Source organism: Myxocyprinus asiaticus, chromosome 18 (genome assembly GCF_019703515.2).
Source record: "Myxocyprinus asiaticus isolate MX2 ecotype Aquarium Trade chromosome 18, UBuf_Myxa_2, whole genome shotgun sequence".
Classification (NCBI taxonomy): domain Eukaryota; kingdom Metazoa; phylum Chordata; class Actinopteri; order Cypriniformes; family Catostomidae; genus Myxocyprinus; species Myxocyprinus asiaticus.
In genome coordinates this window covers 13032325-13104413 of record NC_059361.1, presented here as the reverse complement: position 1 = coordinate 13104413, position 72089 = coordinate 13032325, and the positions used below count along the sequence as shown (strand labels likewise).

At 37.5% G+C, this 72089-nt stretch overlaps 3 protein-coding genes and 2 long non-coding RNA genes across 13 annotated transcripts in view; 3 read left to right on the top strand and 2 right to left on the bottom strand.

Moving 5' to 3' along the window:
- Window positions 1-22119: 22119 nt before the first annotated feature.
- Window positions 22120-22893, bottom strand: LOC127456064 (gem-associated protein 7-like). The gene is made up of 2 exons (XM_051724371.1): window positions 22793-22893; window positions 22120-22689 (listed from the first exon to the last, which is right to left on the bottom strand). Exon 2 carries the CDS (start codon window positions 22669-22671, stop codon window positions 22291-22293), a length of 381 nt encoding a protein of 126 aa, XP_051580331.1. The 5' UTR covers window positions 22672-22689; window positions 22793-22893; the 3' UTR covers window positions 22120-22290.
- Window positions 22894-23211: 318 nt separating this feature from the next.
- tirap (toll-interleukin 1 receptor (TIR) domain containing adaptor protein) lies at window positions 23212-39129 on the top strand. Of its 5 annotated transcripts, none has more exons than XR_007899780.1 (5): window positions 23212-23949; window positions 24265-24322; window positions 25224-25895; window positions 26216-27892; window positions 34361-39129. XR_007899780.1 is itself a non-coding variant. In XM_051724370.1 (4 exons), exons 2-4 carry the CDS (start codon window positions 24292-24294, stop codon window positions 26278-26280), a joined length of 768 nt encoding a protein of 255 aa, XP_051580330.1. In that variant the 5' UTR covers window positions 23212-23949; window positions 24265-24291; the 3' UTR covers window positions 26281-29332. The 5 variants fall into 5 exon arrangements, 1 of the variants encoding a protein (XP_051580330.1); XR_007899782.1 differs by lacking the exon at window positions 34361-39129 and having other exon boundaries at window positions 26216-26417; window positions 27753-29340; XR_007899781.1 differs by lacking the exon at window positions 34361-39129 and adding an exon at window positions 28113-29329.
- LOC127456065 (uncharacterized) lies at window positions 29352-34344 on the bottom strand. The gene is made up of 3 exons (XR_007899784.1): window positions 32023-34344; window positions 30874-30984; window positions 29352-30427 (listed from the first exon to the last, which is right to left on the bottom strand). It is a non-coding gene; the product is annotated as an uncharacterized LOC127456065 (long non-coding RNA).
- Window positions 39130-62931: 23802 nt separating the features above from the next.
- LOC127456224 (uncharacterized) lies at window positions 62932-65255 on the top strand. The gene is made up of 3 exons (XR_007899805.1): window positions 62932-63055; window positions 63827-63962; window positions 64196-65255. It is a non-coding gene; the product is annotated as an uncharacterized LOC127456224 (long non-coding RNA).
- Window positions 65256-70098: 4843 nt separating this feature from the next.
- The window catches only part of st3gal4 (ST3 beta-galactoside alpha-2,3-sialyltransferase 4), a 77517-nt gene continuing 75526 nt past the window's right edge, over window positions 70099-72089 (top strand). For 4 of the 5 annotated variants that reach the window (XM_051724034.1, XM_051724036.1, XM_051724033.1 and 1 more), the window contains exon 1: window positions 70099-70474. In XM_051724034.1, the coding sequence (XP_051579994.1) occupies window positions 70429-70474 (46 nt within the window). In that variant the 5' untranslated portion in view covers window positions 70099-70428. The remainder of the gene's footprint in view (window positions 70475-72089) is intronic. The other variant, XM_051724045.1, reaches the window with a different exon arrangement.

Genomic DNA, 72089 nt, shown 5'->3' with positions numbered 1-72089 from the left:
CTAATCTGATATCACTTGTATAAAGCGACTTATGAAAACGTCCTTCAAAACATTTCAAGTCAAGAAGATAACATTTCACCCACAGATGGGGGTATAAAAAGGCAGCAACTGAGATAAAAATGACAAAAGGCAGATAGGGAGAAATAACAGGGAGAGAAAAACAGCGGGTCATAATTTATACGTGGCATGAGCAGCGCAGGACAGCCGGTTCCACATTGCTGGATTTGTTATTTATGTCTCGTGCGGAGGAAAGGACGTGATCCTGGCCAGATGTGGGCGGGTTACAGAGGAACGAGGCCTGCAGGTGCTCAGATGCACACTCAAGCCACCTGCACTCTGTTCCTGTCCCTGCCTTCCTCCATGCATCCACAGGTCACTTACAGTGCCTCCAAAGAGTCAAGTTCACAACCCTGTACCTTTACACAGAGACACCAAAAACAGGTGCCTCAACGTGTTAAAGGTTGGAGGATGGTAGTTGTTTCTCGGGAGAAGACTTTTGTTGTTTAGCATTTTGAAATACTTTAGTAATAGTTTTAAACACAAAGATTAAGTAATTTACCTGTATCACTAATGCTTATGGTACACAACAAAATAAGTTCAAGTGAAAACTTGCTGGAACTGTTACATTTTCACCAAAATATGGGTGTATGAAGGTGTACGGGTAAAGTGAGTATTGTCTGCGCCACTAGCGGAATCAAACAGATTTTAAAAAATGTCAAACAATTTCAAATATTCCATGTCTATCATTATTCAGATAAACAATTAGTTCCACCCCATATTTACACAATTGGTTGAGAAAATGTTATATAAGACCCAGTTGGGCCATTCAAACAAACAGACTACAATTAAGTTTGGTGCTGCTATTGTTGTGCAAATTATACACTTCACACTTAATGATAAACATTCACTATTAAGTAAATAAAATGTATGAATTAGTAAAATGTCCAACATTACATGACAATAAAATCTGTTCAACAAATGTTTGTAGAGATAGGTGTGCAAAACATGGTAAATGACCGTGAGTGTTGACAATCATACACCTGCAAAACTCATGCAAGCATTGGCATTTTGTTTCTATATAGCTGTACATCATATGAGCATTGGAAATCAGAAAGATGAATGGTCAAAAGCTGGAGATATCAAGTGGGAATATTCCACATCTGACTTGGAGCAAATGGAATGCAACATAAAAGTATACACTCACTGAGCACTTTTTTCGGAACACCATGCTCCTAATAAGTGCCTGATGTTGTCTGCTGTTGTAGCCCATCCACCTCAAGGTTCAACGTGTTGTGCATTCTGAGATGCTATTCTGCTCACTACAATTGTACAGAGTGGTTATCTGAGTTACTGTAGCCTTTCTGTCTGCTCGAACCAGTCTGGCCATTCTCCATTAACCTCTCTTATCAACAAGGTGTTCCTGTCTGCAGAGCTGGCGCTCACTGGATGTTTTTTTGTTTTTGGCACCATTCTGAGAAACTCAAGAGATTGTTGTGCATGGGGGGCCTGGGTAGCTCAGCGAGTATTGATGCTGACTACCACCCCTGGAGTCGTGAGTTCGAATCCAGGGTGTGCTGAGTGACCCCAGCCAGGTCTCCTAAGCAACCAAATTGGCCCGGTTGCTAGGGAGGGTAGAGTCACATGGGGTAACCTCCTCGTGGTCGCGATTAGTGGTTCTCGCTCTCAGTGGGGTGCGTGGTAATTTGTTCGTAGATTGCGGAGAGTAGCACGAGCCTCCACATTCTGGGAGTCTCCACGGTGTCATGCACAACGAGCCACGTGATAACATGCGCAGATTGACTGTCTCTGGAGTAGAGGCAACTGAGACTCGTCCGCTGCCATCCGGATAGAGGTGAGTAACCACACCACCACGAGGAACAACTAAGTGGTGAGAATTGGGCATTCCAAATTGGGGAGAAAAGGGGATACCTTTTTTTTTTTTTTTTTTTTTTTAAAAGAGACTGTTGTGCGTGAAAATCCCAGGAGATCAGCAGTTACAGAAATAATCAAACCAGCCCGTCTGGCTCCAACAATCATGCCACGGTCGAAATCACTGAGATCATATTTTTTCCGTATTCTGATGGTTGATGTGAACATTAACTGAAGCATCAGACCGGTATCCGCATGATTTTATGCATTGCAATGCTGCCACACGATTGTCTGATTGATAATTGCATGAATAAGTAGGTGTACAGGTGTTCCTAATAAAGTTCTCAGTGAGTGTATGTTGTAGTTGTGTTTGGGTTCAGTATAACATTCCTAATCGAACATCTTATGGAACACCGGTGGTTAAAAAAGATTTTTTTGATCACTTTGTTATTTTAATGCTTTTTTCACTTAGTTTAAAGTGCAATTTGAATTTAGAAATGTCTTTTGTTTAAGTGGTTTGTGTTTCAATATAAGAATAAATGTTTTAAAGCAAAATCAATGAAGAAAAAAAAATCACCGACCCTCGGCAGGTGGGTTGACGATGTAATCGGATATCGCTATATTTTTTAAGGCAGAGAAATAGGAAGAAATGACGGGGAGATTAAAACAGCGGGTTATAATTTATACATGGTATGAGCAGTGCAGGACAGCCGGTTCCACATTGCTGGATTTATTATTTATGTCTAGTGCAGAGGCAAGGACGTGATCCTGGCCAGATGTGGGTGGGTTACAGAGGAACGAGGCCTGCAGGTGCTCAGATGCACACTCAAGCCACCTGCACTCTGTTCCTGTCCCTGCCTCCCTCCATGCATCCACAGGTCACTTACAGGGCTTCCAAAGAGTCAAGTTCACAACCCTGTACTTTTACACAGAGACACCAAAAACAGGTGCCTCAACGTGTTAAAAGCTGGAGGATGGTAGTTATTTCTCGGGAGAAGAGTTTGTTATTTAGCATTTTGAAATACTTTAGTAACAGTTTTAAATACAAATATTAAGTAATTTACTTGTATCACTAATGCTTATAGTACACAACAAAATAAGTTCTGAATTTTAAAGTGGAAACTTGCTGGAAATTTTAAATTTTCACCAAAATATGGGTGTATGAAGGTGTATGGCTAAAGTGAGTATTGTCTGCACCACTAGCGGAATCAAACAGATTTAAAAAAATGTCAAACAAGTTTCAAATATTCCACATCTATTATTGTTCAGATAAACAAGTAGTTCCACCCCATATTTACACAATTGGTTGAGAAAATGTTATATAAGACCCAGTTGGGCCATTCAAACAAACAGACTGCAATTAAGTTTGGTGCTGCTATTGTCGTGCAAATTATACACTTCACCCTTAATGATAAACATTCACTATTAAGCAAATAAAATGAATGAATTTGTAAAATTTCCAACATTTCATGACAATAAAATCTGTTTAACAGATGTTTGCAGAGATACAGTTGCAATCAAAATTATTCAACCCCCCTGACCAGCAATACATTCTGGTGATATGAATTAAAACACATCAACTAAAACCTCAGTAAACAAAGTACGTTTTTAATACACATTTGAGTGATTTTGAGAACAAAGAGTTCAGTTTATCCAAATTTTAAAATAAAAAATAACTAATTCTCTCCACAAATGTCAGTCTAAAATATTCAACCCCCAAAGTCAATCATTTGTGGAGCATCCTTTATCCTTAATAACAGCAAATAAATGTTTCAGGTAAGTGTTCTCAGGTTTCAAACACCTCTCTATTAGAATTTTTACACATTTCTCATGAGCAAAAGCTTCCAGCTCATTGACATTCTTTGGTTTCTGTGCTTCAACTGCTTCCTTGAAATCCCAACAAAGGTTTGCAATGGGATTTTAATGATGGACTGAAAGGGCCATTTAAGGACATTCCACGACCTATCCCTGAACCAGATTTTGGACAACTTGGATGTATCCTTGGTGTTATTGTCTTGCTGGAAAGTCCAGTGATCACCGAGCTTCAATTTACACACTGAAGGCATCACATTTTTCATGCCAAAATGGCCTGTAACTGAAAGAATCCATGGTGTCAGTCACATAGTCAGGATAGCTGTTTCCTGCAGCCGCAAAACACCTGCATAACAGGACTGACCCACCTCCATGCTTGACTGTGGGGATGGCGTCGTTCTTGTCATCACCTTGTCATCTTACTCCAGACGTACTGCTGACCCATGGGTCTAAAACTCATTTTCAGTTTAGTGTCATACATCTATAAAACCTTCTTCCAGGACTCCACAGGTCTTTCCTAATTACTTCTTGAATATTCAAGTCAACATTTCCCTTGGTGAAGTTTTGCTTTCTTCCACACCCCAAGAAGGTTGCTGTTGTACCATATTTAAAAAAATGTATGAATGGTGCTGCCAACTTTGTCTATTGGAAATTGAAGTGCCTTGGAAATGTACTTTTAGCCATGACCTAAAGAACAAATGAAATGCAACATAAATGAATACACTCACTGAGCACTTTATTCGGAACACTATGGTCCTAATAAGTCCCCGATGTAGTCTTCTGCTGTTGTAGCCCATCCACCTCAAGGTTTGACATGTTGTGCATTCTGAGATGCTATTCTGCTCACTACAATTGTACAGAGTGGTTATCTGAGTTACTGTAGCCTTTCTGTCAGCTTGAACCAGTCTGGCCATTCTCCGTTGACCTCTCTCATCAACAAGACGTTTCCGTCTGCAGAGCTGGTGCTCACTGGATGTTTTTTTGTTTGTTTTTGGAACCATTCTGAGTAAACTCAAGAGACTGTTGTGCGTGAAAATCCCAGGAGATCAGCAGTTACAGAAATACTCAAACCAGCCCGTCTGGCACCAACAATCAGGCCACGGTCAAAATCACTATGATCAAATTTTTTCCACATTCTGATGGTTGAAGTGAACATTAACTGAAGCATTTGACCCATATCTGCATGATTTTATGCATTGCAATGCTGCCACACGATTGTCTGATTAGATAATCGCATGAATAAGTTAGTGTACAGGTGTTCCTAATAAAGTACTCAGTGAGTGTATGTTGTAGTTGTGTTTGGGTTCAGTATAACATTCCTAATCGAATATCTTATGGAACCAAATTTACATGAAAGTACACTCTGAAAGTAATTCAAAGTCTAAGGTTTGGGATGGTCTTGTTTGACTGGAATGAGTGTGTGAGTGTACGTGTGTATGTGTATCTGTGTTTGTCTTCTGTTCCTAATCTAAACCCAGTGTTTATTTAGATTCAGACTCACGGATAGTATCAGTAAATATGCTGGCCAAGAGAGACATGCCCTGGGACCCTGCCAGCCCATCCCTCCACTTCTCTACCCATTCCCTTTCCTCTCTACCCTTTTATCCTGCTTTCATTTTGTCTTTTTCCCATGTCCCCATTGATCATCCATCCTTTCCACCCATATGTCACTAAATGATCCCTTTTAGACAGGCAAGTGCCCCAAGTGGAAGCCATTGGCACATCGCCTTTAAGAGCTATAATTTAATATTACAGCATAAAGTTCAGTCTCCTTTCTCTGTACGAAGATTGATTCAGCCTTGTCCTCTCAGTTACAACCTAACCCTAATTGATAGTTTAGATTAAGTCTCTTTACCACGGAGTACCACGGTGTCCCGAAAATTACCAATAGAAATTCTGTTAATAATTTTTATAGTTATTTGTGTACATATGTTAATTTTGCAAAGAGTAAAAGCTTGAACAGTGGTGCAACCAAGTATTTTTCACATTTGGGGTTTTTAATGAGCAAAGAGACATTAGGAGAGAACAAGATGACAGGGACCTGGACAGGCAGGTTACATGGAGGTAACAGAAAGAATGAGGCTGAATAAGTGGTATAGACTTCATAGTATATCTTAGACTTCAGCCTAAAGCCCAAAGTATACCTCAGTACTGACGTAAATACTTAGCGTCTGCTTACAGTCGAAAGCATAGCCTTTCAAAGAATACTCCATTTGACTGCACACACATACACAGGCAGTTGGTGCATACGCACTACGACTGTTATGAGAAACTGAACTTTTTCTCTTCAGGAGTTTGACCCATTAAGATGTCTTTAAAGTCCTTCAGACTCAAGTTATACAAATGCAGGTATCTCCTGACCTCACACACCACTTTTGATGTGCACATCCACTGTTGTTGTTTGCAACTTTTTCTCTTGTTGTTTACTGGCGATTACATCTTCTTCTTGCACTTCTTCGTGAAAGCAACAGCTCAGTTGCGTGTGTTGCCACCTTGTGGAATTATTAGTAATGTTAACGTAACTAAATGTAATTAGTGCAAATAATTCCATGCGCATTCTGCACGTTCAGAGTATGCACAGTTAGAAAAATTGGGCGCGTTCAGTCCTCGAGCACTCTGCTGATGACAAAATTTGCGGCATGCATCCTGTACGAAGATACGTAGCATTCACATCTAACCGAAGTACTTTAGCTGTAAATTATGTTATACAGTGGATTAAAACTGTAATCTTAGAGGGAAACTTTAACCTCTTGTATGACCTCATATTGAGAGACTACATGGAATATTTGTTCTTTTAAAAATGCATTTGTCACACAGCAGGACAATTTAAGATAAGCTAGTGAAGACAAAAAGCTGATTAAAAAAGTAATGTTATAGGTCAACTACCCCCATGCACATCCAGCCCCTAATCATCTGCCTGACTTTTAATATGAATCCTTCTTTTCTTCCACTTCTTACCACCCTTGATTTATTTGATGTGCACAGCAGACAATGTCAGGTCGGCTATACTTAATTTGGACAAGGTACGGAAGCGGCGATGTCCCACCGTGACTCTAATCTGAGCCTGGCTGATGATGACTCACCCGCTTTGGCAGATGAAGGTTGGCGACCCCAATTTGTGAGAGGGAGGAGATATGGGCGGTCATGTCTACGTCAGTGACTCGCCTAACAGCTAGATGTCCTTGTGCTGACTGATGTAAATCAAATGTTGTATGGAGAAAAAGATGTCAGGGAAAGAGAAAAGGAGGGGAAAGGAAGTTAAAAGGAGAGAGAAGAAAAAGAGGTATGTGTTGGGAAGGGCTGTGCATGTTTGATTTCAATTATTAGCAGGGGAGACTGCTGCAAGTTGTCACACAGAAAGGGTGACGTCTCAGTAACTATCAGTACATTTAAATGCACAATTATTATCGAGCTACAGAGGCTTTTCGTCAAGCTACAGTCTTTATCTGTCTGTCCAAGTACACATGACAGTGCGTAATCGATTATTTGAAGGAAGGATGCCAGCTTAGGTAGTGTTAAATACACACCATGTGTCACCTCTGTTTTTTGGGGCATGTGCACAACACAGAGGCCAGTTGTGGTCTGATTAACATGCATATGTAACTGGTCCTGCTTGACCCGCTCCGAGCAGGATTCAAACCGGGGTCTTTGGCATGGGAGGTGGGCGTGCTAACGAGGAAGCTAAAGGCTACAGCCTCTAGCATCAGTTGCCAGTGCGCCTCTTGAGGCCAGGGGAGTGAGGTATACACACCGCACAGCTACCTACCAGCTGGCTACCATTACCATTAAAATCTGCTAAAATACCATTAAATAGCCTATAAGTTGTCAGATGTGACAACTTACCTTATGCTACTGGGATCTGTTGTCAAAAAAGGTCAACATGTACCAAGAAGCTTTTTGTTAGGCAAGACTAAGGTATGTGTCCATACAGAATGTATTCAGTATGAAAGAATAATGTCAAAAATAAAACTACCCTTAGACATACAGTATTAACTGGGGTAAAAAGTGTGACAATTAGCCCCAGTCTCTCCTAATTACATCTGTCTTTCCACCCAGTAAAGACCCTTTTGGTCATGAGACAGAGAGAAAAAAAGAGAGGGGAGGATGACAGGAATGTAACAGGATAGAGGTCATGGGGCTGGATTTATGGGAATCAGTTAATTGTATTTTTTTTGTTTCATTTTTCTTTTGTTTTTGAAGTACAAATCTTAATATTATTTTTAGGTAAACTAATATCTGTACAAAATCTGTCAGGAAAAAAATAAAAAATGCAAGAGTCCTATAACATCTCTTGCTTTCATAACTGGCATAGCACCACTGAAGCACACACTGTGAAACCATACATTTCCCCCTTCTGGCCTCAGAAACAACAAGACCAATTTTCATAAAGAAAACACACAAACACACACACATGTTGGTGCGGCTATTCTTATGAGGTCTCTCCATAGACATAATGATTTTTATACTGTACGAACTATAGATTCTATCCCCTAACCCTAACCCTACCCCTAAACCTAACCCTCACAAAAAATGTTCAGCATTTGAATTATGGGGACACTTTCTCATAATCTCCATTTATAGCATAATACCCTTGTAATTACTAGTTTGTAACCTTCAATTTTTTTCCTGGTAAACCACTCAAACCCGCCCACACACACACACACACAGTGTTCTTTTGTGTAACCTGTCTATAACATTCCTGGAGTGATTCAATGTAAGTCTTTGAATAAATTGAGGGAGATATAATGTGCTTTTGACAGAGAGCCCTTTAACTGCATTTCACCAGAGAAGAATGCCGTTCTGCATCAATATGTAAATAACTCTCGGTATGGCAGTCTCCCAGTTTCAGGACTTGGACCCACAACAAATGTACTGGGTTTTCCAACAGGAAACCACTCAATAGATATTGCTTGTCTACTTCCTGTTTTTGTCTAATTAGAAAATTATTATAGCAAGTTCTTAACAGCTTTCATTGTCTGCCTGTCAGACTTAATGCTTCTACATGAAACTCCCCAAACCCCTCAGTAAGGACTGAAATGGTTAAGGTTATGGTTGGGGTTAAAAATAAATAGACCCAGAAGGAATCTGCGCTGAATTTGGAGGAAAATGGATTTAAACAAGATAAACTGTGTTTAATGTGTTTCACTCATGAAGGAGCAATGGATATCAAGATTTTCACTGAAAAATTACTTTGAATATGTTGCACAAGTCGTGTAGACTACTTTTATGATACTTTTAGGTCATTTTATTTTAAAAAAGCTTTAAAGTGAGTCACTATCAACTGCAGGCACGACTCGTCTATAAGGTCAGTTAGGACTGACCACACCTAAATATTCATCCACTTGAAAACAGATCCATACTATAAACTGCCAATAATGTAATTTGTTTGCCCTTAATGTGTTCAAAATGCACACATATGTATTTAAATGCAGGCCTAGTATAAGTTATGATCCTATTTCTTATCCTATAAGTTGTAAAGTAGCTGAAAGCTCTGTTACACAGTGTTTGATATGGATATTCAAGCATGTGGGGCAGAAAGTCTGCTGCCCTCCCGACCTCCACAGCGAACCTCATTTTTCAAATGGAAATCTGTGGTCAAATATGGTACTGCAACAAGCCCTCACTGAGACCCCTTGGGTCAGAAATAAATCTGCCCATAAATAAAATAAAGCTAACTTTAGTATTAGTGCACACCAGCAATGTGACGTATTGCGAACATGGCGAGCACTATCAATGTGTGTGTAACAGCGAGTCGTTTCTATTTCAAATTTAAAAAAAATTGGTCATCAGACAACTTGGTCCTAACAAGCCAGACATAAAAAAATAGTTTGGAAATCAAAAGATAAGGGTAGGTGATAAGACATTGTATGTTTTGTATGATGACAAATTGTATGTCAAAAAGCCTTGGCTCTTAAATAAATGTTTTTAATTTACTGTGATTTAAAACATTATAATCATTATAAAGAAATGTGTTCTTTAGTACTGTGAAAATGTGTAAATGGCATGTAGATAGTTCTGTTTTGATCCATCTCCTCCCTGGGGTTCTTCAACAACAATTAACATTATAAAATAAATTTGATTTAGATTATGATCTACCACAAGTCAACATTTTAATGTAAAGCATCCTTATTTAGAATATTAGTATCAACATTTTGTTTTAAGTGTGGAATTTGTGATGGAATAATGCAAGGACACCACATATTGTGTCAGTTTGAATAATGTGTTGAACGAGTAGAATAACGTTAAAAAAAATAAACCAAAAATAAATCAATAAATAATAAAAAAAAGGCAAGATCTGCCCTACCTATTTCTGTGGCCACGAGTCGCTACCGATCAACTGCCATTGTATTGAACAGATGGACCAGGATAATTAATCTATATTGGTACACCACTCCCCAGTACCCAGAACTTGTATGTTTTTGCAGACTAAATAGACATTGCCTTTGAAAAAAAATAAAAAAATTAAAAAAAAAAAGATTCATGGGCACTTATCATGTTCCCATCAGATAATGTGTGGGAGAAAGGTCAAGTGAACTACCCCATTAGAGACAGTTTAATGTCATCTAAACCAACGCAGTCTCTCATTAGCACAATCTTCCTGTTTAATCCCTGAGGGGTGTGAGGAGAGACCCTCCTCTTTGATTCAGATAAAATCAGCTATCTCTCATCTCTTTATAATTAGAATCCTCCCTTGTGTCCAGTCCTTCCTGGCTAGACAGAGGCCCTGTGACGCACCCAATTCCCACCTGTTTGCCCACTCAGTTGTGGCACAACAAGCAGCATGGGAAATGAAGACAATTCAAAGTGTCTACATTTATCATTACGATCTATAAGAAGCAGAACTAATGGAGGAAATAATTGCCAAAGCTTGCTAAGGCAAGCATCACTATTACAATTGCTCATACTTTGGGTTATGAACGAAGCTCTAGCCTGAAGTTGTACCATTTCACCATTACCATTTTTAGCCTGGTGGATGATAAAACCAGCAAAACATCATCTAGACTTACATTGAAGTAAAGACCTGAGCCATTTCTAGGGACCAGAGTATCATAAAGACTTGGAGACGGGCTCTTGTGACAAGAACAAACAGAACTTTAAGGTCATGGCATTATTATAAGCTTAGTGTAATTGTGTTTTGTGATGTTTTGTGAATTGGGGTTTTCTACTTGTGTAGTCTGGCATGTCCTACACCTTCCTCTCTCTCTTCAGGCTTCTATCGTAGAGTCATAGTAGTGCATGGGCCACATTAACTCCTGTGTAGTCACAATCACTGGAGCAGCTCCAAAATTCCTTTAAAGTAAGTTAAACAAACCTCAGGATGACCGGGTCGAGGGTGACTAAGACGGCCCATGGCCTTCACAATGGGCACAGATCAGTAAACATCCCAAAGAGATGGAGCCATGGTCTATGCCCTAAACTAAACATTACAGACAGTGCTCTGACTTGGGTCCAAAATGCATGTTCTAAATGTTTATTACTTTGCTTTATAAGACCTTTAACATGCAATATGAATTACAGTGAAGTAACAACATGAATGATGACATGAAATGACACTTAAAGGTGCACTCAGTAACTTTTGTTTTTGAGTCATCTTGGACTTTCACTGACACCTAGTGGCTTGGATGCAACATAATTTATAATCAATAGCTTTCAGTGTCAGATGCCATAGTAGAAATTTAGCATTCACGGTCAGCCATGATTAATTTAATCAACGAGTTAAAGTGTCAAATAAAAGGACAGTTACTGAGATTAACCGAGTGGTATTCCGCTGGTCATGTGATTCTAAAATGGCAGCCTCCATGTGTGGACCATCACAATGTAGAATAAAACAGCTTTTATAAAGTCACTGATATGACTGGAGTCTTCATTTTGATGTGGGTGGTCATGATTTCCTAAATATATTGCAAAATTATAATTCATGTCTTTAGGAGTTAAACTTTTTTAATGAGGAAAAAATTACTCAGTGCACCTTTAAGGAGGGCTTACATTGTGTTTTAATATGTAGTAGTACAAACAGCTCTACAGTCGTACACCTTGGCTCCATTCAAAAACGTAGTGTGCTATCTTGCTATTTACTGCCTTTAACAGCTGCCTTCTAAGGCAGCATCCTAACTGACATGGAAACTCATAAAGGAGACTCAACTAACTATTGATTTCAAAAGAGTTTGCTGTTAGCATGTTGCTAAGCTAACAACGCAGTAATGAAATAAGCATAAAAATATATAGTACACAAATATTTGTTAAAATAGTTGATTTATAATTAGATTGAATCATTGTTTTAATATTTTTGTATTAAATGAATTAAATGTATTTATAATTAACATGTCTCTTGCTTTACTATCTTGGATAGAGTTTTGACCCAAGCTCATTGCAGTGGATTATAGGATTTGTGTACAATAAGATGCAATGCTTTCTTTGGGCGTTTTTCTACACAATTTTGGAACGAGTACCTGAACTAAAAATCAGTTCATTGTGGAACTATACCCTTACAAAAATTTAGAGTTCTGGCAAACTTGCTGCAAATTTGACACTTGCAGCAAACTCTTCATTACCGTCAAATATTTGCTGTAGGTTCACCACTACTGGTGAAGAGCTGCATACCTCTAGCAAACATCTGCGGTGAATCGCAAGCTCATTTGCATGTGAAAATAACGAGTGGGAAATTTGTGGCAAGTTTGTCAGAACTAGATTTTCCGTAAGGGTACTCATTCCATTTTCCACCAGGGACACTAAATAGTCTTTGACATAAGCATGTGACCCTGTTGTGGCGGCAACGCCTGAACTTGATGTGACAACAGCCGAGCCGACATGTTTCAAACATAAACAATTGATGACTTTGTGTTGATTTTTATTGTCCTGTTTTGTTGTGGAAAACTTCATGTGGACAACGCTACCTTCATCTGTAGTCAACTGCATTTTGTTTGTTGCTTTTTCATACCTTTGCATGATCATATGTGTGCTTCCAATAAACAATGCCACTTGAAACTATTGTGTATGGAGTTTTCTAACACTTACTTCAACCAGCAATTCAATCAATGCTGTGATTCATAGGAGAGTACTATGCAGGGCCGTCCTTAGGACGGTGCAACCGTTACGGTCGCAACTCTGCAAATGAGGTAAGCAGTGCAAAATGTAAGCAAAACATTTAAAGCACTGAACAGTAGAACGAGCGAACTATATACATAATACAATGTACTAAAAATACTATATACACAATAATCTTGGAACATAAATTATTTTATGATCCTTTATTCTCTTGTAGTCTCGTTTAATGTTCTTTCTTTTCAATCTACATAGTTTAATGTCATCAAAGCCTAATTTCACAAGGCAATCAGATTATTTTTACACCTCGATTCTGGTCGACATTTCAAACTCATGCTGTATTTTCTTCTCCATAAATACTAAGCAGATCCTGCACAGCAGCATCTGTCCATCTATCTAATTCAATTTGAAAAGCCTACAATAGCAACAACTCAACAAAAGTTTTAATCAAGATTACTAACCAGACTTTTAAAAATTGCCAGTATCGGATATCTGATGGCTGATGATGCATTTTTCTTGACCAAAGAGAAGCGTTTGCTGTTCTGACTCCACCCAAATAGTTCTACTTTGCAAGGAAAGTACCACCTCAGAAGCAGGTATTAAAAAGCTTTCTAGTTTGGTTCCGGATTCCACGTGGAACTAGTTAATGTGGTGGAAAAACAACGAGAAACTGAAATAGTTATAGGAACTAGGGAAAGTTCCTGCATTGAAAAAAATCTCTTTTGCATAAATTGGCAGAATTAAGCCATAAGAAGGTATCTAAATTTTTGGAACAACCTTCACGTCTGGAGTGTGACTATGATGTCTTAAAATGCTTCCTGCATTCACAAGGTTTTGGAACAGTGCCATTATTTCCATCAGATTTTTTAAAGCCCATCACTCCATAGGAAAACATTAAAAGGGATGCTGGGATCTGATGGCTGAATTGCAATCAAATATATCCACTTTTCACAGCATTCAAGGGAAATGAAGACTGCCAGTTCCTTCAGGTCGGTGAGGCATAAACTGTCCAAATGCCTGTTAATTTAGCTTTTCAGTGTTATTCTGCAGTGTTGTAGTCGAGACCAGCTCATCCGAGTACAAGTCCAGTCCAAGACCAGAGTAGGTCGAGTTTGAGTCATGATTGAGACCAGAAGAGGATCGAGTCCGAGTCAAGACCAAGACCGGAGAGAGCCGAGTCAGAGTTGAGACCGAGATCAGTAAAGGTTGAGTCTAAGGCAAGAGTATTTTTATGAATGTATTAAATGTATAGTTTAAAGAACTATTGACTATGTGCATATATCAGATTTTTATTTTCTTAAGCTTATGTTGGTTGAACAATATTACCAGCTGAGAATAAAAATTAAATACAGGTGCATCTCAATAAATTAGAATGTCGTGGAAAAGTTCATTTATTTCAGTAATTCAACTCAAATTGTGAAACTCGTGTATTAAATAAATTCAATGCACACAGACTGAAGTAGTTTAAGTCTTTGGTTCTTTTAATTGTGATGATTTTGGCTCACATTTAACAAAAACCCACCAATTCACTATCTCAAAAAATTAGAATACATCATAAGACCAATAAAAAAAACATTTTTAGTGAATTGTTGGCCTTCTGGAAAGTATGTTAATTTACTGTATATGTACTCAGTACTTGGTAGGGGCTCCTTTTGCTTTAATTACTGCCTCAATTCGGCGTGGCATGGAGGTGATCAGTTTGTGGCACTGCTGAGATGGTATGGAAGCCCAGGTTTCTTTGACAGTGGCCTTCAGCTCATCTTCATTTTTTGGTCTCTTGTTTCTCATTTTCCTCTTGACAATACCCCATAGATTCTCTATGGGGTTCAGGTCTGGTGAGTTTGCTGGCCATTCAAGCACACCAACACCATGGTCATTTAACCAACTTTTGGTGCTTTTGGCAGTGTGGGCAGGTGCCAAATCCTGCTGGAAAATGAAATCAGCATCTTTAAAAAGCTGGTCAGGAGAAGGAAGCATGAAGTGCTCCAAAATTTCTTGGTAAACGGGTGCAGTGACTTTGGTTTTCAAAAAACACAATGGACCAACACCAGCAGATGACATTGCACCCCAAATCATCACAGACTGTGGAAACTTAACACTGGACTTCAAGCAACTTGGGCTATGAGCTTCTCCACCCTTCCTCCAGACTCTAGGACCTTGGTTTCCAAATGAAATATAAAACTTGCTCTCATCTGAAAAGAGGACTTTGGAACACTGGGCAACAGTCCAGTTCTTCTTCTCCTTAGCCCAGGTAAGACGCATCTGACGTTGTCTGTGGTTCAGGAGTGGCTTGACAAGAGGAATACGACAACTGTAGCCAAATTCCTTGACATGTCTGTGTGTGGTGGCTCTTGATGCCTTGACCCCAGCCTCAGTCCATTCCTTGTGAAGTTCGCCCAAATTCTTGAATCGATTTTGCTTGACAATCATAAGGCTACGGTTCTCTCGGTTGGTTGTGCATCTTTTTCTTCCACACTTTTTCCCTCCACTCAACTTTCTGTTAACATGCTTGGATACAGCACTCTGTGAACAGCCAGCTTCTTTGGCAATGAATGTTTGTGGCTTACCCTCCTTGTGAAGGGTGTCAGTGATTGTCTTCTGGACAACTGTCAGATCAGCAGTCTTCCCCATGATTGTGTAGCCTAGTGAACCAAACTGAGAGACCATTTTGAAGGCTCAGGAAACCTTTGCAGGTGTTTTGAATTGATTAGCTGACTGGCATGTCACCGTATTCTAATTTTTTGAGATAGTGAATTGGTGGGTTTCTGTTAAATGTGAGCCAAAATCATCACAATTAAAAGAACCAAAGACTTAAACTACTTCAGTCTGTGTGCACTGAATTTATTTAATACACGAGTTTTACAATTTGAGTTGAATTATTGAAATAAATGAACTTTTCCACGACATTCTAATTTATTGAGATGCACCTGTAAATGACACGTCCTAAGTTAAGTGAACAAATTGGTATTACAATTATGACATTAGTGTCAGTATTAACAAAATGTCTGTGAAAAACTCAAATTAAAGGTTCAAAGTGCCTATGTGGCTTAGCATGGCAATACAAACTACCAGCTTCTGTATACTACTATATTCCATTCAAGTCAAGTAAACATTTCTGCTTTACAAAATACAGTTTTACTGTACTACAAGTAAAATGGGCCTAAAAACCAAACAATAATGTGTTAAATATGACAGTGTTTACGTAGAAAGTGAATTTAAACATTTACATTCAATTTGTTAACAATTTTCTCAATTGCACTACTACTGTATATTTCATTCATTTCTGCTTAATTTTGCCTGCAAGATTTCATCTCAGGGTACACACAGAAACTGCTTTTTTTTTTTTTTTTTTTTTTAAGAAACCATTAAATTCTGATGACACTGAGAGAAGTATTTTTACATTTGCTTCAGTATGTGTAGCATTCATGTAACTAAAGCATTTTTAAAAGCCAGATTGTCAGATAGCACAGGATAGTCTCCGAGGTGGCTGTTTTAGATCTTTTCATCTGGAAAGCATCTAACATCTGCTAAAAATCTTATAAAGATCAGATTTACAATCATTCTAAATTATAAACGTCTCAAAGATGTTTGCTGAATGTCTTATAGACGTCCAAGACATACTTATTAACATAAGTCTAATAGACGTATTGCAGATGAGCAAACAACTTAAAATAAACGCCTTCCAGAATTAAACACACACATCAAATAGACGCCTGGGTGTTGTACGTGTGCTATCAGGAAATAGAGTAGAACACAGGATGTCTTGAGTTTTTAACAGTTGATGTTCTTTTTAACTTGACAAAAGAACTTTAAAAAATTGTGGCGCTCTTGCACAAGATGGCAAAAACACAGCGTTACATAATGCAACAGTCAAAGACATCCTTTTAGCATGTTTACATAGAAAAACAACTGGAAAACAGCATGGATGGATGCAATAATGTGTTTGGTGTGAACAGCCCCTCATTAACAAGACACAGCACCAGTGAAGGTTTTTCAAAGTTACCTCTCAAAAAAGCACTCTTTTGTTGACTGTTGGTAAATATCCACTTTATTCAACGATTGGTTTGTTTTCCATTTTCTGAAATATCCCGATGCTGTTTTATTGAGTGAGAAACTGCTGCAAATTATTTAGTAAGATAGCAGTCCAAACTTATCGAACTGAATAGCCAATTGATTCAGACCTTTTTGCTAACCTGTTTGGCCAATTCGGTGAAAAGAACTGTCTCAATAGAATTTTATTTGTGAACTGGACATCACTAGTTCTGATTCTACGCAGCAGACTGATGCGGGACAAACGTCAGGATCTCTGATTTTGTCAGTTAAAAATTTTTGTTGACGCTTTCACTGTATATTTTTTGAAAAGGTACTCGACTGGACTCGGGGTTAAGTCCGAGTCCACACTTGTTCGAGTCAAGGCCGAGTCAAATTGCTCACGAGTCCATGACAAGACCGAGTCCATGAAAATATGGTCTGTTCTGGTATAGTAATAGCATGGTGCATTCTATTTCAAAGAATTATTCCGGGTTTAATACAAGTTAAGTTCAAACGACAGCATTTGTGGCATACAGTTCATTACCACAAAAATAATTTCAACTTGTCCCTCCTTTTTTTTAACAAAAGCAAAAATCTGGGTTACAGTGAGGCACTTACAATTAAAGTAAATAAGGCCAATCCGTAAATGTAAAGTTCAGCCACAAGAAATATGTGTTAACTTGATTTTAGTGTGATACACAAATAGATAGATCTCGAACAATGCAAGGTGATAACAGAAGGTCAAATGCCAGGTGATAGGGAATGCCAACTGATAACAGATGACTGCGATTAAGGCTTAAAAACAGATTTTACATAAATCATTGATGCCACTAAAAAGGTACAACAGCTATCACCGATGTAGAAAACATTGGGTTGTGCTTCTTGCAAAAATAAGAGCAGAAACCTTTTGGTTATGCATTCAGTTGGTACACTGTAAACAGATGGTTCAGAGAAGGGCCGAAGGGGCAACAGTGGGCCATGATTAAGGGCCTGTGTGATGTATTTTTGTAAGTTATCACAGACATGTTCCTGCGCCTGGCAGGAAGAGAAAGAGGGCCACAAACAGGACGGACTGGAATGTGCTTCCTGCTGGCCAAATGTGCTGGACAGGGCAAATTGCTTGTACCATCGCTCGCTCGCTCGCTCGCTCACTCACACACACACTAGACAGAAAAGTCAAATAAACCAGACAAAACTCAGCAGAGATAACCTTTAACTGGTTCTATATAGTACATCAAAACATAATTTATTGGGGTTACTTGTACAGTCAGGGTTTCCACACTTTAAGACCAATGAATTGCCATGTTGATTTTTCCCAATTTCTGGATCAGGATTTTTCAAAATCATTTTAAAGGGATCCCATGCACAAAGAACAACTTCTTGCAAATGCAATATTTTAGAGCAGAGGTTATTTAGAAAACTTTATATTCATTATAGAAACTCCCATAACTTTTTAAGATTTAACTCATTTCCATGTCTTGTCCAGGCCTAGAAATCCCTATTTTCCCATTGAATTATGTTGATGCTTCACATGCTTAATGCACTACAATCACTATGTATTACATAAAGTACTTTCATAACTGCAAAAGAGGCCAAGGAACATTAAAATAAATGTGATTCATTTTATTTCATTGCATCAGTCCTTCACTTGTACCTTTTTGGAATCAATCAAAGGTTTAAACTAACTGATGCGGAGAAGGTTGATTAAATGTGAGCAATGAACATCTTACGTAAGAGGTCACAGACCTGAATCTCAAAACATGATTACGCCTGGCTACTAGGTGAGATGAATTGAGCAGGTACGGTTCCATGACTTGAAATATGAAATTAACATTGCATGCCCTTGTAAGCTTCCTGATTAAATCATTGGGAGCTCTGATGACAAAACAGGATCTTTCTCTTTCGTATTTCAGAGGCACCAGGGATGAGTCATCACCCGCAGATACACTGCCAGGGTAACTTGTACAACAAAGGGACAGTCATTGAACAATGTCTAATGATATTGTAATAAAACTGGCTTTGGTAAACAACCTCATACCTTTTAAGAAGATTGAATGTCATTGATGCTCCCCCTTCCATTAGAAGAGTAATGACAGACAAAGTCCTGTGCCCTAAAAAAACATTTTTTTGGACACAAATATATGACTAATGGAATGTTTTTTTGGAGGGAGAAGCTGAAAATCACACTGTGCCCTTCATGCTACAGTACGTGACAACAGTTTTTGCTACCTTACAAAGAGTGTTTTAAATTAATGTATCATACAATTTGCAGATCATCTGCTTATGTCTATTTTTTGCTGGTGGACACACAAACTCCATAAATTATTTTTAATCATGCAAGATAAGGGATGAACAAACAGGTAGTTCTGGTCCTGGATGCTGACTGGCCAATACTCGGATAACACACAACCCATTTGCGATTCTGTGGTTGGTTGAAAATAATAAAAATGGTGTCTGAAGGAGCTTTTGAACACATAAATGTTCATTTTGTTTTTTTTTTTGTTTTGTTTTGTTTCAGCTTATGACCACTTCTACCTAAATAAGCATTGTAGGTACTAGGGATGTGAATGAGTAATCGAGTATTTTAAGCATTTTTAGACTTTGCTTAATACAATTGTTTAAATGAGACAATGGGACTTTTCATACTGCGCTTAACGCTGAATTGCTGTCTTGTTAAACCTCGCTTTTAACCCCAGGTAAGCAACGTTTCACATTTGTAATTTTAAATGGGGGTTAGCACCACTTGGTTATAAATACTCGCTCCAGAAAAATGTCAAACAACAGACAACCAATCGTATAATACCTCATTTAATATTCACACGCTTTGTACAGTAGAGTGCAACAGTCTGGTTGTGGAAGTAAAAATCCCATTAATTTTTCCATAGACAAATTAACTTGTAAATGATAACTTATAAACCTTCAAAGACAGACCTACTGTGAGCTCTGAGGTTGTCCATCAATGGTATATGCCTTTGATGAAGCCATCAGTCAGCGGTTTTTTTCCAACTTTATTGTATAAAAATCGTGTTTATTAGCAGAATTCCTGGTGCACAACTAGCCTACCCATGGTCCAGCAGAGACAAATCTACCAATCAGAATACCACCCACCAAGTGCAGCAGCGACTGCCCACTCCAATGACACACTGTGACTGAAGCAATCGAGTCGGTCTCACTACACCCTCAAACTACATATATATTTGTCTAAATCTGAATATTTTGCAGTACATTTAAAATATATTGTTTCTATACTTCCAATCAACAACCTAAAATCAATAGTTTTATATTTTCCATCATCTTCATTTGATTGTGAAATTCGCAATAATTCATGGGATTGTAGTTCGTACCCTTGTAAAAGACAGTAAGTACAAACAGAGTCTTGTACCTTTGTCTTTTTGTCAGATTTTCCAATATTTTTTTGGCTTCAAATCAAATGTGTAATGTTGTGATTCACCTCGGAGGTGGTTGTTTTGGTTCATGGCTTAGAACTCTTTTATAAAAGGTTTTTTGAGAAGCATATGGGAAAATGAGTGGGAAAAATACTTCCGGTATTCTGTCGAAGTCTGTTCCCCCTATGTTTCACCTTAGGTTAGTGTCGAAGTCTGTTCCCCCTGTTTCCCATTAGGTTTGTTTCGAAGTCTGTTAAGTTAGTGTCAAAGTCTGTTCCCCCTATGTTTCCCCTTAGGTTAGTGTCGAAGTATGTTCCCCCTATGTTTCCCCTTAGGTTAGAGTCGAAGTCTGTTCCCCCTATGTTTCCCCTTAGGTTAGAGTCGAAGTCTGTTCCCCCTATGTTTCCACTTAGGTTAGTGTCGAAGTATGTTCCCCCTATGTTTCCCCTTAGGTTAGAGTCGAAGTCTGTTCCCCCTATGTTTCCCCTTAGGTTAGAGTCGAAGTCTGTTCCCCCTATGTTTTGCCTTAGGTAAGTGTCGAAGTCTGTTCCCCCTATGTTTTGCCTTAGGTTAGTGTCGAAGTCTGTTCCCCCTATGTTTTGCCTTAGGTTAGTATTGAAGTCTGTTCCCCCTATGTTTTGCCTTAGGTTAGTATTGATGTCTGTTCCCCCTATGTTTCCCCTTAGGTTAGTGTCGAAGTATGTTCCCCCTATGTTTCCCCTTAGGTTAGAGTCGAAGTCTGTTCCCCCTATGTTTTGCCTTAGGTTAGTGTCGAAGTCTGTTCCCCCTATGTTTTGCCTTATGTTAGTATTGAAGTCTGTTCCCCCTATGTTTCCCCTTAGGTTAGTGTCGAAGTCTATTCCCCCTATGTTTCCCCTTAGGTTAGTGTCAATGTATGTTCCCCCTATGTTTTGCCTTATGTTAGTATTGAAGTCTGTTCCCCCTATGTTTCCCCTTAGGTTAGTGTTGAAGTCTGTTCCCCCTATGTTTCCCCTTAGGTAAGTGTCGAAGTCTGTTCCCCCTATGTTTTGCCTTAGGTTAGTGTTGAAGTTTGTTCCCCCTATGTTTCCCCTTAGGTTAGTGTCGAAGTCTGTTCCCCCTATGTTTCCCCTTAGGTAAGTGTCGAAGTATGTCCCCCTTAGGTAAGTGTCGAAGTATGTCCCCCTATGTTTTGCCTTAGGTTAGTTTTGAAGTTTGTTCCCCCTATGTTTCCCCTTAGGTTAGTGTCGAAGTCTATTCCCCCTATGTTTCCCCTTAGGTTAGTGTCAATGTATGTTCCCCCTATGTTTTGCCTTAGGTAAGTGTCGAAGTCTGTTCCCCCTATGTTTAATGGCGCTACGGGGAACACTAACCTAAGGGGAAACATAGGGAGAACAGACTTCGACAGAACACCGGAACCAAGACGGCTGGAAAAGTGGGCAACTTTCACAAGCTGTTTACATCCTACGCCTGAAGGGAACCAGAAAAATGTCGAACAGTGAAGGCAAACACAATAACTGGCATGATGAAGAGATGGTATTACATTTACGTGTGTTTTCATAGTACGTTTCAGAAGACAAAAGACAAACAGGGTGGATTTGCTTGGCGACATTTACACAGATACGCAGTTATTTATATACTTCGCGTTCCCGTAGTGACCTATATTCTTTCAATCATTGTTACCGACCCAATAAATAACCCAGGGTTAACAAATGTACAGTGTCAAACCTCGAAACATGAATACCCAGGATTAATTCCTAACCCATGGTCATCTATAAACCGTGTGAAACATGAAAAAAGATTACCAATGATTTCATTTACCCAGGGTTAAGAATGACCTTGGGTGAACAATTTCAAGTGTGAAAAGCCCCAATATGTCCTTAAAAATGTTACAGCTGTTTACATGTATTGTACATGTAATTATTCACAGACAGTATGGTCTCTCATACCTCAATATTGCTTAAAACTATGACCTTCGATACAAAAATGTACAAAAGAATGCAGTGCTGCTATCATTGCAAACTTTTATTACAAACTACAGCATGAAAACAATGAACCAAAGCTCTTTGAAATCATTAAACAACCAGCACACTTCTGCCGCTCTCTTGTGGTTAAGAAAATAATTGCATCCCAAAATCAACCCAGCGCTTTTGCATCCACAAGGGCAAGTTCACAGTTCAAATGAGCATGAAATCACATCCTGGCACCTCAAAAGGGCTTCTTTCTGCACGCCAAGAGGAGTCTCCAAATCAGATACCTGAAAATTCAGGACGTCTATATCGGAGGCCACGAACTTCGCCCGGACCTGCACTTTCTCGTACATGTTGAACTGAACTTCTTTATCAGTCATCATTAAGAGTGTCCGCAGAAATCTCTCCCGCAGCTGCGATCGTAGCCGCTGCTCCTCTTCAATTCCGGTCCCCGATGATGAAGACGAAGAGGAGATTGATGTAGGACACAGCGCGATAAATCGGGGGGAGTTTGGGTCGAACCCGCGGCTATTCGGATCCGGACCTCTGGGCAGCCGCAGGACACTCACTGGAAGTTTCATATTGATGAGTTACAGTGCCTGTTTAAATAATAAACTTGTCGTGAACTCGCATGCGGTGAACTTCATCTTAAAGAAAGACAATAAAGTTAAATTGTTCTATCTCTAAATGATCTACACATACCTCATTAACATCAAGTGCATTAGTGCAGCGGACATTCATTCATGCCATTTCTGTCAGCGCGATTTATCCGGAAGAACCGTCCTTTTCAGACATTTCAAAATAAAAGTCTTTTAAAAAAATGGCAGAAATTTGCTTTAAAGTTGCTTTGTTTAACAGTGATTATCATACATTATTTTATTGACAATTACAGTCAGTTTTTTGAACAACTTCTTTCTATCTGTCAAAAGTAGAGTAAAAAAAAATATATAATTATTTAGTTCTACTGGTATATGGAAAAGGGAGCAAACTATGCTCTTTTTTTTTTAAGCTTTATTTATTTTTTAATTATTATTATTCACTTATTTTTTTTTGTATGTTAGAGTTTTACCATCACTTTTTTGTAATGCTTGTTGAAATCATATTAAGCAATTTTAATTATTTCTGTTAATTATGTTTAAATTTATTATGTTTTTGTAAATGGCAATTAGGAGATTTTTAAATCGGCATTAGACACAATAACATCCATTAATATCTTGGCTGCTTATTTCTGGATTGTTATTATTGTAGTTATATTGGTCATAAAAGTAAATAAATAAATACATAAATAAAAAGAAAAAATGTGTGTGTGTTGGGGGGGCGCAACATATTAATACATTTGTTAAAGCGCATATTCATGTAGTAAATTGGAGCATAGTGTTCCACAATATAATCAGTTCTAGAACAGGCTAACGACTCTGTATGTACTGTATGACAGCTAATTGTATATCTTTTGAACTTTTAATCTTGTTCTCTCATATTTGGGGTGTAACCAGCAGATGTTACAGACAGAGTGTCCTTCATGCATGTAATGTTTGAGCAGTTTCAGTGTACTGTGATCATGATACTTTAAAACAATAGATTAGCAGTGTTGACAATAGCAAATAGTCAGAATTAAGTCAGAAACATACACATATGATTTCTTCTTTTTTTCTTTAACCTATCTTTCTATTTCTGCTTTTTTTTTTATTATATATATATATTTTTTTTTTTTTTTGGGCTAGAAGACACATTACCATTTAAGTTTGCATAATGACTCATCACTTCCCAATGTGTGAACTTCCTCAAATATTTCATGCTTATCTCTGCACTGCACCAGTGCTTTCAGACGACTTGTCCTCTCTTTTCATTTGAATTCAACTGTAAGTACAAATGTTCTCACTACCTCAATGTGTACACCATTTGATAGTGTAATTATACTTTGAACGTGTAATTAATTTGGAAACAAATTAATTTCCAGGCTACTTGATAATAATCATAAATGTACATCTGTTCAGACATAAAAAGTGAAAGTGATCCATGGAAAAAGTGGAACAGATTTTAACCGTTAGTCTGAAATGAAACTGTGCATGTTATGCAACTAGTGTCCTATTCTATAAAAGTTACTTTTGTATATTGTGCAGTACGAGATATAATAAACTAATGTTTCTAAATGTATTCATGTGTTTCTGTTGTAGTTTATATCCTTGAAAGAATGGAGAATAATGGAGGAAAACCGTGTCAGCAACATTATGTGTAAGTTACTGTTGCAATATACAGAATCATTTTGTGCCACATACAGATAAATATAACTTTTAACATCTATAACACAAAAATAGCACAAAAGAAAAAAAAAACGTTTTTCTTCTTTTTTCCCCCACAGTACAAAGGCTAATATTGTAGTATCAGAAAACAAATATATATATTTTGTACATTATACACAGTGCGGTCAACAAAGATCATATTAATAATCAGAAATTGTTGTTATTTAAACTTGGAGAAATTTTTTTTTTTTTAGGATATTGAAGAATTTTAAACAAAGAAAAGCTGAATGACATAAAATGAATACACACACACAAACATGCACACACGCACGCACACACGCTATATATTGTATTCTGCACTATTAGGCCAGTAATCAAATGTAAGCTAAGCTTTTTTACAAAAGGTCAGATTTCATTGCTTCCATTGAAGCAAACAAGATGCTCTTGCATCTTTTGCACAAACTTGTGGAGTCCATGCATCTCCAGTGCAAGTTGTCATTAAAAGAAAATACTGAAATTCATATTAATATTTCAATGAAAATTTTGCTCAAATATGCATATAATTTCTTATGACAAAATAGATGTTTTAACTTGCTAAAAAAATAAAAATAAAATCCTAAATGTAATTATTTTCACTAGTGGACTTTTGAACCCCAACATAAATTGCACATAACACTGACACAAAGTCCTTGACTTAATATGACATATAAAATCTCTAAAAACTTGAAAAACATGGTACTTATAATTCAAATAACAAGATGTGCCTTTTAAAGAAACAAGGTTATATTAAAGTTCATTGATTAGAAGTTAAGCACTTTGCCATTAAAACATGCTCCTATAACAAAAATTGATTATAAAGAGGTTGAAAATATTTAATTTATTTGCACAATCAGGCTGGTTTCGTCAGCGTTTCAGAAAACAAAGGAATGAGTTGGACCAAGACAACCCCTGTAAACACTCTCCGACGGGTAACTCTACTCTTAGCAAACCCATCTGCTCCCCTGGACACTCCATCTGCAAACCCCACTGTGGATCCAGCTGCTCTGTGGAATCTAGTGTTTCCTCCTCTTCCTCTTCCTTTCCCTCTCATAAATCTTCCATCGCGGCCAAGTCGTCCTCCTCAGAACATTCTCTGCCCTCAGAGCTCTTCTCTTCTTTCCGCTCAACTCGCAGTTATGACGTTTGTGTGTGTCACAATGATAAGGACATTGATCAAGCACAGAATTTGGCCTTTTTCCTAGAGGACCCTTCGAAAGGTCTGCGCTGTTACCTGCAGGAAAGGGACTGTCCATTAGGAGGTGCTGTGTCTACTGAGCTCCTGCAGGCAGTGCATGACAGCCACTGCTGGGTGTTGCTCATCACTCCAAACTTCCTGAATGATGACTGGTGCTTGTATCAGATGCACCAAGTCCTGTCTGAGGGGCCCATGTCACAGAGGATCATCCCAGCTGTACTAAATATGCCCAGATCTGAGCTTCCACAGGAACTTCGATTTGTTTTTACTGTGGATTTTAATAGGAACAAAGAGGTTGGCTACAACCAAGTGTACAAGACAGTAATTCATTGTGAGTGGAATATTATATATATATACACTGTATGTGGATGTAGGCACTCTTGATTAAGGCATTACAAGGGATTGTTCACCTAAACTGAAAATTCTGTCATCAGTTACTCAACTGTCATCTGTCATCAGTTTATAAAAATAAAATAATAATAATAATGATAAAAATAATGATCATTTTAAGTGAACAGTTCCTTTAATGTACTTCTTCCGGTCAAAAATAATGCTTAGTTTAATGTCAGACTTTTCCACAGTGCTTTATGTCTGGAACAGAATATAAATTCTCTAACTTTTTTTATTTGTTTTGTTTTTTTTTTTTTACAGATTTGAAGGACATCATTGATAAGGAAAGGCTCTGCAAACTGTCTCAGTCAGAAAGCAGAGAATAGTTTCAAAATGGCATGCCCATGCACCATCCACAATCTGTTCACTGACTGTCTGATGCATACTGCACACAAAACAGGAAAGCATTTTCTTGATCTGACAAGGTCTACTGTGATTGGCTGACTTTACATAACTTCCAGGAGTAAGGGCACAAATTATGTTTTTTTTTTTGTTGTTGTTTTTTTTTTTTTTTTTTTAAATCTGCCTGCTTAGAAATAAAGTTTATGGGGGCCTGGGTAGCTCAGTGGTAAAATACACTGGCTACCACCAATTCTGATCACACACATTTTTTATAGTACACGTTTTCTGGCGTTTTCTCAACAAGATCACACAGGAACTCGACATGTTCTTAATGAATGTTCTGGTACCCTGACATCGTCCCCATTCTGCTGATTTACTGACAAGCACCATCTCCCATCACACATTTCTGCATCAGTTCGACTGTGTTTACCTTTTACTGTAGAAACCAGAAAGTAAATATGTTTACTTAATGCACAATTTGGAGGTTGCATTTCCCCTCTAAGATTACATTTTTACTACTCTGACTGTAAGGTTTAGTGTTTGGGTTAGGAGGTGGAGATAATAAAATATGCATTCCATTTTTTACAACTAAAAATACAACCTGCTTTTGGCATCACTCTGTGGATATTTCACCCGGAAACTGGAGCTCACACTTGCCAATACGTTCAACAACACTTCCAGCTTTGGCCACTGGGGGCAGTGGTGTGAATTGCCGTAAGCACAAACCGATTTCAGCATCAGAACTTTTGACTTGCCAAATTCACAGTGACATCAGTCTGCATTTTTACACACATTTTTTTTTACTATTTTTTCAGTGTTTTGCAAACAACCGTTTGAAGAGACTGCTGCTCCATTATTTAAATATTTTTTTCACACCTATCCATTATTGTGGTTTAATTTATTTCAGACCACAATTATTTGAATGTAACTGAATGAATTTAACTCATTGTGACCACAATGACAATGTTCTTCACTTCCAAGAAGTGATATCTAAAACAAGCTGTGTCATAGCTTTCCGCAGTCTATTGCCTCAGAGCTCCCTAAATTAGTTTTAGTTAAATATGACTGCTGTCAAAATGGATTTATCTTCCCTTATCATGCAGGATGGGGCATACAATATGTTATCCTTTCTGATTTTAGGTCAAAGTCAGATTAAAGGAAGTCCTTATGTAACTCAACCTACAAAGAACAAAATATTTTAGCAACATATATTTTTTAATAACATGTGGAACTGTATTCTCTCACTCTATTCCACCAACAAATAAATACATATGTAATGGAAATGCAAGCTGTGAATTTCATTAGAACAGCAGCAGATATAAATGACATGTTAATTGTGTTTACTAATGCATGTTTTTGAAGAATCACATCAGTATTAAGAGTTTATCTTATATGCAGATTATCAATTATTTTAAACACAAAGAGACCATGGTTATTTTGGTTTTTCTACTTGCAGTCATCTGTGTTTGAATTTGTGCCTTGAGGCAGATGATTCACTGTGGCATTTCAATGGTTTTAGAAGGGCTTAATGCCACAGTTGGACATGCCATGTAAACCAGTGGGACACCTCAAAGAACTGCTAGCCTGGCCGCAAAGGTAAGATTAAATGTTCTTGGCAAATACAATGCCATATGTCATAATCCCCACTGGAAAATATGGCTTTAAACATTCAATTCAGTTAAAAAAAAAAAAAAAAAAAAAAAACTCATGCTGAATTGCTTGAAAAATCCCCAAATACATCTCCTTTTTTTCCCTGCCAATTTGGATCATCATAGCAAAATACTGTATACTATTCTTTCCTATGCTATTGCTGCAGATACACTGCTGAAATTGGAGTATCAAAAAGATGCTGGAGTGTAAGTACTGAATGTGCATTACTGTAAACCTTTGCAGGGTTAGAGGATCTGAGAGAAATACCACTTAGGGCTGATTTGTTGAGATTAAATAAGATTATTCTGCATTTAAAATTAAGCTCACCCTGTAAGAGTTTGCTACAATGCTCATTTTGTTTTGTGTGTGTGTGTGTGTGTATGTGGTGTCCAAATGTCTACTACAGTTAAAATGCTTCTATACTGTAGTCGTTACTAATTTAACAAATGTTTCATTACATGCAGGGTTGGGAGGGTTACTTTTGAAATGTATTCCACTAGAGAATACAGAATACATTCTGTAAAATGTCATTTGTAACATATTCCATTAGATTACTCAAGGTCAGTAACATATTCTAAATACTTTGGATTACTTCTTCAGCACTGGTAGATTTTTTCACTTGTTTTGACTATAAATCTCTGCCAGTACAGTAAGACAAAATACACATGTTAAAAATAAATTATCTGAAAAACCTAAATATCTTATGCAGTGTTGTTTCTAGAACAAGATAAATCAAACTGATCTTGTTTTAAGGATTTTTAGATATTTTTACAGGAAAACAATACAATTTATTATCAAGAATATGATTTTTGCCCTAATATCAAAGGTCTTACTAGAAAAAAAAGAAATTATGATCCAACGTGAATTTTCTTGATAAAAAAAATATGATCATGCCTGGTAATGTGTATATAAAATGGCTAGAAATAGCATTTTAGCTTAATGTAAAGCTGACAATTTACACAAGGTTTATTTCTATTTTTCTGCTCCAAACTTAATTCTCTGTCTGCTCGTATGATTGTAACACATCATAAGAAAGTGTTTCACCGCTGTTCAAATGCACGTTGGATCGCATCATTTATATGTATAAATGTTTTCCATCTGAAAGGACTAAATATTAAATGAAACAAATGACAATAAAATGCAAAGTAATCTCTTCAGTAATCAAAATACTTTTTGAATGTAACTGTATTCTAATTACCAATGATTTAAACTGTAACTGTAGTGGAATACAGTTACTTATATTTTGTATTTTAAATACGTATCCCCGTTACATGTATTCTGTTACTCCCCAACACTGATTACACGTTATGTTATCAGCATAACAGTTTGAGTGAAAAATGAAACTGTATTTGGGTAGTTGACAAATATGCAGTAAAAAACTATTTTTTTGTAAAGAAATCCCCCCCCCCCCCCCCCCATTACCTGTTGAACTTGTTGGACTTTTTCATTAGATACAAGTCAAACTTTGCTGTCATCCTTTCAAAAATGTTGAAAATGATACCAGTTTAAGATGAGTGATGATTATATCTACACTAATGCTATGTGTCACACCATAGGACAATATGTCACACTAAAGGACAGAAATGGTAGTTGTTGGATTAAAGAGAAAGTAAGAGGTATTACATTCAAGCATTTTTATTTAACTGAATTTATGTCAAAGAAGAAGGTTTAATTTCATACAAACAATATTGAATTATGCCCCTGTGCACCATGCTATCAATGAGGAGCCGCATATTTTCATGTTGATAGCAAGCACATGTGTTGCGGTCAGTTACTTTAGCCTCTGTGATGTAAAATGGCCTATATCTCACAAACTGTCTGTAAGACATTGAATGTTTCCTACTGGAGTCTTTACAGTAGTCACTGTAGAGGTCTCGTAGAGATTTCGTGAGAACTCGTCACTGCTTCTTGATCACCCTGCCAACAGTATCTTTCTTCCCAGCCAGAAGTCTACTGTTCTCATCATTTGACAAGAAGGACACAACTTCTTGTCTCATCTCAGTGGCTGTTTTTTTTTCTAGTGGCACACAAAATTATTCACTCAGTTGCTTTTTTGCCTTATTTTGAGTTAGTCGCTGCATTTTTCTTCTGATACATTTTGTCTTTCGTTCTTCAATTTTCACCATTTTATTTTCCATCTGTAGTCTTGCTACTTTGCTTTTAATTTATTTTTTTGTTTGTGTGCCCTCTGATGGTGAAGGATTATCTCCTTCCACATTACAGTGTACCACTGGTTGAAGAGATAACACTTCTTGAGGAGGCTCCACTGGAGGTTCTGTTGGTAATTCAGCCACTGCCTGTTCCGGTATGCTTTCTGGAGACTCTGGAGTTGTGTTTAGAATAGCACTGAGTGCCTTTTCTTTTGCCCTGCATCTTTTTTTGGATTCTCTCCACTTTTTGCGCAGTTCATTCTGCTTCCTCTTTGGCAGCAAGTTGATATTGAAGGTTTCCGCTCTCCCCTCAGCCTTCTTTTCATGATACCTGTTTGAAATATTGTAACATTTTCTATTTCAATGACTATAATTCTTTACAAACACACTTATGTGTTCCAATTGCATAATTCTGCAGTTATAAGCACTCAATTATTCATGTGTTATAAAAAAACAATCATAACTCATAAAATTAGCTTGTTGTCCACCAAATTTATTAAAACTTAATTTTAACAAGACTAGGTAAGCTGTGCCAGGTACTATGTAGCACAGCTAAATATGACTGATGCTCAAACTATATTCATTAAATGAATGACATTTTTAAATATAATTGTTGGGGGGCCTGGGTAGCTCAGTGGTAAAATATGCTGGCTATCACCCCTGAAGTTTGCTAGCTCGCTATAAAAAAAAATAAATGTATAGTGTATATATATATATATATATATACTGTATATATAAAATTGTTGCATTTTTCAAAGCAACATTTAAACTATTTACTTTCTTCGTCGTTCTCTTAGGATCTCCTCCCTTCTGCGTGGCTCTCTGTTCATTTTCTCTCTATACTTTCGTGTTCTCTCTCTCCCAATCATTTTTCTCCCTCAATTATTTCTGTCCAAAAATGAAAGAATTCAAAGAATGAAGGACCACATTTAATACTTCAGTAATTTGCATGTAAATGTAATCTTCAATAGAGTAAAGCATAATTGGCCTGCTGTCCGATATTGGAGGGCTTGGAGCTCGAGACTCGACTTGAGTCCTGATTACACCAATCCCGACTTTACTTACTTAGATGAATAGTGAATATTTGAAAATAGGTAGCGATGGGGAGGAGGCGGGATGCCAAGAAAATCTGTCACGGGAAGCAGGTAAACTGCGGCTTATATACTCCTGCCCGCGGGCTGTGATTTGTCAGATTAAAATTGGCATGCTCCTCCCGAACCACTGTTAATTAACTTTTATAACTATTTATTTTCATGACACTGAATAGCAGTATCACCATACATCATTTCATCACTATAACAGTACAAATGTTCTGCAAAAACAGCAGAAAGTAGTTTAATTATTGTGTGGAGTGGTGGTGGTGTAGTGGACTAAAGCATTGAACTGGTAAGCAAAAGGTTGTTGGTTCAATCCCCACAAGCCACCACCACTGTGTCCTGGAGCAAGGCACTTAACTCCAAGTTGCTCTAGGGGGATTGTCCCTATAATCAGAGCACTGTAAGTCGCTTTGGATAAAAGTGTCTGCCAAACATGTAAATTATTGCAATTAAAACACTGAAAATGGTAAAAAAAAAAAGAATTAAACAAATTGTATTTAATTATTTAAAATGCTTCTTTAATAGACCTTGTCCTCTTGTGTGACATGTTTGTCCTCTGGTGTGACAGATGAGGTGGTGTCACACCAGAGGACAAATGATGTTTCAGCCTTTTGTGTGAGTTAATGACCTTGCTATTCTTAGCTAACATGTCATTAGCAGTTAGCAAGACACTTTTGCACAATTTTCTATAATTATGCAGTTTAACATAGCTTTTAGTAAAAAAAAAAAAAAAATGTAGGGGTGTCACACCAAAGGACAACAAAATGTAAACACTTCTAGAGCTTTGAAACAAGTTAAACATTTGAACAATTTAGAGACAAAAACTTACCATGTGCACATGTCCTGGCCTTCACAAGGGGCTTCAGAAACATGACCTTGAATGGGGTTATAGAAACTAAATAAAGTCGTCTGTGGAATTGCCCAATTTAAAATGAGGATATGGTGTCACACCAGAGGATGTGGTTTTCAGTGACAAAATGTATCAACTTCCTACACTTTTAGAAATATATGGATGAAAAAAAAAAAACAAATTGCTATTTACTAAAATAGACACTTGAAAAATTATGCCAGTGGTATTTATCAACATTTTTATGCTTTTCTTTTTAATTTATAAAAGTTAGAATTTATTGAACCTTGCTTGAGACAGTCACACCATAGGACAATTTTGAGATTTGGCTCAAAAAAATAAAAAATCTAATGACAATGCAGTTTGTATAATAACAGGTCGATGTAAAGCAAAGAAATGTTTAATCATTTAATGCATTTTTAAATGATGACAGTACTATTTATTATTTTTTTCTTGTGTGACAGCGAAAATACCATGTCATGTCAACAACCCATTTACATGTATTTGATATGTCCCCCTTGCTTTAATGGCAGCTTGCACTTGCACTGGCATGAACTCCAAAATCTTGTGCAAAACTTGATGATCCATGTTATCCCAGTATTATTTGGAAATGTTTCAAAGAGTCAGGGACGCACACGGGGGTGACCGCCGTGACCAGAGCCACTGCCCCTTTGCCCACAAGGGCTGAGGTGACCCTTTTGGGTGAAATACATTATTTTACTTCTATTTATTTAAAAGCGATTTACACATCAGAAATATATTATATGTGACTGCTTTGGTGTAAAATTATGTTATTTTGTAATACTATTTTTTAGTTAATCGGGTTGGGCAGGCTATGTTGATCTAGACCTTTATTATCATGCATATTCTTTTTTTTTTTTTTTATCCCCTTTTCTCCCAATTTGGAATATACAATTCCCACTACTTAGTAGGTCCTCATGGTGGCACGGTTACTCACCTCAATCTGGGTGGCGGAGGACAAGTCTCAGTTGCCTCCGCTTCTGAGACAGTCAATCCGTGCATCTTATCCTGTGGCTCGTCGTGCATGACACCGTGGAGACTCTGCATGTGGAGGCTCATGCTACTCTCTGTGATACATGCACAACTTACCACGCACCCCATTGAGAGCAAGAATCACTAATCGTGACCATGAGGAGGTTACCCCATGTGACTCTACCCTCCCTAGCAACCGGGCCAATTTGGTTGCTTAGGAGACCTGGCTGGAGTCACTCAGCACACCCTGGATTTGAACTCGTGACTCCAGGGTTGGTAGTCAGCGTCAGTACTTGCTGAGCTACCCAGGCCCCTATCATGCATATTCTTAAAACAGTCACATATATTTCTGTTTACACCCATGCTATTCAACAATAATGTTAAAACACATTTTCATTTCAGTTATAATTAGGGTACAACTGGGCTAAAGGCCCCAGGGGTAAAAGACACCTTTGATTTTATTTTCTCCCAAAATACTAAATGGCATCAAAAACTACCACAGTACTTTCCTACTTCCAGTTTGCCACTATACACTGCAATTTTTTTTTTTTTTTTTAGATCTATGAGGTCATAGCATGCAATGTCTAAAGTCTGATTTTGAGGTAATTTTATCTAATATTTAATAATGCTTAAAATGTTAAAAATTTATGTAGCTAATGAGAATCCCTGAAATTATCACATTAAGACAAAATACTTATTTGTCATTTTCAGTTTTGTTCAAGGTGATTAAAACAAAAATGTAATAACTGTCCATGAAAGGATAGTATTTGGGGTTAAAAGCCCCCTGTTGCAGGGGCTAAAGGGCCCCATAAAACTCATTGTTATTTCTCTTCACAAAATTATGTTGCTCCATCAATATTCAATAAAAAGAATTTTTGAAGAATTTTTCAATCTTGAAACACTTTCTGACCAGAAAAAAGCAAATTTTCCTTAAGGTTTGCCTTTAGCCCTACCATTTCCTTTAAGTTTAAGAATCCAAGAATGTTGGATTACGTTACTTTTAAAAGTAACTCGTTAGAATATTGTGTTGCTCCTTAAAATAGTAACTTAATTAATTAAAAAGTTATTTTTTTATGGAAAGTAAAGTGTTACTGTACTTTTGTGTTACTTTTTTCTCACAGCCACTTTGTCTTCTGATATGCTATGCATTCCATACAAATAAGCCATGCATTGCATACAAGAGACATTAAAGGTCATGGTAGCTACTGTACAACACTCATGTCAAAACAGCATAGTAAACCAACAGATATTTAGAAAGTAGGTCTTCACATCATATTTATAATAAAGAATAAATAACATGAATATGCATGATTTGTTTTTCCATCAGCATGGCAGTCAATATGAATAATGAAGAATAACCACTGTCTTACCTAAAGCAGCAAAGTCCAACACCTGAACCTGCATTATAAATGTCATCATGTGCTGTGCCCATCAACAATGCCAGAGTCAACTTGAGATGTTTTTCAAAAGTCAGGATAAAATTCAGTGCGGAATGCCAGCCTAACATGTTCAAGGAATAAGTCTGATGAATAAATGAATATTTTTCACTTGTCATCTCAGTGCACTCTTGTTTTGAGTTGATCCACGATGCGTACAGACGCCACAACTTCAAAGGCACATGTTGATACAACTTAAATGGAATTGTTTTTAATGCTACCAAAATGTCATAAAAACGGGTTATTTCATGAATCAAAGTACTTGTTTATAAAAAAAAAAAGAAAAAAAATAGAATCTTTTTAGAAACTAAGGGTGCACTCACACTAGTCGATCTGTATCGTGCCCAAGCACGTTTGACCCCCCAAAGTCCAGTTCGTTTGACTAGTGTGATTACTCCATACCGTGCCCTGGCACCCGCTTGAAGAGGTGGGCTTGGGCACGGTTCAGTTGGCTAAAGCACGTTACGCATCTAGTATGATTGCTAACCGTGGCTGAGCACGGAACTCGAAACATGATGTCAGTGATGCGACTGATCCATTTAACAAACATGGCGGCAAAAGGATCTCTTTGGTCTATGGCAGAGGTGCAGTGTTTTCTGGAAATTTGGGCCGACGAGAGTATACAGGAACAACTGGATATAACACACAAGAACTCCGAGATATCTGGTAAAATTTGTCACTATCTTCATGCTCGTGGATACCAAAGAACTATTGAGCAATGACGTGACAAGCTGAAAAAACTGCAGGTTCAGTATTTGAAGGTAAATCTGGCAGCTCATCGGACGAAAAGGATAAATTCCAGTGGTACGATGCTGTCGACAATTAGGCATGTGAGAGGGCCATGTGTCACCATGCCCCAAATGACTCCAAATAAGCCACAAAGTGTTCAAACGTTAGAATGATGGACTTCATTGTACTGTGCAAGTGCGCTTTTCTTCCTGTTTTCTTCAAAACAAAAAGTCGCATCGTAATGACGCAAGCATGCTCAGGCCGGAACGTTAAGTGCTATGTGAGTGCAGGCCAGCGGGGAAGTGGGGAGGGGGGACAATCGTGCTTGGGCACGGTACAAGGCAACCAGGCCTAGTGTGAGTACGCCCTAGACATTTTCTCACAATCAATGTAGAACGTTGCTTGGAGTCACTGACCCAGATTCAGCTTTTCTCATCCCACTCTCCCAGTTATAGGGAGCTGTAACACGGAGCAGTTTGGCTGCATAAGTCAGTGACTTGAGCGAGTATTTCACCATGTATCATGTCGTGTCGAGTGGAAGACTAGTTTTATAATCCCTCTGCCTTAAGGCATTTACTGATTTTTCAATGCAGTGTGTATTAACACATGAATCAACTGCATTTCACTCAACCGAATGTTGTTGACCTCACATACACGCTAGTTGATTGACAGGCGATGTCTGTATCTAAAAGATGACTGGCTCTTTTACCTGCAAGGCGAGACTTCCATTATACATCCATTGACTGCTGGGTGCTAGAGCTTCTTGGTTGGGCATTCCAATTTCTCCCATTCATTTAAATAGAAGTGACTCATCTCATTCTGCTAAATAGTCTCTGGCCTCACACTCTATAGAAGTATAATGCCAATCATGCACTACGTCTCCTCCCTGAAGGATTTCTCACATTACAGGGACAGCAGAGGTGTACAAAAGCAACACGTTACTTTATTTAAAAAATAACTCCGATATTATGGTCTAAACTAAAAAAATATTGCATTACTTTACTCGTTACTCTAAAAAAGTAATCTGATTACGTAATGTGCATTACTTTTATCACGTTACCCCCAACACTGCTTGTGCACTTGTAAATACTTATGCGAGAGAGCAAGACCAGTGTTCATTGGGGGATGGGGAGGGGCAATGAAGTCCTTTTACTGGTTGATGCCTAGCCAATGAAATGGGCCATTTTTGTATGCGATGACATCACGTTACATCGCCAGCCTGCGCCTTTTTGTTAAGGCAAAGCAGGACAGGTGTTATGGGTCAACTGGGGATCGTGTTAACTGGCCGTATAATTTGGGGGAGTGTAATTGGGGATGCAAATAATTTCTCTTACCTTTTCAGCAGATTCGTTCAATGTGAATTGTTAAGGAGCACTGATAAAACATTTTGCACATTACAATTTTTTATTCATTATTAACCCGCTTTGTTTCTTTGATGTCTGTTTTAATGAATTTGACACAGTTTAAGAGTGATTTTAACAGCTTCACAGGGTACCATGTTTACCAATGTTAATGTGGGACATTGGTTTTGAACTGGAACTGGCGATTACACTTGTCAGAGCAGTAAATCACAAGTGGAATTATTTTATTTGCGAAATGAAATCATCATAGGCTGAAATGCCTCAATAACTAGCCTATATACTTAAAATACATTTATTTATTTATGAAAAATAATACATTGATAAAATGATTGTTTTCCTTTTGTTGATAGTAGTTATAACCTATGCTATGTGTCAAAATGTCAAATTGATTGATTTATGACGTGATTTATGACTCCCCTGTCACCCGTGATTGACAGGCAGAAGATAGTCCAGACATGTTAAAGAACATGTTTGGACATGTTCTTTCTGGAGTGTATTGGCCAGTCGTCGGATGTCAGTGATTGTTTATGGTGTGTTAATGTTAATGATGTCTTACCTCTCACCATTGTTCCTTCCTGGTATGCTTTTCACACTTACATCACTACCCACATCCTGAATTTTTTGTTTAAATAATGGTTTAAGATGCCATAGTTAAAACACAGAAGACACTCTGTAACTTTCTGCTACAATGGCTGCTCCGAGAACTCCTAAAACCTCTAGAAGATTGATGTGTATTTCACCAACAAGAGGACCTGTTGAAATGAGAGAGGAACTGATTTTTGCACCAAGGAAAAAACAAAATGTTAGTTTGACAAAGTTTCTTCATGAAGATGTGGATTTTGCGAAACATGATTTCTCATTGTCTGGTAAACGTGTAGGAAGATATGTGTTTGAAAAGGTGATGCGGACTGTGAAACTCTATACTGTGGATATTGGAGCTGATTTTACATCACAAGAACCCTGTCTGATTTTCCCTGCCAAAGACTGGTTTATGTTTTACAATTACATTTGGAGAGATTTGAATGACTGTGGCGATAAGCCACTGTACATCGGTGAGTGGGACGCCATGACTCCTTATATTTTTTGTGTAACGACAAGACAAAGCTCTGCGAAAGTGCATGGCCTATTCCTGAGTCTGAGCATCACATGTGCTATGACATGAAATTTTTGTTTCAGCTGAAATATGTTTGTATGCTTGATGACATTTTTACCTGTATTGACAAGATGTTTAGGTGATGTGACATATATGATCGCAACAGTTCTGTAAAGACAATATTGTTTCACCCTGAGCAGGGCGTCAACAACCCCAAAGACCGCCTCTTAAGTCCGCCCCCATATTACAGCCATTAAAAATGGCAGCAGTTCGGTATATTCGCTACATACATTCACCATGTCTCAAGAATCTATGACTGTCTACTGCTACACCAACACTCCTGAGACTGCACCGGCGATGCCTGATGACAACGCAACACCGCTGGAGCCCCACCCACAAACTTGTGACAACAACTGGTTGGACACATTTTGCAAGGATCTGGGGTATCACAACCTGACCTTCCTTACAACGCCGTACGGCAATTCTGGAGCAATAGCTGGAGCTGCGGCCTATGCTGGGATTGATGACACAGACAGTTGTATCCGCTCTGACGGCTTCAAAATCATAAAAGTGACTGTCGTGGTCCTTTTGGAACATCTCATCAACAAAAAGCTGAAAGAACTCTGTTTGGGCTGTGAGGTGGACCATCCGAGTCAGATTAGACATTCCTGCTTGTTTGAACCTGACGCCTATTTCTTTGACGCATACTTTGAGGAACTGTCACGTAATCTGGTTAAACCAGGACTTAAACACATCATAGCTCAAGCATTGAGCCAGTGTGGTTTGAGGATTCACCCCCAGAGGATTCAGGAGAGGGTGGACACTATTATGCATGAACTGTGTGATGAAGTTTACATTGTGGAAAAGCTTCGTGAAGTCAGAAAGAAAGTTGTGGATGTCAGCAGCGAACAGATTGTCTATGACGCCGTGGACAATTGGAAAGGCTCTGCCCAAGTTGCCTGTGTGTGATACTGAAATGGGGAACACATGCTGTCCTACAGGACTGGCAAAGTGTCTACTTAAATGTCGTATTAGATGTGAGATGACCAACTTAATGTACAAAATCATTAATGACTGTGTTGATGTACCTGTTGCTGTAAACAAATGTGGTGTTGATCCCAAATGTTTAGCAAACCTCAAGAAGCAAATGTCTGTTGTAAGAGATATGTCAAATGAGTGGACAGATATGATGCGTATGTGTATTATTGCAGGTGATCAAATTTGTGCAACTACCAGAAAAATACTAGACCTGGTGACTGAATGTGGCAGTTGTATTAGAATTGCTGACATAATCTGTATGTGTTCGTATGCGACTGATTTATGTGTAATCACAGTGTCAAGAAACGACCAGACTGATGTTTGTGAAATTACTGAAACACTAATTGATTACATTCTTGAGAAAAACATTGTGATGTGTATAAAAATTTCTACAGTACCTTGATGCTGTATGATGCCAATGTTCTCTTTTACTGAAATAAAATCCCAAAACACTTAAACCATCTGAGTTATTCTTTTGTGGATACTGAAGTGACAATATGTCCGAATAAATGAAAAATATTTATTACACATCTTCTAACCCGGGTTCTTTAGGAGGTAAAAAAAAACTTTTAAAAGATGGTGTTTTAAAAGAAACGGGTGTTCGTTTAACCGATAAACAAGTTTCGGACTGGCTCGCTGGTGAGAATGCTTACACACTACACAGAACTGCCCCTCTAAAATACAAAAGGAATCGGGTTTTTGTCTATGGTATTGATTTGCAGTTCCAGGCCGATCTAGTTGATATGTCTGCATACACCAAGGAAAATGAAAACAATCATTTTCTGTTGACGTGCATAGATCTGTTTAGTAAATATGCATGGACGCATGTGTTAAAAAACAAGAGAGGCGCCGAGGTGACTAAAGCTTTTGAATCTATACTGAAAGAGGTACGTGTGCAATACAAATTACAGACAGACAAAGGAAAGGAGTTTTTTAACAAGCATTTTCAAAGCATGACAAAAAAGTACAACATCACACATTTTGCACCAGCCACAGAATTAAAAGCCTGTGTCGTTGAGCAGTTTAATAGAACCTTAAAAGTTAGGATGTGGAGGTATTCAACAGCTACAAACTCCAAACGCTACATCGATATACTTCAAGACATTACGGATGGATACAACGTCAGCTATCACAGAAGCATCAAGATGAGACCGGTTGATGTGAACAAATAAAATGAATCTGTGGTGTTTCATAATCTATATGGATCTAGTGGGGGTTGCGGTGTCACCCCAAAATTTAAATATAAAGTTGGTGACATTGTTAGAATTTCTAAAGTAAGAGGCCCATTCACAACAGGGTATGAGGAAAACTATATGCAGGAGTTTTTCACTATAACAGTGTGCATCCCACGCGACCCACCTGTCTACAGATTGTGTGATTATGACAGCGATATCATCGACGGCATTTTTTATGAGGAGGAATTACAAAAATATTTGTGAACAAAAACAAGACATTTAAAGTGGAAACATTTTTAGACAAGAAGAAACATGGCCGGAAAATGTTAGTGTTGGTTCGCTGGCTCAGATGGCCTACAAAATTCGCATCATGGATCGACCAGAAAGAATTGGTTGATGTGCAGAAGCCATAAAAACAAAAGACCTACATAGGTAGCACACATTCATGTAAAAACCAATCATGACTGAGGGTGGATTTTATGTCATGATGCCCTGCAACGCCTCGTTATCTGTTTATCCGGAAAACCGCATATCTAGTTATACAACAAGGTTAGTGAGAACTATAAACCTAAAAGGAGAATGGCAAGTTGGATTGATCGAATTTGAATATCCTGTGTCATGGTAAACATTTAATGAGGAAGATGCTGCGTTCATTCTCAACTATGATGAAACAACGGCGACAGATAGTGAGAAACACATCACTGACTATCCTGTTGAAGGCAAAGAGATAGAGATTTTCATCAGCAGCGATCAAAAGATATCAAATATACCTTACAGTTAAAGACTGGATATTATGATGACATCGTTTTTTTGATCAGGGAGATCAACGCAAACCTGCCATCGCGGGTGAGTCTTGGTTATGACCATGATAAAAACAAAGTGTTTCTGAAAGCCCACTGACATTTTATGGGAAGTTGGCTAATATTTTAGGATTAAAACCAGGGGTTGCTATAGAAGCTGGTAACCAAACTCATGAAAATCATAGTGTTGGGTACAAGCCTGTGACGTATGCACCCTATCAATCAGACATAAATGGTGGGTTCTACACCATGTATATCTACACGGATATTATAGAATATCAATCAGTTGGTGATCATCATGTTCCACTACAAAGGTGTGTACATATAGACGGTGGGAATAACAAGATTATTAGAGTTAGATACGACAGACCGCATTACTTACCAGTTAATAAATCGTCCATCACCGAGATAACCATACAAGTGAAAGACGATCAAAATCAAGACGTACGTTTCAGTTATGGGAAGGTGTGTGCTAAGCTACACTTTAGACCCGTGAAACAATTTGTTTAAAATTGGCATATTTCAAAAATCACAATGCCGACCCCATGCGTTATGTGGCCTATTACCAGAATCAGGCTGGCAATGGACTCCCCGGCTATGCCGGGGGCGGGGTTATGTATGGAGCTGGTTTGGGGGGGATGTTTAGAGGACTCTTTAGAATGGCTATACCATTGCTAAAATGAGGATTTAGCATAGCTAAGACACATCTTAAATCAGCTGCAAAAAACATACTAAGTGACATTGTTTACAACACATTATCACGGTCTTTTAATAACAACAGTACTCAAGACGGATCCGGGCTAATGGTGATGGCTTGCAAAAGAGCATCTAGACCACCTGGGGTGTGGAGGAGTGGTCAAATGCAGAAGAAAACAAAACATACACCTAAGAAAGCGTCAGCCATAAAATGCAAGCGCAAAGAGACAACAAAACGTGCTACATCAAAAAGACCAATGAGCTCTGTTAAAACAATGTTTTAGATCATTGCTTTACTACACAACATGTCAGAAGAGTGTTTAAAAACCGAACTGGATCTGTTCACAGTGCCATTGTCTCAAACTGCTATTGAAAAAAATACTTATATAGAAGTACCACCATTATCAGCGATATCGGACTCATCACCTTTGGAGTTTTTTATCGTGGGGACTGGAGAGGATTATGTAGACCTAAAAAACACACTGGTGTTTTTGCATCTCAAAATCACTAATGCTGACGGCACAGATATTGCAGATGGAGCCCCAGTGGGTCTTATTAATTATGCAGGGGCAACAATATTTTCACAAGTGGATGTGTTGCTTGGAGACCATCTTATATCACAGAGTTCTAGCACACATCCTTATCGATGCATAATAGAATGTCTTACCAATTATGGTAAAGATGCCCTTGAAACGCTTTTCTCTGCAGGGCTCTTTTACAAAGACACGGCTGGTCATATGGATGTGGCAGACCCCGCTGGGGGTAATCGCGGTCTGACAAAGAGAGCGGCCTTTACCAACGCCAGTAATGTGGTTGAGCTACTCATACCCGTTCACAGTGATATTTTCTTTCAAGAAAAACTGATGCTTAACGGGGTGGACATTAAAATTCACATGACGAGAGGTAAAGATGAATTCTGCTTGATGAGGAGCGACGCTGTAGCCTATAAACTAAACATCCTGTCAGCCTCACTATTTGTGAAAAAAGTGTCTGTATCACCAGCTGTGAGATTGGGACATGCACAAGCACTGCTCTCAATGACTGCCAAGTACCCCATCAACAGAGTGTGCCTGAAAAACTTCTCAATTCCTGCAGGCTCACGTGTCTGCAATCAAGAAAACTTATTCTTAGGAACTCTACCAAAATCTGTTGTTCTAGCAATGACTGATAATGATGCGTTCACAGGATCCTATAATAAAAATCCATTTGCATTTAAAAACTATGACCTAGAATTTTTGGCCATTTATCTGGAAGGACAACAGCACTCAGCGAAGCCTCTGCAGCCTGAATATGAAAGAGGTTCTGCAGTGCGGGAATTTTACCAGTTAGCGTTACCTTCTGGAAATCATCTTAAAAATCAGGCTCTATCTATTGATAGGGAGGACTTTCTGCACGGCTATACCCTCTACGCATTCAATTTCACATCAGATGAGGAGTGCAGTCAGCACATATCGCTTATCAAGTCTGGAAATATTAGACTAGAAGCTCGGTTTAGACAACCGCTACCCCAAACGATCAACTTAATTGTTTATGCCACATTCGACAGCATCGTCAATGTGTCAAATCACCGACAGATCCTGGTTGATTACTATTAATATTTAAAAATGGACACTGTCCAGCTTACGACTATCATGGATAAGATCTTGTGAAAAAACTAAAACTAAAACTAAAACAATCTCATTGTAATGAAAATGTTTTCAAGTGTGTTCAATGTGTTCAGACAGGTGAAATGTTTATGTCTTATGCTTAATATTTTCAATAAAACAACTAAAGAACAGAAATGTATTCTTTTGACTCTTTATTATACATACAACACATTCAAAATACAGATAATAACAAGATCAAAACATGAGAACACAGAACATACAAAACTCTGAGATTAAAAACTTAGCCACTGACTCTGGTCAAGAGTGGGTGAAATGAATACACGTCCATCTGAATAATTTGAATTTGTTGATGGTGAACTCGGGTGTACTTTCTGTTTTTTACTCTTCTTAGATGAGCTGGTTATAGTCGGTGTCGATTTGGTTTTGAAAGAGTTAATTGCATGTCTGACATAATGATTTGGTACCATTGAGTATGGTATGTTTAAAGTAGCAAAAGCCTCCAGAAACACGTTCCATACAACAAGTCTCCGTGCATCAGCAATCTTTTGTGGAGCCGTGACACCTGTAACTAAATCGAGCATGTGTGAACCAGGGATTGTTCTACCTTTAAACACAAACTCGCCCGACTCAGCCCAAGAAGTGACATCTTTAGTTTTAGACATTTTATCTAAAATGTAACGAACGTTTTTTACACTCCTCTGTGGAACATTCTTCAAAATGCCATCCACAACATTATCTAAAACATCCTGGACACTTACACCGACCGTCGCGAGTGGGTCTTCTTTTTCTACGTGGTCAGGCTGTGGAAGGGTTAATGTTAATGTGTTGGTTTCCCTGTCCCCTTGTCTAGCAAGTGTTAAAAATCGTTGTAAAGTATTTGTGTACAGTTTTGCATTTTCATAATTGTCCATATCAGATCTGTGCAAAATACTTCCTATAGTCATGTCCAAATCATTCTCCACAACCTGTTGAATAGACTCGCGGGGGGTACCAGACTTTAGTTTATCCAGTTGATGCTGTGGAACTAAAAACATTTCTGCATACTCCACCCCCAAAATTATCTAGAAGCAACCAAGCTGGAGATAAAAGGGATTATGACGCTTAAGAGGGGCAGAAAAAATCCACCCTGTTGGTTTATCAGCCGTCTCTTTCTTTTAACCCCAATCTTCTTATCTGCAACAAATTTGATCTCGCTTTTCCTCCTCCTTAGCTTCTGGTATTGTTGTGACGTGAGTGGTATATTGCCGTAGACCACATTAAGAGTTACATCACACAATGTCACAATGAGCTTGTCTGTGGCAGACTGTAAAATAACCTGTCTCTGTTTGGGTGTTGCTTTTAATAATAATTTTAAAAGAGGCATGATTCTACAAAGTCTAGCTGACATTTTCACCATCCAACAGTTTTTTTCACTACCTTCTTTTCTGGAAGTATACTATGTGTTGAAAGTAAATATGTTCTGAGCCGATAGTGTTCGGGTGTTTTTGTTTTATAATCAATCATCATGTACCCAAAAGGTTTGTTGGTTGCATCTTGATAGCATTCCATAAAAAATGTTGTGTTCCCAGGATACATTTGCCTTCCTTGTACATTGACCTGATTGGTATCTCTGGGGTTTTTAAACAATATCAGATAATTTGTGTTTAAGCTGATGGTCCTGCTGGATTTACCCTGGCAAAATAAATTCTGTACAACATAAATAGCACTAAGATTTCTGTGGTGCACATACTGTGTGAACACATTCTCCACCTCATTGCTTCCGCTGGCCTCTTTCATTAGGTCATCAAGGACCAGTAAATTAGTTTTGTTGATGGGGAACAAATCATCATCATTCAGAGTCTTTGGTAGTCCATTTTGTACATTTTCAACAATTCGTCATACAATGGTTGCCAACAATCATAAATATACTCAATATTTTCAGTTTTTTTAGAAATCAACCGTACAGCATTTTGCAACAACATTTTTACAAAATATGACTTTCCTGAGTTTGAAGGGCCACTTATCACACATGAAAATGGATGCTGTAATCTGAAATCAAAACCATCTGTGTCTCACACACCCCTGTGTCCAAAAAGATTGTCAGAATCCATATGGGAGCATGGTAAAATCAAGGAGCAGCACACATTTGTTGTACAACACATTAAATGTTTTAACGACTGACCTGTTGTGTAGTGTGAAGTGTTTTTTATTTCTCACAACAGTGTCGGTGTATGCCAGTATATGCCGACTATTATCTTCCCCCATGACATAGTGATCAACATGTCCAATCAGAGTGTCTAAATTAATGGCTTTTGAGTTTACAGCATTGAGAGTGATACCCTTGGCTTTCATGCAGACCCTACCCTTAGCAGTGCGGTAGCCGTATGTTTTCGGGCCCTCTGAACAAACCTCTACAATGTGATCCCCATCCCCAACCTCATCAGTCAGATTACCGAGGTAAGGCCCCAATGGAGGTTCCCAGGCGCCATCTCTAGAAGGAAAGATGACGCTATCTGTGTCACTGTACAACAGCCTATCCCCCAACTTATCCATTACTTCATACAGTTCTAGATGCGCATGTGCAGTTGTAAATGCACCAAGAAAGACATTAATGTCACGGGACTGACCACCTTTCCCATCTGCGTAACACCACTGAATTATTGCAACAGTGTCTGACACGAATGAGAAGTGTTTAATGTCATAACCATTACCAAAAATGTGCTGGGCAAACTGTTTAGGGTCTGAAAATAGTTCCGTACACGGCAAATTTTCGCGCATAGAGAACCGTCCGCAAAGTGAGTTCAGCAGAAGTTTATTAATAGACCGCCGTGCAGGATTAAGACTTATCTTGTCAAGATTCAGTTTAATCCCCTCTTTCTCAAAGTAATCATCGATGTAAGATTCTTTGTCTGCATCTGTCACAACGTGTGTGGGGAATCCACTGGCCTCTTGTTTGTACTGTAAAAATGTTTTAACATAATCACAAAACAAGGTTTCTGATCGTTGAGGGAAATGCCATACCTCGTCCACCTTCGTTACATCATAACCCTTCTCCACAGCCTTTAACAGTTCGATACTGACCCAGCAGCCTGAAATAGCCCTTTCCTCATCAGTGTGTCTACACGGGGTGGTCTGATTCTTCTGATCCACACATGTACGGCAGAGCGGAAACATAAGCTTGCCACCAGTCCTATAGGGAAGGATGGGGTGAAGCAGTTTTTGCGGGGGCAGTACTGTGGCTTTGACAAATCCATAATAATTTTCAAGAGGTTCAAAATCCTTGAAAATTATTTGGGGGTGTCCTATGGGGTAGCATTTCTTGGCCTGGTAAAAGGGGTACAAACTTGTAAACTCCTCCCCTTTAAATGTAATGGTGCAAACGAAGTTTGCAACGTGTTTACCATTTATGTATTGCGTCTCAAAATCATAGAATATGTACTTGTCGCTAGGTGCCTCAAGCTTTATTGGTTGTATAAAGCATTGATGTACACTATCATTAATCAATTCCTTGCCACAATGGATACACCGATCGGCTGCACACTTGTGTGATTTGGGGTTGGTGGCACTGAAATTATAACGTCTATTACATTTTTGGCAGTATTTTTTAACAGCACACTTTGCAAACTGTTGACCTAATGGCGGTTGCTGATGTGCGTCATAACAATAGTCAGATTTGCAGTACCACAAACAGTCGCTGCATTGCTTTGTTTTGACGGGGTACTTATAACAATCATGACCATTGCAGATATTGCAGATGTATTTGTAACGATGATTTCTACGGTTAGTAAAACCATGGTAGCAGTAGTCACACACATTTGGAGTACCTATGAAAGCATTCAGCTTCTTAATCTTAAAATAGTGGCCATTGTGCAGGTACAAGAACACTGTCTTGTGATGATGAGCATCATTGGACATATACTTCTCCAACACACCAGTGCATGACCTATGGAAGACCACTATTTTAATGTTTAACATCCGTTCAAACCGTGTGATATCATTAAACGCTATCTTATGCTGTTCTGAATACCCTGCCATCTTCTGCATTGCCGCTGCTACAGGTTCTAGATCTGTGTGTGGTTTTTGAGGGTTTAGAAAATGTGCCAAGCAGATTGTAAAACACAGATTATTTGATGTGTTGATAGGGCAGAACATTTCATCCTGTTTCTGGTAATCACTTCATTATGGGCAAGATCACGTATCTTTCGATACACACCCCCTTGTTTACTCCTTGCTATAGTCACATTTAGATCCAAACTATCATCAACTCGCATTTCAGAGTTACATTGCATTATCTTTTCAATCTGATTTGTGAAGACATCCACACTGTAATCGTTGCTAGGTGACAAGACTGTGTTAACATCAGTGGTTAGACTAGGACCTCCCAATGTTATGTTAATTAACCCATCATCCCCAGCCAACAGTCTGGAAAATGACACTATTTCGGACAAAATATCATGCAAAAATATAGCGTAGGCTGCTAAGTCTGTGGCAGATATCAGATTTATACACCGACGTATATCCATACTATTGAATCTGAGTCTCGGGACCACAGTATAACCACCAATGTCACCACCCTCTCTTAAAAGCATGTCAATATCAGTGGGTGTTAATCCCATATTTGGTGCTGTAGGATCAAATGAATGATACACGGATGGTTATCTGTACCCTCGCCCACCTGGTGAGAATTGAAAACACTGTCTAATGCTGAATTTGGATCTGGTTGATCATCTGACATTGATCTCACAATGTTTAATAATTCTTGCAATGTACCAGTTGTAGACTCAGATCTATTCATCTCCTCCATTGTCTGAATTAAATAGAGCAATGTTTCTGTGTTACTGCACAGTTCAAGGGGGATCTCACTGTCGTCGCATCATCTAAACCTAGCTGCTGGCCCCTGATCACAACCATTCGACTCCCGACAATGTTTTGCCATTTTTAAATCAGATCTTTTTTTATTTAAACCACACTTAGGGGTGTACACTTAAAATAACTAAGGATACAAGGAAATAAAACTAGACCCATACAGTAAAAACAAAAACATTACCGAAAACATCAACTATTACAACCAAACTAAAATGACATACAGTGGGAATAAATGTTGAAAAAATAGATGGTATAAAAAATACACAGTTAAAAAATAAGGTTTTTACAACTCACCTGAGTTTCTTTTTAAGCATGAGTACGACCTGCTTTAATAAGTCCGTTGTCAGGTTTTGATCGTGGGCTGCTCATTGGCTCACCCCACCATGCAAACGCTGCATCGCTATCACTTGATTAATCCTGATACCTTGTTGTTGTAGTGTGGCCGTCACAGACTGTTTATAATAATCCTGCTTCTTCTCAAAGGTATCCAAACGCTCCTCAACGATGTTAAAACGCCTCTCAATGGCGTTAAAACGTCCCTCAATGGTCTTGAAACCGTCCTGTATCAGTCCTATTATGTTTTGATTGTCCATAACGGGATGTGATCCCCATCTGTAAACCTACTGATTTGAAGGCAGAGCCTCAGGGTCGGAATCTACCACAGACACAACACGTTCATTGGATTGATCATCCCATTGTGTTTCTTTGGGTAACTGGGAAAATGCACAGGTATTCCATGATTCTATCAGTCCATCACCTCAGCTTCGAACATCATTTACATTGGGAACCGCATGGTCATCCACAACCAACTCTGTGAAAAAAAAGAGTTAGGGAGGATATATGAATTAGGAAAAAGATAAAATAATGTTTTTAACATATTTATTTATGTAGTCTTTGAGAAGTCATACATATTGTTATACTATTTAAGACTTCAAGCCAACATCAATGTTTGTTCACAAACTTTAGCATCTAGTTAACTTCACACACACACACACACATCAGCTGATGCTCCGAGCGAACATCTTGTTTCTGTTCTGGTGTCTGTGGTATGAAATCAAAATCTCTCACACCCTCATCAACCGGAGCGTGCACCTGGGCGACCGTAAACACTTTACGTTTGAGTTTTTTGGCTTTGTTGCAATGCCACTGCCGCTAGCCCTCACCGTGTGATTTTTGCTTCCACACGAGCCGATCTTGTTTACTAGGTTTGATAAATCTTCTGGAAACAAACAAACAAACAAACAAACAAACAAACACATAAGAACATTTTAAACAAATCCAACAAATCATGTAAATAATGCTGCATTACAAACACTTACTGAGCGGCGGGATGTTCGCACTGTCTCGCGGAGACGCAAGCTCTGATGTTGAACTATGCTCCGGATTCAGCCCTGATGGTAAATATTAAAAATATGATCATTCTACACATTCACAACATGCTATATGTAGACATGTAACATATATAATTAGGTATACATACCACTCGCATGGTTCAGGAATTTAATTTCCTCAACAATATCAGAAAATTCTACATCATCCACAGCACCTGGAGCGTTAGAGATCCTGTTTAAGCACTGCATCAGAGCCATGACTCACTTATAAATAAATGTTCTTAATAATAATAATACAAGATAATAAAACACACTTACTGTTAAGATAGACAACTATCTTCTTTTGAAGTACGATTACGTTTCAAAATAACAAAACTTGCCGGAAAAAAGTAATTTGAGAATGAAGATTCACTTATACCTCACAGACACTAACACAACTATTTGGTTTGATACTGGCCGGTGTGACTGACCACATGAATGCATTGGGGGGATAAACTGTGAAAAGCAGGGCTCACACTTAAAATCATTAACATAAACACACCATAAACAATCACTGACATCTGACGACTGGCCAACACATCCCGGGAAGATCATGTACAAACATGTTCTTTAACATGTCCGGACTATCTTCTAGCTGTCAATCAAGGGTGACGGGGGTCATAAATCACATGTTATAAATCAATCAATTTGACATTTTGACACATAGTATAGGTTATAACTACTGTTGGTCTAGTGGTAGCATGTCCGCTAACTGTGCATATCGACCTTGGTTCAAATCCCTTGTAAACATCTGTATTTTTATTACAATTGTTATATTGATTATGTGCATGACAATGTCATATGTTTATGAATACCTATGACACTGCTAAGAGATTATATTTCAGAACAGTGCATTTTGTGGAGAGTAAGCCAGGCCAAATTGACCAATGGGTGAGAATAAATGAGAATAAACTCTGAGAAAGCATGAGAAAGTTCTTCAGAAACTTAATGATTTTGTTTGTTTGGCAAAATCTTAAGATTTTCAATCTTAAATTGGTCTGACAATTTTAAAAAGCCTCTTAAGTATGTGTGGAAAACCAGATGTTACTGTCAGGTGTATTCTGTTGATTCATGTCTTTTATTTTGAAATTCTAGTTCCTGTTTCATGTCATGTGTTCCTGTTTCCCTAGTCATGTGATTTCTGTTTTCCCTCCATGTTCATGTGTCATGTTTTCATTGGTTTATTGTTTAATTATCTTGTTATCAGTTCTGTTTGTTCATTGGTTTATGTTCTCCCATGTCTTGTATTTAAGCCCTCATGTTTGCATTGTCTATTTGTTGAGTATTGAATGTTATCGTATGTGTTTGTCAAGCCATGGTCAAGCCATGGTCAAGCCATGGTCAAGCCATGGTCAAGCCATGGTCAAGCCATGGTCAAGCCAAGCTAAGTCAAGTCTAGTTATAGTCAAGTTTCATGTTATGATTGCTTCATGTTTGTAGTCAGGGTTAATGGTTTTCACGGTCTCTAAATAAACTGCACTTGGGTTCTTCATCTTCACGTCCTCGTCATCATTGTCAGCAGTTCCAACAACGTTACAGAATACTCAACCACCAATGGACCCAGCAGTTTTACTTCTGCGCTTACGTCAGGGGAATCGTCCTCTGGAGGACTATATTGAGGACTTCTGCGGTCTAGCCAGCCAGGTAGACTTCAATGAGGTTGCCCTCAAGGGTTGTTTTAGATTTGGTCTAAATGAGTCCATTTCTTTTTTGATGCCTGGCGATCGCAGTTCCCTCAGCCTGGCTCAATATATCGACCTCGCCCTTCGATTCATTGGTTCCCCGTTCACTGTGGGGGAGTCGGATCCCGAGCCAGAGTTCCACGAGATGGCCGCCGCCGAGCCAGAGTGCCTCAGCCTGCTCCATGCCACGTCACAGCGACGCCTCAGCCTGCTCCATGCCACGTCACAGCCACACCTGAGCAGTGGGACCTGGAGATGGTTCCCACCCTTATACCCACCTTTAGTTCTCCTAAGCAGGCAAGGGGAGCTTTCGGCCCTCCGATCCCGCCTGGACCCTCTGAGCCCTGGACTTCGCTTTGGCCTGTCGGTCCTTCGACATTGCCTCAGCTCGGCGTTCCCTCGGCTCCACTATGATCCTTCAGCCTGTCGGCTGTGCCGGGGTCCCTCGTCCCTCTGGCTCCTCCTTGGTCTGTCAGTCACTTGGCTCCGCTTTGGCTCTCTGATCCTCTGGCTGCGCCTCGTCCCTCCGATCTGTCAGCTTCACCGGGGACCTCCTTCCCTACGGCTCCACCTTGGTCCTCAGTCCCACCGGCTCCACCTCAGTCTTTCGATCCCTCAGCTCTGCCTTGCTCCTTCGAGCCTCTAGCATTGCCTTGGTCCTCCCTGCCATCGGCTCCACCCTGGCCCTTCGAGTCTTCGGCTACTCTCCGGGCACCACGTTCCAAGGCTCCGCCCCACGAGCCTCTCACGGCTCCACCTTCCATGGCTCCGCCCCTCGAGCCTCTCATGGCTTCACCTCCCATGGACTTTGCCCTGGTCCCATGCCCCTCGCCCTTTCTCGCCACGCCACGCCCCACGCCTCAAGACCCCCCCCCCCCCCCCGCTTCCTACAGGACTTTGAATTATGTCATGTATTACGTGTTTTGTTTATGTGTTGGGGTGTCAGGAGCCACCCCTTAGTGGGGGGGATATGTCAGGTGTATTCTGTTGATTCATTTCTTTTATTTTGAAATTCTAGTTCCTGTTTCATGTCATGTGTTCCTGTTTCCCTAGTCATGTGATTTCTGCTTTCCCTCCATGTTCATGTGTCATGTTTTCATTGGTTTATTGTTTAATTATCTTGTTATCAGTTCTGTTTGTTCATTGGTTTATGTTCTCCCATGTCTTGTATTTAAGCCCTCATGCTTGCATTGTCTATTTGTCGAGTATTGAATGTTATCGTATGTGTTTGTCAAGCCATGGTCAAGTCAAGCTAAGTCAAGTCTAGTCTGGTTATAGTCAAGTTTCATGTTATGATTGCTAGAAAAGAAGGAAAAATTGAATTTTTTTGTCAATGTGCGGGTGTTTGTAGAAGGGAGAGAGGTGCGTTGACCACCATGAAGAAAAGACTTGCTGTATAATATGCCGACACTTTTTGGTTGACCTACTGAATTCGTAAGTCTGTAGCCTAATTCTCTTGCTAAATGCAAGAGAGTTTAAATTTTTTCTACAGGGTCCATGTTCAAGTTGTTCCAAACTTATTGAAAGGAATGGAAGTGTTTACAATTTGTTAGTTTTCGTGTTCACTAAAATTTATGGCATTTTCTTTAGTTACATTTAATGCCAGGGATTAAGACAGAATGTTAAACGAAAAGCATTGTTTTTGTTTGCTAAACAGCAGAAATCTGATTTTTTTTTTTTTTTTTCTCAAGAAGTTGATTCAACTCCGACTGATGTAAATTTTTGGAAAGCACAATGGGGTAATGATGTTTGGTTTGCTCATGGTTCCAAATGAACAGCTGGTGTCACAATTTTAAGAAATAGATTTTCCGGACACATTTTGCACTCCAATGGGGGACCCCCTTGGACATTTTCTTCTTTTAGTTACAAAGGTGGATTTTACTACAATGATCATTGTTAATTTTTACCGGTGCAATTTCAAAAAATGAAAATTATGACTTATTTAAAAATCTAGAAAATTGTATTACTTATTGGTTATCTATATACCCAAATTCATTTGACTTAGTGGGAGGTGATTTTAATATTGTTTTAGATGATTATCTCGAGAGATGGCCATCTCATACTCAAACTTCTTCTAATTCTACTCTAAAGGCTTTTTTGCTTAAATTTGCTTTAATAGATGTCTGGAGAGAGAAATTTCTAGGTATAAGGTCGTTCACGTGGAATAATAAAGCCTGGAATAATTATGTCCCTCATAGATTATTGGCTAAGTTTTAGAAGTTAACAGAAGGAGGATATTACAGTGAGTATTCTTTCCATGCCATTAACAGACCACAAAGCAGTTTCCATCAATATTTCTCTACACTCCACTTTTGCCAGTAACTGTCGGAGTTCATATTGGAAGCTTAATAGTTAGACTCTGAAGAGTGAAACTGCAAAGGTGACCATCTGATTGTACATTTCTGGAAGAAGGCTCAGGTTAGTAAATATTACTGTCAAAATAGGGAACTAATTAAATTTGCTAAATATTTAAGAAAATTTGCAAGTTCATTGCCAAAAGCTAGAAGACTTGAAGAGGAGAACATAGTTTCTAAAATAACTGCATTTGCTCAAATTCTCTCCCAAATCTTTCAGACAGTGAAAAACTTGAACTGAATACACTTCAAAACCAATCAGATGATGTTTATAAAAGGAAAGCAGAAGGGGCCTTTGGTAGATCTAGACAGAGATGGTTAGCGAGTGGTAAACAAAACTTTGCATACTTTTTCCAGTTAGAATGATTCCATGGAAAACAAATACAATTTGGCATTTAAATATCAATGGGACTATAACAGCTTACCAAAAGTGTATTGCAGATTATTGTTCAACCTTTTACAGCTCTCTTTATGAGTCAAGATTTAGTAAAAATGCTACCTCTGACTTTTTAGGTCCTCTCACAAATACAAAGCCTGTGTTTGAAGATCAAAAAAACCTTTGTGATAGTCCTATATGTATGGAGGAAGTTCTACATGCTACTGGAAAACTTAAATGTAATAAATCTCCTGGTGTAGATGGCAAAACTTCAGAATTTTACAAAACCCTTTCAGCAGAACTTGCCCCTTTTCTTTTAAACCTTTTTAAAGAAAGCATAGAAAATGAGAAACTTTCACCCACCCTTACACAAGGATTGATCACTTTAATTCCCAAACCAAAAAAAAAGACACTTTATTTTTTGACAACTGGCAACCAATCTCCTTGCAAAATAATGACTATAAATTCTTAGCCCTTATATTTGCTAGTAGAATCAAAAAAACTTTGGAATCCATTATTGATGAGACTCAATCATGTTTATGAAAAACAGACATATCTCGAATAATATCCGCTTGGTTTTAGATCTTATTGATTACCCTAATTTATATTCGGATGAAAGTTTTATTCTTTTTTTGGATTTCTGTAAAGCCTTCAATACAGTTGAACATCAGTTTATTTTTTCTGCACTTCAAAAATTTGGTTTTGGTAATTAATTCATTAAAACTTTTAAAACATTATATATGAATGTAAACTGTTCAATCAGTCTGCGAACTGGCACCTCCCCTAGATTTAATCCTAGACATGGTTTCAGACAGAGATGCCCTACTTCTCCTATATTTATTTTTACTTTGCTTGCAGTTACTTACAGACTTTATTAAACAGAGTACTCTAAAATGAATTGCAGTTGCAGGCAGAGAAGTCATAATTAGCCAAATAGCAGATGACACCACTCTTTTTCTAAAATATGCAGGTGAAATACCTTTAGCTGTAAATATTGTCCATACATTTTCTAAAGCCTCAGGACTTTGCCTAAATATCAATAAATGTGAATTATTGGCCCTTAAAATGTTTAATCTTTCATCAATTTGTGGCATCTCTGTAAATGAAGAAGTCACGTATTTTTGGCATAAAGATTGTGAAAAATGAAGGAGATGTTTGATACATTTTTCCCCAATTATTAATGAGACAACCCCCCATCTCAAGGCTCACCTAGGCAGCTCTTTCCCTGGCAGTCAGTAAAGGTACATGTAATTGATAATATGCTCTTTATTTATGGAAAAATAAGACTCATAAAGAAATCTGTATTTATGAATTCAACAGAAAATGGTGGTCTGAACTTCTTAGATTTGACTAGTTTTAAAATAAACTGGATCAAGCAATTTCTTAAGAAACCAACATCTATATGGAACATTATACCCCATTTAGTCTTTTCTCAGGTTGGGGGTCTTCAATTTCTTCTGCTCTGAATCTACAGCATTACCAAGCTTCCCCTGAAATTATCTAGCTTTGATAAACAAATGCTTCTCTCTTGGTCTTTAATTTATAAACACAACTTTTCCCCACATAGATGTTATATTTGGAATAATAAGTATGTTTAAATCTAAGTCCCTTTATATATATATATATATAAATGGTTCTCTAATCTTATATTTTTAGTAATTAAACTTTAACCATGAAGGGCTTTTATTTAATTATTCTGAATTCTTATCAATTTAAAATTCCAATTTCTCTGAAAGAATTTGCTGTTTGGATGCTATCCCTTCTGGGATTAAAATGCTTCTTAGAAATAATGTCTTTTCTCCGCTTCATTCGCTCCTGTTAATACACCAGTTGGTCAGATCCGTTTCTCTTGCTTTAATAAGAGTAATAGATGTATTAGGGCCCTTTTTCAGAAAGATATTGTCTCTAGTCCAGCTGTGTTAACCTATTGGAATTGTAGAGTTGGTCTTATTTAGAATTTACCCCATAAATATCCAATTACAAACTAAAATAAATTTCCTTTAAGATTATTCATAAATATTATCCCTGTAACTATTATATTGAAAGTAAATGTAACTGTTTCTTGTGCATTCTGCATCCAGAAACAATTTATTTTGGAGTCATCCTTACTCTGTGTGTTTTTGGTGCAACTTCTGCTCATTTGTTAAAGAACTTATGTCTAATTTCCAACTTTATTTTGAAAAAGTTTCAAAGTCTCATGGTAAAGGATATTATTTGATTGATTTGTTATGTAACAATTAAGTAACATAACATGTAACCTCTTATGTAAATTTAGTATACATAAAGCTAAGTATAGGAAGAACAAACCACTGTTTATAATCTTCAGAACAGAAGTCAGACAATACTTGAAAACAATTCTGAACTTAATAAGAAAGCTGTGAAATGTCTCTAAGTATGTAGCATCTTTAATATATCCCCTGGCTTTTTTAGGTTTTGTTGTCTTTGGTTTTGTCATATAACCACCTTATCTGGTATTTTTTGCTCTATCCATTGCAAACCTACTATTATGGCAATCAATTCTGCAGTATATACCAATAAACAATTATTTAACTTTTGACTCATCTTTATTTTAATTTAGCTATAAACCCTCCTATGCCAACATTTTGATTTATTGGATCTTTGGAACCATCTGTGTATATTTGTATGAATGAATGAAATCTCTCGCGCAATACTGTACTCACCATATTTCCGTAATTACATATCTCTTTCATATTCCTCTGTTCTTCTAATAAACTTATATCAACCATTGGTTCTGGGATTTTCCAAAATGGGTTGCCACCTAAAGGCACCACAGGACAAAATTACATACTATTAATTCCTATATCTTTGGCCCACTGTCCACAACTGAAGTTATAGATTGTGAAATTAAAGATGTGCCTTAGTTTGAGTTTTTCAGTTAGACTAGACTTCAATGGCATGCTATTCACATAACATGATATGTTTTTGCTCAGGCATTACAAACTGTTACACCCTATGGCAAGCCGTTTTAGCTTTTATTCATTTGCAGGATTTAAATTTTGATATCAACAATAAAAAATTTACTAGTTAAAATTCTAATTCTTGATATCAGTAATTATTAGGGCTGCCCCCTGATAGTCGACCAAAGGTTAGTCGATGAGAAGAGTCTTGGTCAACCAAGTTTTGTTTGGTCGGTTTGTTGCCAACTCCACATAAAAACGACGAACTATTAGCGCTGGTTGGACGCTAGGTGGTACTATGGGGTAATTTTCATTAAGCAGGGTTAGGGTGAAGCCTACACAATAAAGCAAGATACCTTGATTTCAAACTTAGAACTTTATTTTTTATTTATTTTAACTACAAATTCAAATGAAACTGAAAACAAATAAGTGCAATTAAAATGTGTGTTGTTCAGCTTTTTGAAAAATGGTTTTACAACAGTTGTCAACATCTCTCTGGCAAAGAACCTACTTCATCTGTGCATTCTCTACCGGACGGGTATTTCGTTGTCCGGGAAAATACATCATGTGTAAATAAATCTGTTTTGTTCCCACCTTCACTATATATATTGCAATATTCAATTACATCGGCAACCCCTGGGCTGAGGGATCAGTGAATATTCTTGCTTTAGTGAATTTGCATTGAAAATTATATTAATTTATTTAAAAAAAATGAAAAACTTAAATCAAATACATTTCTAAATTCAAATTGCACTCCAAACGAAATGAAAAAGCAATTAAAATAATGAAGAGATAAAAGAATTATATATACACCTTTCCATTTACCCTCAGGCAAGAATCCGTCTTAACATCACGGCGGAAAATGACTTCATAAAATGAAGACATAAAAACAATTCTAAATGTAAAAATAATAATTATAATGATGATAATAATCACTGAAATATGAATCATGGTTCGAGGTGTATTATTTTATGTTTTAATCACAGATGTATAGGCTGCAGAGTTGGTCACAATGAACTGCTCTGTGGAAATAAAGTGAACTGAACTCAAAGCACCTCCTGAGCTGAGATGTCTGAGGTCATTTGCAGCACTCATAGACAATAAAGTTCTTGCAAAAAAAAAAAAAAAGACAGAAACAAAGAGTGAGAACCATATAGATGCGCGTGTTCCACGAGACTGCACGCCTCTGTATCAGTGCGTCATACATGTACATAGACGGCTTTCTGTCATCTGTTCTTAATAATATAATAAAGTGTTTCTTCAAGCACATGTCTGTGTGTCTATGGGCAAATTATTTGTAATATTAATTTGATAATAATACCCTAATAATAATAATAATAATTTAATACATGGGAAAACGAGCTAAATATCATCTTGACATCGTCAAAGGCATCAGCTATTGGCGATCACTCTGACCATCGTCGATCCCCGAGATCATCATCTCTCGGCACAACCCTAATGTTCATTTCTCTCTATAAATTAACAAAATGTTCAGACAGTCTCCTTGCTGGATTTTCCGACACAGTCAGGATCATTACAGCTTTTGGCGGTGTCACTGCGGCTCACTTCATGCATGCACTTGTAAAATTTATATTTTAAAGGCTCATTATTGCGGTTTAGTATTTCTCTGTAATGTAGAACAATGTTTGCAATGTTACTTATAACATTCTTTCTCAGCCCTGGAACTCAAACCATTTTCTGATGTACCCCCAAAAAATATATTCAAGTAATTAAATTAATATCATAAACATGCGACTAGTCGGCTAATGGCTTAAATTAACTCCTACTAGTCGACTAGGAAAATCTTTGGTCTGGGGCAGCCCAAATAATTACATTTCCACTAGTAAAAACATGAATTCTTGATATAAAAAATGTCATCATCACTCGCAGAAATCACATTCTTGATATCAAAAATGGGATTTCAATTAGTAAAACCCCTGATTTTTTATATCTATAATTGAATTCACTCCTCTTCAAAACGCAATTATTGATTTCAAAAATTAGTTTTTTACTAGTTTTTTACAGAAATTCCAATTTCACATATCAATAATTCTTTTCTTACTAGAAATGGAATTTTTGCTATCAAGAATGTAATTTCTGTGAGTGATGACGTCAAGAATTCACGTTTTTACTAGAGGAAATATAATTATTGATATCAACCATTTGCATTTCCACTAGTGAAAATTACATTCTTGATATCAAGAATTAGAATTCTAACTAGTGAAAATGTAATTGTTGATATCAACAATTAATTTCCTGTGAATGAATAAAAGTGAATTCGGCTTACCATACACCCCATGGTGACTCGATTTTCCGGGAGGACTCAATTTACTCAATTGATCATGACACCAGTCTCTGCTTGCTTGCGTGTCATGCGGTTAGATTCTTGCTTTTTAAATGTTCCAAGATGTCTTTAAAATTCCCCAGACAATGTGTGCAGTTAATGGTTATCCTAATAATCAAGCGAAACTAAAGTTTTATCTAAAACTGCAATGATCAGAAACCACCTGCTAAGCACAGAGCTCCAGTCCCAGATGCTGCCTCTTCCATCGGCTGCCTACAGAAAGATTGACTTAGGAACATCTGTTTGATAAAGCTTGAAATAATTTGTTTGTGTGCTCATTTCACTTTATTGGCAAGAAGTCAACGGTGGGGATTACTTATATTATCCACCATTACGGTCCAGCTATGGATAGACTTCCAGAAAAAGTGCAATGAATTACATATAAACGATAGCATTATTGTGCTAACAGGTGTGTGTACATGTGCTGAAAGTTCATTAGAAATATTGAGAGTTTGTCCATTTCTATTTAGCATTTTTTTATTTATTTTATTATTTTTTTATGCTTCACATGTTTTGAAATGGCATTATTATTGAGTATAAAAACCAGCAGTGTTTTCCCTGAACTGTCTGTGAGTAGTTATAATGTTTTCAATTGTTTTCATGATGTGATGCCAAATGGATAAATTCTACAGTGGAAGACATAATTATTAGATGAGACATGTACAGTAGTGAGATGTTTTATCACATTTGAAATTAATTGTATTATGACTTTCCTCTTTCCTGCATTTTTCCTGCCTGCGGTTCACTTTCTTTTGAGTGTCTTTATCCAGTAATGTCACGTTTATGTCATCAACTGTAAACTCGAGCTCTTCGGCTAGACACCTGGATCATTTCATGTACAATCACGCAGATATCGATGTAATGGAATCGTTTCTGAATAGTTTCAGTTATTGGATCTGTTAAAGTAGCGGTGCATCTCTAGACTCAGTCAATTTACCTGAAGTAAATTCTCAGTCTGAGCCTGAGGTGATGTGAGGATGAAGAGTCACACACTGACAGAAGCATCCCCATTGGCTGCGTGTATTACATAATTTCTATCCATTCACGAAAGTCAACACAACGCAAGTTACGCAACCACAGACGCAATAGATCCCACTATATTTATGTGCGTAAATCGCATAGCTTTCGTAGGCTATTCAGTGGAGAAAAGATAACAAATACATATCCTCTTCATTCACTTAAAATGTAATCAGTTTGAACCGGAACGCCGCCCCCCCCTCGAAATTCACTTCCCGGATGCAGTCCCCCCCGCCATTACCAGCATCTATCAACAGGATCAATTGTTCAGTCAACACTAAAACATTTAATGTAGTTTATAGCATTTAGGTATGGATATAATGTATGTAAACTAACAATAACTCATAACAATAACAATAAAATAATAACAATAACTCTTTAAAATGATCATAATTATCTACAGTTATCAAAACATGTCCTACTTTACAGATGTGAAGGCGCTAATAGGCTACATAGCTTTTCAGGTTAGACTGCTCAGGTTCTTCCATCGACTCAACAAAATAACTAAAATGCTTCTATTTGCCATATTTGGCCATCATTCTCAAACCCATAATTATTAACAGATAGGTGGGGAAGAACAATATCACCTCGCTGTAATTCTGTAATCAGTTGTTCTCAGGTTTCTGTCATTTTTAATGCTGCATTAGAACATAAAATAACCACTGTTTACACTTATACCACGGGTCTGTTGAATGCTTGATTCTGATTGGTTCACGGACGTTCTAAGGTGTGCAATTATTTTTCAAGGAAACACACGATTATAAAGTAGTTCCAGGTCTTGACCGCATAACGGTTCCATAACACTTCGCCAAATTATTTCAGTTATTTTCAAGAGCCCTACAGGCTACCACAACAAAATAACTAGTTAAAACAAAGACATTGGTTAAAGTAAATCAGTTAAGAACGTCAAACAATGTCTAAAATATCCTACATTTATTTCAGTTTCGGTTAAAAAGAGCCCTCACGCTCCCTCGTCTCCCCCGCACTTACACACTCACACACACACACATACATGCTCACACACACACATACACGTTCACACACTCATACATGCTCACGCTCACACACACACACATACACGCACACACACACACACACACACACACACATATACATGCTCACACATACGCACACGCACTGAGACTTGAGTTGCGACCGACAAATAGAGCTGCATCTCCGCAAATTGATCAATACCACAATTTCTATTATCTGAAATAACTTTTAATGTTTCAATATATTTTGCCCTAATCAGCCTCACATAGCTATAGTGGAAAGCACCGCGCTAACCCCCGCCTCCCGTTTCGCTTACACACAGAGAGAGAGAGAGAGAAAAGCAGCGCATCCTCCTTTGCTAGTTCTAACCTGACGTTTTCGAAATAGCAACAAAGGCTTGAGCTGTATCAAAGTAAGATACACTTTGTAATGATAATGATAATATATATATAAATATATATAAAAAGTAAATGAACACAACATGGTACCAGGAGTGGTCGTTTCTCTGAGTTGATAAACTCAGAGTGGTAGAGCGGCTGTGGCTCAGGTGGTAGAGCAGGTTGTCAACTAATCGCAGGATTAGCGGTTTGATTCCTGGCCCACATGACTCCACATGCCGAAGTAACACTGAACCCCAGTGGCAGACTAGTGCCTTGTATGGCAGCTCTGCTCTCATTGGTGTGTGAGTGTGTGTGTGTGAATGGGTGAATGAGACACAGTGTAAAGTGCTTTGTAGAACTGCTAAGGTTAAAAAAGGCACTATATAAGTGCTGACCATTTACCATAAAGAGTCCAAGATGTAAAGTTGTTTGAAACTGCCAGATGGATTGATGCTACTTGACAGTAACTGGAGAACTTTCAAGTTGTATATGCAGGCCTTTGGACTTGAAGACAAAGCAGATGGAAGGAAAATTGCATTACTGCTTACTGTTGCAGAAGTTTGATGAACACTGAGAGGTATGTGTTTTGTTCTCGAATTCAAATGCAAGGAGAATCATTTGACTTTTTTGGGTTTTTTTTTTTGCCAATCTAAGATTAAAAGCTCAAACATGCAATTTTGCCAATTTACAAGAGTCAATGATCCGTGACCGAATTGTTTTTGGCATTAATGATCAAAAAGTTAGAGAGTGCCTCCTCAGAGAGACAGAATTATCTGCTGTGAAAATATATCAAGTGAGCGAAATTGCAAAACAGCACAAAGACTTTTGTGAATTCAAGTGCAGCCGCAGGAAATGATAGTGAAGCCATGAGCGCAGTGAAATTTAAGGCACAGTATCCAAAACAGCAGATGTTAATGAAGAAAATGGAGAATACTGACACATTTAATTGCAAAAGATGTGGTAATCGACACCAGCCAAGACAATGTCCTGCCTATGGCAAACAGTACATGATCTGCAAAGGAAACAATCACTTTGCTAAGCAATGTTTTTCAAAAGGAAAAGCTAAGAGAGAAAAACATTTGCATATGGTGGAGGACACTGATTTAACTGAAACATTCTTTGTAGGATTGGTTGCACGTAATGACAACCCAACTGAGAAAAACATGTGTCTCAGGAGAAATATTATGTACATCTGAAGGTCAATGATGCAAGTCTGAATGATGATAAATGGATTGTGCCTTTGTTAATTAATGGCTCAGTCATTCCAATGAAGCTTGACACAGGTGCAAAGGTAAATCTGAAGAGCATGAGTGACAAAGTCAGTGAAGATTTGATTTGACCACAAATCAAAAAGAAAACTGTTCATTTGAAAGCTTACAATGGTCAGACAATTGATACTGAAGGAGTATGTTGGCTCAAAGTGATGGTAAAGAGCAGAGTCCATAACTTGATGTTTGTAGTTGTGCCAGAGGGTCATGATTCGTTGCTTGGAGATAAAGCATGTGAAGACCTGGAGCTGGTAAAAAGAGTGCAGAAAATTAACTATGTGCATGGAAATAACTCTCTCAATCCTATACCTCAAAAATTTGCAGATGTCTTCACAGGATTTGGTGCTCTTCCTTACACCTATAAGATACAGTTGAAGTCTGATGCACAGCCCATGGTGCTTGCTTCAACGAGAATCCCTGTATCTATACACGACCAGCTAAAGAAGGAGCTGGACAGAATGACAGCGTTGGGCATCATCCGCAAAGTCGAGGAACCAACGGACTGGGTCAACTCGATGGTCTACGTAAAGAAAAAAACTGGTAAGATTAGACTTTGCATGGATCCAAAAGACTTAAATGAAAACATAAAACGAGAACACTACCAAATTCCCAAGCGTGAAGAAATTTTAAGTGACATGGCAAATGCAAAGTATTTCACTAAATTAGACACGTCACAAGGATTTTGGCAGATCAAGCTTGATGAAGAGAGCGCAAAACTCTGCACCTTCAATACACCTTTTTGAAGGTATTGTTTTCTCAGACTACCTTTCGGAATTATTTCAGCTGCTGAGGTTTTTCATAGGGCTATGGAGAATGTGACTGAAGGACTAGCAGGTGTACGTGTGTACATTGACAATATAATAATCTGGGGCTCCACTTTAGAGTAACATAATGACAGATAGAGAAAAGTGTTGGAGAGGATTCACAACAACAACTTAAAACACATAGCTTGTGTTTCTCAGAGACAAACTGTCAGCGTCTTATGATGAAACTGCAGCGCTATGATTTTGAAATGATCTACACACCTGGTAAATATCTGATTTTAGCAGATGCTCTGATTCGTGCGCCTGTTAAAACTGTGCATAATTCAACAGAGGAAGATGTACTTTTGCATGTGAACATGATTGTTACATCTCTACCAGTGTCTGATCATAAATCAGAACAGATTGCAGATGAGACTAAAAAGGATATGGTGCTGAAAGATGTGATCACGAATATGCAGCAAGGCTGGAAAAAAGGTTCACAATCACAATACTATCATTTGAGATCAGACTTGTCTTTGGTAAATGGAATGTTGCTGAGGAATAACAGAATTGTGATTCCAGAATCAATGCATCCAGACATACTCAAAAGGATACATGAAGGACATCTGGGAGTTGAAAAATGTAAAAGGAGGGCCAGAGAAGCTGTGTACTGGCCTGGCATCAACGGTGATATTCAGAGAATGGTAAGCAAATGTGCTACTTGTTTCAAATTCCAGAACAAACAAGTTAAAGAGCCCATGATCGTTGTTGACAAAACATCAGAACCTTGGGAAAAGTTTTGCACAGATCTTCTTCACTGTAATGGGAAAGTTTATTTGTTGGTGATGGACTATTATTCCAACTATCCTTAGATGTCTCTACTCACAAGCACAACAGCAAGTAATGTAATAACTCACATGAAATCTATCTTTGCCAGACATGGGATTCCGAGGACAGTAGTCAGTGACAATGGTCCATGTTACAGCTGCAAAGAGTTCCAGGAATTTGCGGTACAGTATGAATTTCAACATGTAACATCCAATCCATTGTATCCCCAGTCAAATGGTAAAGCAGAAAAAGGAGTTCAAATTCTCAAACATCATCTTAAGAAAGCTGTAGATGATAATGCAGATTTGTATCTAGCTTTGTTGAGTTACAGAGCTTCTCCGTTGGAATGTGGAGCATCTCCAGCTGAGTTGTTAATGGGTCATAAGTTACGGACTACACTTCACTCTCTTTTAAATGTCAAGACCATCAAGAGAATCACATGAAAAAGAGAATGGTTGAAATGTAAGCAAAAGCTCTACTACGACAAAACAGCTAAAGAATTACTGCCTCTTTTTCAGCAAGATGTGGTAAGAGATCATGATGGAAATACATGGAGCAGAAAAGCAACCGTGTTGGATGAAATCAATTCAAGATCGTACAAGGTAAAGACAGAAAATGGTCAAGTGTTCAGAAGGAATCGGCACAGTTTGTTAAAGACTGCTGAGCCTTTTTCTGAGCAAGATGAACATTCTGAACTTGATCTTTCACAAAAATCTGAAGGACATTCTGAAATTGATCTTTCACAAAAATCTGATGAACATTCTAATTTGCCTGTGTTGAGAAGATCTAGTCGTATAGTAAAGAAACCTGACAGACTAAATCTTTGAGTCAAAGAAATGTGTTTCTGATATATCAGTATGGTAAACACATCAGAATGGTGAATAATTCTTTGTGATATTCAAGTTTAAATATGATTCAATGTAAAAACATGGGCTAATTGATTGTCAAAATGTTGGTAAAGTTTTGATTATCCTTTATGTAATTCTGTATTGCTTATGTAATGTTATTACTTGAGTTGTTTTATTCACTTAAAGAAAAAGGGGGATGTAATAAGACATTATTGTAAGTACCAATTTGTACCTCTAGAAATCAGTGTTGAAATGATGCCCCTATGTTAAGTATAAAAGTGACATAGAAGAAGACAGCAAGAGGACACTGTAGCAGGAAACACGGCATGTGGCTGATTAAACAAAAGTCAAGATGTTCATTAAGACTTTGAGTATTCTTTAATATATATATAAGTAAATGAACACAACACATCTGATCAATACAACATTTTATATATTATCTGAAATATCTGTCAGAAAAACCCTCGAGCTCCCCCTCTCACACACACACTCATGGACACACACACATTATATGCGTAACGCGCACACACTTAAGGCCCAAACATACTCGTGAGAGAAAAACATGTCATGTCTGCGCACTCCCGCATCTCAGTGGTGATGAACAAATTGTTGTTAAGGTTTATAACAAGATGTGTTATGACACATCTTGGCGATTTTGAAGCGATGTTACTTCTGACGAGAGCTGCAACAAAAAAGGTAATCCCAGAAGTGATCTCTCTCATTTTCTGAGTTTCTCTCTTTGGATCCCTCAAACAAATAACTCACACACACATGCACAAACGCACTACTTTATTACTTCAGTAAGTCCTCGAGTAAAGCAGCGCAATCCTCCATTGCTAGTTCTAATGTGACGTTTTCAAATTAGCAATGAAGGCTTGAGATGTATTAAAGTAAAATGCTGAATCCGTGGCAGAAGAAAGTAGTTCCACTCACAAGAGCATTTTAGGGACGAAAAGCAGAAAATGTCTGAGATAAAACCTTGAACGATGTCTTAAGGTGTGGTAACTGTGGTATAAGTGGAATAATTAACTCCGGCCCGTTGAATTGTTTAAAAAATTATGCACACCCAAGGTGCAACAGTCACTCTGCTGCGTGTCGTGACCGCATTACAACCTCGGGTGTGCATTATTTTTAAACAATTCAATGGTCCGTCATCAATTATTCCTTACTTAACGAGAAGTTCCACCCATATCGCCCACAAAGCATCATGGGACTCATTGCCCCTCCCCCGCTGAACACTGGTCTTGCTCTCTCGCATCAGTATTTACAAGTGCACAAGTGAGTTTTGCTATAGATTTTTTGCAAAAGTAGTTCCAAAAGTCAAGGCATGAAAATTTAAAGATTTAAACAAACCCCTCAATGTAGACTTATCCTTTTTGAAATGGCAGTAACAATTTAAATGATTAACTTAAGAAGTCAGTATCATCTAAAGACCACTTCAGATCAATCTGTAGGGTTTGAAGGTTAGGCTGGTATTCCCACTCAGTTGTGAAAGAAGAGCACTGAGGAGAGTGATGCTTTTGAATAAACACGGTAGGTCTCATCTAATTATACTGTGCAATGCTCTCGCATGCCTGAATGATTGACATTTGGGCATTCAACCCTTTGTATATTTGCCTGTACTTTTTTGTGACGTAATATTGTATTTAGTGTTTGTTAAATATATGTGCCTTCAGTGTGAGACAGTTATACAGCAGTTGCTGAAAAAAAAAAAAAAAAAGATTAGTAGCCTAAATCAGGACTTAAATTGGGAGTAGCTTGTATTTTCTGCAGTGCAATACAAACAGGCTAGAATTATTGTTTAACAAAATTGTGGTGTTAAATCACTGAAATGTTGCCTGAATGCTCATCTTAAACCCTCAAGAGACAATTCATTCTATCTAAAGTAGTCTCCTACCTTTCCTTCATCTCTTGTCATCAGTTTTTAAAGTTGCTGTTCCCTAAATTGATACTTGCTAGTTTTGAAACAAGAAAAATTACTTTTATGTTTCCACTAATGTTTTTACATTATGACGTTGTAGCCCTGCAGTACCATGCAAACCATCTTCAGCTCTGAAACTCTTTCACTGTATTGTTACCAGAGCTGTCCTCGACATTACGATACATTATTTTACCCTTTGTATGCAAAGCAATACACTGCACCTTTTTACCCATGATAAGCCTTAAATAAGTGGATGTTAGCTGCTTTGAAATGTGTTCTCTGTGCAATCGATTGCATCACTGAGTGTATGTGTAAACAGCACTGCTGAAAGTTAACTCACTGATTTACTCATTTATTTGTGTGTCCAATCAAGCTTCAGATAATATAAGTTAACATATTTGAAAACACATTTAAATTTACAAGAACAACCTGGTCAGGAAGCAGTAGCTCAGAACAACAGGTATCAAAGAACTATACAAATAACTAGGGACATTAAGACAGCAAAGGAATACTTGATGTATTATAATTGACTTAAAAAAAAAATAATAATAAAATAAAATAAAAAAACATTAGTTTTGGGAAAAAAATAAACTAAACACAAAAAGTAGTAGGCCTATACTTTTTAAATATCATGAAAACAAGCTGTTAACTTTCTTGACCTTATGCTAAATACAATAATGTTCAGAAGTCTGCATCTATTTTGCATTTTTCTAATTTAATCATTAAATGCATGGAAATTTTAGTCAAACACTCTTACATTTTCGGGTCTTTAGAGACCCGGCACATATCTATCACAAATGGATCTACAAAATGCCCAGATAGGATAAAAGTTTCAAAATTAGAAGTCAATTAGAAAAGAATGGAATAAAATATATTTTGAAATATTTTGATGTTTTATTTTTCATATATCAAGATAATGAAGATTATGCAACATATCAGGACAAATCTAGAACAGGATTCATTATTTTCACACTGAAATTTGATGAGACGCAACTGTCTGTCAAACACATATTGAACACATAAGATACACATAATCTACACACAAGGCACACAGTACACGTGTTTTTTTTTTTAATTTTCAATAAGGCACTTATTGAGTCTATTTAGATGCACAACTTACATAATTTCAGTAGTACACCCAAATGACAATAGTCATATCATACTGTTCATGTGTAACACTTGCTATAGTTGACTTCCATTTACTTCCTTTCCTAATCAAATAGCAATGTCAAATGTAAATCAAGGTAATCACTGAAACAACAGTGCCACCATGAGTTACAAATAGTATTTATAAAATGTATGTGAACGCGCATATGGAATACTGATAAATCACGATTGTTGCACAGAAAATGGACGTGATGTAGTCTTTATTTGTGTTAAAATAATACTTTTCTCTTGTAATAAACAAATAAATAGATATCCTGTGATAGCAAAGTTATATAGATATGAAATAATTATAAAAATATAATTTATGGAAGTGCAAAAATAAATAAATATATATATATATATATATATATATATATATATATATATATATATATATATATATATATATATATATACACATATATATATATATATATATATACATATATATACATATATATACACATATATATACACATATATATACACATATATACATATACACATATACATATACACATATACATATATATACATATACATATATATACATATATATATATACATACATATATATACATACATATATATACATACATATATATACATACATACATATATATACATACATACATATATATATATACATACTATATACTAGGGTCTCTAATTACTCTATACCCTTCTGGTACTTAAGCCAATATATATATATATATATAGTTTTTTTATTTATTACATTTTTTGTTGTTGTTACAATTTTGGCATTTCTTAGTGTTACACTAATTTTTTAAGAGAACGATTAAAGAATACTAATGAGGGGTGGGCTCCAAAAAATGGATGCGGTACAGGTGGTGGAATGAGGTCCCAGGTCAATAAAGTCCCGAGGTATGCGTTTAAGGGTTAACATAGGGTGACCATACGTCCTCTTTTTCCCGGACATGTCCTCTTTTTCGGAAAAAAAAAAAAAAAAGCGTCCGACTGTGATTTCTAAATTTGCAAAAATGTCCGGGATTCGGCTTTAGTTGCATTATGATGTGCATCTGGTCTAATACTTCATTGTGTGTGCGCGCATCTTTGCATTGCTTAACCCCTCTTTGTAAGTCCCGCCTTCTTGCACACCAATTGGTCGATTATAAGAGGCTTGCAGCAACTATTGGCCAAATTCCTGCCTGTCAATCTCTCCGCGAACGCGTGAAGCGCTGTTGTGTTCGGCATCAAACAGTTGCTTGACAGTAGCAGTAAATGACAGCTGAGTGGAAACAATGCCCAAACGAAAGTGCAAGTTTACAGAAGATTTGCACAAAAAATTCCAATGCTTTCGTCCAGGTTGAGATCCGTGGGAAGCAGAATGTATGACATGTAAAACTGGCACTTATGTGTCAGTTGCTAATAAAGGTGCAAGTGATTTAGAAGCACTCATCAGCTCTGCAAAGCATAAAGGGTCAGCAAAAGGTTAAAGTTCATCAGGTGAATTAACGGACTACTTTTTGTGACCAGGTAAAATTGTTATCACATTGCTTTATTTTCCATGGCCATTCAAAATAATAGTAATAGTAAATGAAGGTACACTCATGGCATAAAACATTTTATTTTAGTACATGGACATTCAAAAGAATGTTGGGAATTTGTATTTATTTATATATATTTATGTTATGCTAATAGAGTGTCTTTTTCACTGTATTAAAGTTTGCATTCATAGTAACACTGTTTTGAACCCTATTATTCTCCCCCCCCCCCCCCTTTTTTTTTTAAATCCACAATATGGTCACCCTAGTTAACACAACATTGCGTATTGTATTATCAGTGTAACAATTTGAGTACAAAGTTAAATTTAAAATAATGCACATGACGGAATTTCTTATTAGCCTTTTGGTATGGCATGGATCCCACAAATTTGGGCATCATTTAACAACATGGCCAATGCCACACATTTGTTGCATTTTAATAGTGACCAAAATAGTGCAGTTATTTACACTTCAATTTACGTCATACTCTTTCTTAAAAATGCACTTTTGGTTTATTTTCAATATTATATAATGTTTCTAATTTATAAACCTCAAAAACAGACTTTCACATGTGCGCATGCGCAGGATGACACCCCTTTTAAAGGTTTCGCGCACTGTGCAGTACACGGTGATGTGGTCCGACATGAAGACCCTCGAAACCAGAACGACCGAAAAATACTAATGCTATTTATAGAAAAGGAATCGATTGTTTTCACTACAGGCTTTTCAAAAAGCGTTTCAGAGACAGTAAAATTAGAGAAGTCGTGTAACGGCGCCTCCAGTTTCGGGAGAAAAGACGTTGGAGACCGTAACACTTTATTATTGCAACTTTGCTCGCGCAGCGGCTAATATGATGTGACTGTAAACCCCATCTTGATCTGGGGGGAGAGGGGGTACTAAACGGACTATCTGCAATCACATTATGGACTATATATATTTTTTAAGGATATCTAGAAAAGTGCATCATGGTAAGTTGCTCTCTGCCTCATGTTTTCAAGAAGTTTAGCTGGTGGGCAGATGACATGGGCTGTGTCTCGAAGCCTTACCTAGACACATGCTCAAATCTGTTGACTGCAAATGCGCCAACGATGCTCAAAACATGCCATCTGTGTTGGCAGCTTACGAGGTTTTGTAAAAAATAATGTAACCACAATGGTGTCTGATTTCCACGATGATAACACTTTTTTTTTTTTTTTGTGCAGTGGACAACTCAAGTTTTCGCTTCCCTACATTTCTGTCAGCGATATCGGAAGTGCGGTAAAGTTAATTTTATATTTGACATTCGTGACAATACCATTAAACTCTCCGTGCAAATCACATTATCAAGCCAAACTAACTTGAACATGCATGAATAGGTTTTCTTTGCCTAGCACAAAGCTGAATTTTAAAAGATTTTTTTTGTTTTCATATCAAGTTTATTAGCCCTATAAATCAATTAAACAATTTAACCATTTTATATTATGACATAACAAAAAATATTCCCTTTCGTGATACAAGGCTCTGTTTGTGTAATTTACATTCTATATGTTTTCAAATAAATATAGTAGCGTAAATGTTTGTAATATTCTAATTCCATTAAACTCAATGACCGTGTGACCTAGAGACATGAAACTAACTGTAAAACACTCAGAATATTATTCTTCATATAGCACAAGACTTATTTTGGGGAGTAAATGTTCAGTACTTTTTATACAGATATTTGTATCCCTATAAATCTATTAAAATGAATTATCCGTGTGACCTAGAGACATGAAACTAACTGTAAAACACTCAGAATATTATTCTTCATATAGCACAAGACTTGTTTTTGGGAGTAAATGTTCAGTACTTTTTATACAGATATTTGTATCCCTATAAATCTATTAAAATCAATGACCGTGTGACCTAGAGACATGAAACTAACTGTAAAACACTCAGAATATTATTCTTCATATAGCACAAGACTTGTTTTTGGGAGTAAATGTTCAGTACTTTTTATACAGATATTTGTATCCCTATTAATCTATTAAAATCAATGACCGTGTGACCTAGAGACATGAAACTAACTGTAAAACACTCAGAATATTATTCTTCATATAGCACAAGACTTGTTTTTGGGAGTAAATGTTCAGTACTTTTTATACAGATATTTGTATCCCTATAAATCTATTATAATCAATTATCCGTGTGACCTAGAGACATGCAACTAACTGTAAAACACTCAGAATATTATTCTTCATATAGCACAAGACTTGTTTTTGGGAGTAGATGTTCAGTACTTTTTATACAGATATTTGTATCCCTATAAATCTATTAAAATCAATTATCCGTGTGACCTAGAGACATGAAACTAACTGTAAAACACTCAGAATATTATTCTTCATATAGCACAAGACTTGTTTTTGGGAGTAAATGTTCAGTACTTTTTATACAATATTTGTATCCCTATAAATCTATTAAAATCAATGACCGTGTGACCTAGAGACATGAAACTAACTGTAAAACACTCAGAATATTATTCTTCATATAGCACAAGACTTGTTTTTGGGAGTAGATGTTCAGTACTTTTTATACAGATATTTGTATCCCTATAAATCTATTATA

Excerpts from the sequence above, each read along its gene's own strand:
- LOC127456064 (XM_051724371.1), bottom strand. The coding sequence starts at position 22,671 with ATGAAACTTCCAGTGAGTGTCCTGCGGCTGCCCAGAGGTCCGGATCCG.
- tirap (XM_051724370.1), top strand. The coding sequence starts at position 24,292 with ATGGAGGAAAACCGTGTCAGCAACATTATGT. Across the intron at positions 24,323-25,223 it reads CCGTGTCAGCAACATTATGT|GCTGGTTTCGTCAGCGTTTC; the intron begins GTAAGTTACTGT and ends TTGCACAATCAG. Across the intron at positions 25,896-26,215 it reads GTACAAGACAGTAATTCATT|ATTTGAAGGACATCATTGAT; the intron begins GTGAGTGGAATA and ends TTTTTTTTACAG.